Below are 69096 nucleotides of genomic sequence, written 5' to 3'. Positions count from 1 at the left end.
CCCTGGGGGGGTCACACTCATGCTTGGCTGTGCCTTGGATCCAGGAACCTCCTTTGTCAGAAGAAAACCAATTTCTCAAGGACTCCTGCCTTATTCTTTTTTTTTAGGCCTCGCCACACGGCATGTGGGACCTTAGTTCCCTGACCAGGGATCGCACCTGTGCCCCTGCAATGGAAGCACAGTCTTAACCACTGGACCGCCATGGAAGTCCCTGCCTTATTCTTGATTATTTTTTCCTGATCTTGAAAGAAACATACATTCAAATATAACAGGAATGTATAAGTCAGAAAGGTCCTCCAGGGACTCCCCTGGCGGTCCAGTGGTTAAGACTCTGTGCTCCCAATGCAGGGGGCCCGGGTTTGATCCCTGTTCAGGGAACTAGATCCTGCATGCCAAAACTAAAGATCCTGCATGCTGCAACTAAGACCCCTAGCAGTCAAAATAAATAAGAAAAAAAAAAAGTTCCTCCAGAGATAAAACTATCAAGTTGGAGGTATCTTCCAGATTTTTCCTCTATAAAAATGATAATATATCATCATCATTTCCATAAACAGAATCACAGAGACTGTCCTGAAACTTACTGTTTCATGTGATATCAGGGACTTCCTTCCATGCAGGTGTGCATTTCTACTTTATTGGGTTTTTTTTTTAAATAAATTTATTTTTTTTTTTGGCTGTGTTGGGTCTTTGCTGCTGCATGCAGGCTAAGCAACGAGCTGCAGTGCCCATGCTTTTCATTGGTGGCTTCTCTTATTGCAGAGCAGGGGCTCTAGGCACGCGGGCTTCAGCAGTTGTGGCACTCGGGCTCAGTAGTTGTGGCGCACGGGCTTAGTTGCTCCGCCATATGTGGGTTCTTCCCAGACCAGGACTCGAACCCACGTCCCCTGTATTGGCAGACAGATTCTTAACAACTGCACCACCAGGGAAGCCCTACTTTCTTTGTTTTACTCTGCCTCCTTCTTTATCTGCATGGTGTTTGGTCTTTGGAGCTCTGAGCCCCTTTGAGTGTGAGATGAAGGACAAATGTACATAAGCACATCACCCAAATATTTGTGTATGACTTTGGGTGGCAAAGCATTACTGACCCCTTCACCCTCTCATGGCAGGGGAGCAGGGGGCTAGGGGAGGATCGCGGAAATGGATCCAGGAGGCTGAAGGGCTGTATGACTTTTATTGTTGGGCTGCGGAGACCTATCTCTGGGGAGCCTCAGTCAAAGAGGTCCTGGATCACCGCCTCCATCGTGAGACCCTCTGCTTGTCTCCAGCACCCATCCCTGGGCTCCTCCTTAGGCAGGGGCCCCTCCTCGCCTAGCATCCTCATCGACATCACCTGACTCCAGCAGGGGCCAAACCCCTGGGCAACGCCAGGAGCCTCCCAGCCTCAAACGGGTTGGCTGACATTCACTTCCCCGTGCTGTCCTCCCGACCTGCTCAGTCACTAGGAAATGCCTTGGAGGCAGCGGCTGTCACAGTGACAGCGGCAGGAGGACGTGCCGCCCGCCCAGCACCTCTGGGTGCCTCAGACCTGCTCCGTGGAGGCCCCGGGTGGAGAGGCAGATGCTGCTCGCCCTGGTCCCAGCCAAAGTGAGTCTGGGGTCCGGGCTGGGGGCAGGGAAGGAGTGGGATCCAGTCAGAGCTTGGCAGGGCTCTGCACTGACATTGGAGTGATGCCAGGGTGAGAGAGAGAGAGAGAGAGAGAGAGAGAGAGATAGTGTGTGTGTGTGTGTGTGTGTGTGTGTGTGTGTGTGTGTGTGTGTGTGTGTATGGTGTCTAGGGGTGAGGAAGTGGTCAACAAAGCCTTGCCTTGGGAATCCAGGAGGGAAACCCGGTGCCCACAAGTCTCACTCTGCCTCACAGGCTCACTGTCCCAAGGTGGGGGGCGGGGATCGTCTGGGCTGGTGACACCCCCCTCCAGTCCTCGAGGTGGGCTGCTGTGGGTGAAACTAGGCACTGGGGCTTCATGAGGACGGCTCCCCCTGCGCTGGCCCTCGTCCTCCCCTGCCTCCCAGGCGGCTGGAGGGGCAGCCCCGTTTACAATCACTCTGAGGAGGGAAGTTTGGGGAGTCACTTTCCCATCCAGGCTTCATCCATTCCTTAAAAAAAAAAAAAAAAACCTTTGCCGAGGTATGATTGACACACAACAAGCTGTACATATTTAACACATACAACTGGACTCTGGAGCTCTCGTGAGGTACGCTCACCCCTGCATGTTTGTTAGACCAGTGTTTCTGTAGAGAAACGTTCTGTGAGGGCTGGGACCTCCAATTCTGCCACCTTGCTCTCGATTCTTCACCTACTCCTTGGATCAAGGTCTGGAACGCCCTCCACGGAGGCATCCGAACCCTCACTACAGGAGGGTGGTACGCAGCATGGGCCACGTAACCAGACTGACGTGGCCCAGAATCCTGGGTCTGCCCTGGACTAGCAGCCTGACTTTGAACAAGTTACTTAAGCCTCGCCGTTCCTCAACTGTAAAATGGAAATAATATCCCCCTCCCAGAGTCGCTGTCATGATGAAATGAGGAAGGCATGCAAAATGCTAAGCACATAACTAGTGTTCAATAAATAGTCGCTGTTATAATTATTTATTAGCTCAACACTGGTCCCATCTCACCTAGGAAGACTTTTCAGCCCTCCTTCCCCGAAATTTCCTGAAGCACCAACGGGGATGCCTTTGGTAGATAATGTCTTGCACTGTTATTTAGCTAGTTTGTGCCCAAATCAGAGCATTATTCCTTGCATTTCTTCTGCTGCCCTCTCCCCTGCCCCAGCACTCGAGACAGAGTCAGGCCCATAAGAGGAACTCAAGGATGGAGAATGAAATGGAATTAAGAGAAAGGGAGGGATGCAAGGAGGGAGGCATCAGGGAGACTGAGAAAGGGAGGTGAGAAAGTGGGGATGGAGGGCGGGTGGCATTGTCCAGACGTGAGTGACATGCCTCTCCCGAAGCACACGATGGGGAAGGGACTGCACAGAGAAGCCACCAGTGGGGACCTGGGATGTCTTTTGCATCCCCTGCATCCTTTTAATTTTTCCTCCAACTCAGTCCTCCCTGCTCCCCTTCTCATCCCAAGGAGGAAAGTGCTTCCTGATTTGGCTAATATCTACTCACCCACCCAATCTATCAACTGATTCTAATGTTTTCTATACTATCTATGAAATATCTCTCTCTCTCTCCCATCTCCCTCTCCATTCTCCTTCCCAGGTGACCTCAGACAAGTCACTTCCCCATCTCTGGACCCGGGTCTGCTCACCTATAAAACTAGATTTTCCTAAATGGCCTCAGAAGTCCTTTCTTCCCCCAGCATTCTCTTATCTCACTGCTTTACTTCTCCTTTTTAAAATTTATTTATTTATTTATTTATTTTTGGCTGTGTTGGGTCCTCGTTGCTGCACGTGGGCTTTCTCTCATTGTAGAGAGCGTCGGCTTCTCTTGTTGCAGAGCACGGGCTCTAGGCACGCGGGCTTCAGTAGTTGTGGCTTGCAGGCTCTAGAGCACAGGCTCACTAGTTCTGGCGCACGGGTTTAGTTGCTCCGCGGCATGTAGGATCTTCCCAGACCAGGGCTCGAACCCGTGTCCCCTGTATTGGCAGGCGGACTCTCAACCACTGTGCCACCAGGGAAGTCCCTGCTTTACTTCTCTTGCCTGTCTTGATAACTTACTTCTTAGTTACCCAAACAACTTAAGCGATTGATCATCCCTCCTTTTAAAAAAATCTTTTTTCAAGAAAACTTATAAATGTCCCCTAGGCTCTAAAGTTTCATGAAGGGCTTTCTTTTTTTTTCTTTTTTTTTTTTTTTTTTTGCGGTACGCGGGCCTCTCACTGCTATGGCCTCTCCCGTTGCGGAGCACAGTCTCCGGACATGCAGGCTCAGCGGCCATGGCTCACGGGCCCAGACGCTCCGTGGCATGTGGGACCTTCCTGCACCGGGGCACAAACCCGTGTCCCCTGCATTGGCAGGCGGACTCTCAACCACTGCACCACCAGGGAAGCCCCATGAAGGGCTTTCCTGATCACTGCATATCTCCAATGCCTGGCTCAGTACCTAGCCCGCAGCAAGCGGTCAATAAATATTTGTTTAATAATTGGATGGATAGAATTGCCACCATATGCCTGTGGGGAATAATGAGATGCAGAGGGACATGTTAGCAGTTGGTCGGCTTAAGAAAATCAAGGTCATCCTGAGAATAACCCCAGTTTAGACACTCGCAAGTGTGTTATGAAACAAAAAAGTAAAAAGTCTGAGAAACTCTGGAATCACCATCTTAATGATCTATTGCCCATCACTTACCTAATCTATTGTCATCCTGTTCAGTTATTCTAATTTAATGGGAGCTGCCCTCTGTCAGGGGTGTGATATTCTTTAGTCACTTATGTAATAAGGAACATCTGGGGAGGAGAGGGAAGGCCGGAAGGCAGATGTCAGGAGGGGAAAGGGCTCGGCGGCCTTAACAACGACACCTACCGTTTATTGAGCACTTACTGCGAGCCAGACCCTTCACTCATGCTACCTCACTTAATACTCTGGACAACGCTGAGAGGAAGGTGGTACGATTATCATCAACCCCACCTTAGAGATGGGAAATCGAGGCTCAGACAGGTTATACAGATATATCCTTGGGTATATCAAGGATTTGAAGCCAGCTTCAGAGTCTGAGCACTTGAACCCTCATCCCAGCCTGGAAGCCACACTGACCACTTCAGAGACCAAAGCCTGAAAACCCCTGCAAAGGCTTTGGTGTTGCCACCAGGGTCCCCAGTCCCCTCCCTCTACATATTTTTGCTCTTTCTTGGTTATGGGACCAAGTTTTCAACTTGGCAAAATGGACTTGGAACCAAGCCAGGAGCGGGGAGAGATTCCAAAAGATTTGTGATTAAACCAACTCTAGTTTGTCCTTCCTAGTAACTAACCTTGTTCTCACTACGTCATCTCTCAGATCTGGGGGCTGCCACACAGCTCTAGTTGTCAGTGTGTCCAGGGGTCTTCTGTCTACATCACTGATATATCAATAACAGGAAGAGGCTGTTCTAGAGGAGTTTAGATGACACAGCTGTGATACTGGGGACACGTTGCATAATGAGAACATAATGAGAACACTTGGACCACATCACATACCCAAAGAGGTGTTTCCCATCAAGGTTCACACCTTGGGAAACTGGACTAAATCCAACAATGTTGCCGTTGCTGACAGCATCGCTGGAGCCTCTCTTTAGCTCTCTGATAATGTTAGAAACCCACCTGTTGCATCATGGTGACTCCTTATCTTTGATTTAAAACAATCTCATGCCACTTGAGTACTCATTTGCTTTCTCACCAGAATGGGCACCCGGTGACTTTTGGCCATTTCCAAATACCAGACGTATCCTCGAAGGATGAAAATCTGCCCTCACAGAGGTTAATCAGAAGGTTCTCTCGCAGCCTCGGGAAGGCCTCCGGGAAGAGTCTGAAGGATGAGTGAGCCGTGACGGGCAAAGGAAGGAGCCCACAGCTCCCTGACGTGACCGCGCGGCCGGCCAGCCGTCATTTGGATGTGTAAGTTTGGAGTTTCATTTTCAAACCCCTCGTTGCTTTACAGCCACACGTGGCACACAGGAATGCGGCGCAGGGGCTGCGCACAACCCAGTGGGTCGGCCAGCCCAAGCGGGGAAACGCAGCAGCAGCAGAGGCTGTTCTGGAAAACGGCCACTCTGGGCACACGCCCACACTGAGGCCTGGACTGAGGCCGCGGGTGCAACCGCTTAGCCACCTGCTTCCCCTGGGAAATGGGTCCTCCGGCCTCCACTTCGGGCCTGGAACCAGGAAGCGGGAGGCGGTGACCTCACAGCGAGTGCCCGTCGGGCTGGAGGTGGGAGGGTACACCTTCCCCCGCCACCCACCTCCTTCCAGAGCCCAGCGTGGCTGGGAGCTCTCGTTATTTGTCTCCCAATCCCCCTTCCGGAAGCGGCCCCTCATCGCTTCCGGCGGGTCCGGGGTTACTTCCGGTAGACCCTGGAGGAGGAGCAGCGGGAGAGGACCGGGGAGGAGGGGGCGGAGGCAGCGGGGTGCCGGGAGGCCCGGAGGGGTCCGGCAGGGGAGCGAAGGAGGGAAAGGCGCTGATGCTCTGGCCCTTCCCGCCCACAGCCAGGGCCCTGCTCTCCCGTGCGGCCATGTCCGAGGGGGAGAGCAAGGAAAGCTTGGGCGGCGAGTGCCCCGTGTGCTACGAGAAGTTCCGCGAAATGGAGGGCGCCAGCCGGACGCTGAGCTGTGGCCACATGTTCTGCCATGACTGCCTGGTCAAGTACCTCCTCTCCACGCGTGTGGACGGGCAGGTCCAGAGGACCGTCGTCTGCCCCGTCTGCCGCTACGTCACCTTCCTCGACAAGAAGAGCTCCTGCTGGCCCTCCAAGCTGGACAAGAGCTCTCAGACCCTGGTCGTGCCCTTGGACCCGCCGCCCGGCCTGCTCCGGGAGCCGCAGATCTTCCTCATCAGCAGCCATGGGATACCCCTGGGGAAGCAGGACAGCATCCTGCCCGGGCGCAGCCTGGCCGAGCTCTTGGAGGCCTCCCCGGTGCCCAGCTCCACCCGGTCGTTCTGCAGCCGCTTCCAGGCCCTACTGCTCATCGTCCTCATTGCCGTGGTGTCCGTGGTGGCTGCCATCCTGCCCTGGGTGCTGCTGGTGAGGAAGCACGCGTGAGTGGGGCACCGGCCCGAGGGCCGCTCTGGAAGCTGCCCGCTCACACAGCCAGGCTGCCTGGGGGGTGTCAGCCGAGCCCTGAGGGATGGCCAGGGGCAGAAGGGATGTTAGGGCGGTGCTGGCTGGAGGTCCAGTGGCATCTCCCCACCCCGGGCTCCTTGCTCCCAGTGCGTCTCAGGGAGAACAGGGAGGCCAGGGCTGGGCTGAGCAGCCAGGCTCTGGGCTGAATGAAATGGAAACTCCAGGCTCCAGGCCAGGGAGGAAAGCGTGATGGACACCCTTGCTCAGAAACAGCAGCAGGGGCATACCCTCCGGGGAAGCTGACCCTTCCTCTAGGCTGGAGCCGAGCAACGCAGGGAGATGGGCGGCTGCTCCGTCCTGTGGGCTCACCAGCCCCGAGGGGTAGTCCTCACCTGCCAGGTGACCTGCCTGAGCCCAGCTGGGGTTCTGCGTGGGGTACATCCCAGAGGGGCCCAAGGGCAGGACTCCTCCAGGACAGAATTCCCAGCCAGGGTCCTCCAACCCGCTCCGAGCAATAAACAGAAGGGGTGGCGCAGGGGCCAAAGGCGCTTGTGTTTCCTGGAATCTCAGCCCCCATCCATGACACCCCACAGCTGGGCAAGGGTGCCAGCCTGGAAGGTCTTCCCTGAGGGAGAAGCTGATCTCAGGGAGCTCCTGGAGGAAGGAACAGAAAAGGGGAGTGGAGGCCACATCAGGAGTCAGAAGTTTGTTGACAGAGGCTGCGGCCAGCAGAATGGCCCACAGAGCCAGAGGTCTCCCCAAGCCTCCCCGGCCCAAGAATGGTCCAAATTTTGAGTCCTGGGGTTTTCAAGGATAGTGTGGAAAGCGGGCAGTGCAGGGGAAGCCTGGTGGCCGGGACTTGAGTCAGCTGAAAACTATGTGGGCAAACGAACCCCTGGGGGCTTCCTCCCAGCCCAGGTTCTCCTCTTCCTCATGACCAACCACTCATTAGAGGCCACACCAGCTGGGCCAGTTCCCGGGGTGGATTCCCAGGCTGGGCTGGGTGAGGAAGGGTGGGGAAGAAGACAGCTGTGCTTGGCAGAGACGCTTCTGTCTCAGTGAACGCTGGAACCCAGCTGTTGTCGGCGCTGGCCAAGGTCACATCACCTGGGGACCCCGCCTATGCTGGGGGTCCTTGATGAGGACACTAGAAAAAGCTCAGATTGGGTCTTGTCTGGGGAGCGAGCCATTCGGGGACAGCTATCTTCTGTTTATTAAGGCCCATAAGTCAGTGGGCCATCATCTTAATTTTAGGACTAAAACCAGCAAAAACCTCAAGCTGTTTTCTGAAATGGGTGGTTCAGAGCCCAGGTGTGCCAACAGCCAAGCTCTCCACAGCCTCTGCCTCTCTCAGCGAAGCTCGCTGTCTGTGGGGAAAGAAGTAGCGCCCTCTTACCTAGTTCCTAAAAGCCTGTAATGGTGGTCATTTGGGGACCATTCGGGGATGGGATCCACCTGCAGGGGATATTGGGACACAGAGAGAGTTGATTTAATGCACTTATGGGCTTCTTTTCAAGACTAGAGAAGAACATAGGTGCTATTGGGGGAGGTACAGGTAGATTCATGGGAAAAATGTTTATTACAGGAATTAAAATGTTACATTTACAAAGACTCTACTGAGTCAGTTTTAACCACACCCAGGCTGCTTCAAACAGTGTCATGAATGTCTGGGGACCTGCTTTTAGCCTCTTCAGATTCTGTTGTGTTTGCCCAAAGTTAATTTCAAAATCCCTGTAGTGTTTCCATATTGTTCAGTCGTGACTTGTAGATAGCACTCCTTTTATTTTCAAAGAATGTCAAAAGCTATATATTTTCTCAAAGATTCCAGACACACTGTAAATGCATGTGGGAAGCGATGAGCCTGGCCTTTTAGGATAATTCTTTTTAAATGAAAAAGACCATCCGAAAACACAAATGCAAATGGCTCTTAAACATTTACTCAGCCACACTTGTGAAAGGAGTGCAAATTACAATTCTGCTGGCATCCCGTTTTTCACCTATTAGCTTGTCTAAACTCACCCTGCTGCCAACGCTGAGGGAAGCATGTGAGGTTGGTAGGAAGGGATACTGATAAAACCCCTAGGAGGGGAAATTTGACATTATCTATCAAATGTCCACTTTGACCAAGCAATTCCCGTTCTAGAAAGGTATGTGACAGATACACTTGCATATTGCGGCATTGACATATGTAACTGCAGTGTTGTTCCTAAAAACAAAGAATTGGGAAACCCTGCATGCCAGTCAGAAGGGGCTGGTTGTGTAACTTGAGATGCAGGAACTGTCATGCAGCTGTAAAAAGAACAAGGAAGGACCTGCAAACTGACTTAAAGTTTCCAAGATCCAATGGCCGATGGGCAGAGGCAAGGTGTGAAACGCTGGGTATCCGATACTACAACCTGTGTAGAAAGTGGGGGCATAAGAATTTACTTTCCGGGACTTCCCTGGTGTCCAGTGGTTAAGAGTGCGCTGAGAATGGACTTGAGGACACGGGGAGGGAGAAGGGTAAGCTAGGACGGAGTGAGAGAGTGGCATGGACTTATAAATACTATCAAATGTAAAATAGATAGCTAGTGGGAAGCAGCTGCATAGCCCAGGGAGATCAGCTCTGTGCTTCGTGACCACCTAGAGGGGTGGGATAGGGAGGGTGGGAGGGAGACGCAAGAGGGAGGAGATATGGGGATATATGTATACGTATAGCTTATTCACTTTGTCATACAGCAGAAACTAATACACCATTGTAAAGCAATTATACTCCAATAAAGATGTTAAAAAAAAAAAAAAAGACTGCGTCCACTACAGGGGGCACGGGTTCGATCCCTGGTCAGGGAACTAGATCCCACTTGCCGCGTGGCGTGCCCAAAAAAATGAAAAAGAATTTACTTTCTGATTTGCTTATTTGCGCATAAAGCAATTGGGAATATTCAAAAAAAAAAAAACTAGTAAGAGTGGTGAACTGTGGATGGGGATGAGAAAATGATGGAATGGAAAGGGAACTTCTCCCTTTACCTTTGGTATTTTGGGATTTTTGAACCAAGTAAATGTAGGTATTATCTGAACATTAAATTGAAAAATTATATTAGAAGCTAAAGATATCTTCAGTGTACACACTTGCCTAGTGAGGAGTCGGCCCCAGGAGCCGCCAGACTGCTTGCCCCGTGGTTCCAGAGTGTCAGCTGATGTGTCTCGTTCGAGGTATGACATCTCAGGCTCACCAGCACCCAGGAAGGAAGGTGAAATGTTTAATATTCTCAGCGTTCCTTAGTTCCTAGGGATTTCTCTGGGCCCCACCATTTAATGTGCTCATCTTGATTCCCTCTTTCTCGATTTTTTTGGCTGTGGTGCGCGGCTTGTGGGATCTTAGCTCTCCAACTCCCCAGGCCCCTGGCATTGAGAGTGGGAGTCCTAACCCCTGGACTGCCAGGGAATTCCATTTTGATTCCCTCTTCTCTATCCTTCCTTTTCTTTCTCAAATAAAATCTTTCGCTTTAAGCAACCACCCTGGGTCAGGGCACTACAGGAAGATAACATAGATAGACAGATAGGTAGACAGGCAGACGGATGCCCCGAGGTTAAACATAAACTGTCACTCCTCTCTTTCTCCCCTTGTCCAGCGGCATACCCCCGCCTTTACACACACACTCTCACACTCACACACACTCACTCCCTTTGCCACCTCCCATTACAATAACCTTTAGCTCTCATACACAGTCTAGGCCGACCCAGCGAGCCGAAGGATCCCTACTGCGCTGGTGGGCCCCAGGCCAGGGCTGCCAGGAGTCTGGGCAGGCACATCAGAGAGCGCTCGGCCCCTCGGCCCGTGACCTCTGCCCTCAGTGAAGCCTGAGGACGCGGGCAGCTCTTCTGCAATCACCACTTCTCTCTTTGACCTTCACAATCCAAATGTCCTTTTTTGATACAAAATAAACAACCTTGGCCCATCCTCACAACTTGTCCCTTTCCTTCGTCCTCCTCAAACCCAGAACAAAGGAGCGCCACAACTAATTCTCAACACAAACTACTGGCAGTTCCTACAAGCAATGCTGGTGCAGGCTTCTGGGCTCTCGTTTGGGTAGCTCTCTCCACCTGGAACACGCTTCCCCCATTGTCTACCTGGAAAACTCCTACCTAGCTTTCCAGAAACAGTTCATGGGTTACCTATAAAACCTCCCCCAACCCTTACCTTGGTTAGAATTGGCCGCACCTGTGCTGTGTCCCCTGCTGCATTCCACCATCTTCCCGAGACACTTGATGATGCGTGTTTGTTGACAAGTCCGTCTCCTCCTTCTAGACAATGTGCTCCTTGACAAGATCATACAAGATGCTCAGATCATACCAAGTGTCTGGCACAGAATTTAGGAAAGAGTCGAAGCTGGATAAATATTTGAAGAATGCATGAGTGAAGGAATGAATGGATGAACAAATGAACAAGTAAACATGACGGTTTGTGGTCCAGAAAAAAAAGTTTAGTCCAGGGATGTAGGCATGAAGCCTGGATAATACCTACCTTGGTGTGTCTTAGGGCTACACAAAGACCACCCTCAAAATGACCCGAAGGAGCCAGTTTAAAAGAACTCACTTGGGGACTTCCTTGGAGGTCCAGTGGTTAAGACTCAAAAAAGAAAAAAAAAAAAAAAAAAAGGAGTCACGTAAGAAGAATGTGGAGAGAGGACAGCCAGGTGAGGGGTGGCCAGAGGTTCATGTAGGGTGGCGCCATGACGCCCAACAGACACTTGTGAAGATAAACAGACTGTATAACTAGGCTAGCAGTCATCTGCATCTGTGGGTACAACTTCCAACAGTCTTCACAGTGTATAAAGTGGTTATGCTTCCACATGGTGGGTGGGCTCGAGTTTAATTTCGATGACTGTGTTGGATGGAGGGAGGGAGGCCTGAGAGGCTTGGGTGGCAGCAGAGAATGATGGGGAGGCTGAAGAAACAGAGAGGACCTTTGTGGGAAGAGAGAAAGATGATGGGGAGGCCTGAAGAAGAGGCGATGAAGGAAACTAGTAAAGACAATAAGAGGAAAGAGAAGGTGAAGACCAGAAAGGGAGGCAGGAGGCTTCAGCAGCTCCATGTCAAACTCAGCTCAACCCCAGAGCCCCATGGGCTCCTCTCTGAATCGCTCTCATGCCAGCCACAGGGACCCGGCACCTGGTGACAGTGTGTCATGGGCTTCACACCTCCACGCCTTCCCTCAAGCTATTCCCTCTGCCTCCTGGAGCTAATTTTAACATTCCTCAAAGGTCACTAAAGGGCGACTTCACCCGAGGTCTTCCCGGACCCCAGAGTTCTCTTCTCTTCCCGAAGCACCCAGGCACCAAGGATAGCCAGGCTCAGCGAGCACTTCTCTGGGGTCCTGTGGTTGTTAATTTTGTTGTTTATCTCATCTCTTAGACAGTGAGCTTCCTGCAGGCAGAAACTTTGACTAATTGCCTTTTGTAGCTCCAGGGTGCAACCTGGCTGGCCCATGAAAGATGTTCCATAAACATTTGTTGAAAAGAATTGCAGCAGCAGAATTCTGCTCTCACTGAAGTTTTGAATAACAAATAAAACCCGGGGCTATATCTTCACAGCATATTTAAGAACACAACTATTTTTAAATCATGAAAACACATGTTCTTCACTGACTCCACTCTGGGCCCTCAAGGATATGGTTTCTCACTCTTTGACTTGAGCCCAGTGGGTTCCTACAAAGTGGGACCATATAGGGAATTATCAGAAGGGGCTGGGAAGCCAGCCTGCACGGGTTCATCTATAACCTATGGGTTCTGTATAACCTTGCACGAGCTCCTCTCACTTCTCTGTGGCTCAGGGTCCTCATCTGTAAAACAGGACAACAATACCAGGATGGCAAGGCTATTTGGTGGATTAAAGGAGTTAAAAAGGCAGTGAGTAGAAGGGTGTCCCTAAGACTCTGCAAGCTTACTACGTCTTAAGTATCATGAAACGTGTGTCTTCCCCTAGTATGACACCTGCGTTATTCATTCAACAGAAACCGATCGCTTACTAGGTGCGCGGCCAGGCACGCGGCGGGAGTTCACCCGGCACTGCAATCCTTCAGGAGGGCACACCCCCTTGCCCTGCTTCCATCAGATCCTGAACTGAATGTGAGCAGGCAGTAAAATTAAGAAAAGGGCACAGTGGGGCTTCCCTGGCGGCACAGTGGTTAAGAATCCGCCTGCCAGTACAGAGGACACGGGTTCGAGCCCTGGTCCGGGAAGATCCCACATGCCATGGAGCAACTAAGCCCGTGCGCCACAACTACTGAGCCTGAGCTCTAGAGCCCGTGAGCTACAACTACTGAATCCTGCCCGCCTAGAGCCTGTGCTCCGCAACAAGAGAAGCCACCGCAATGAGAAGACCGCTCACCGCACTAGAGAAAGCCGGCGTGTAGCAATGAAGACCCAACGCAGACAAAAATAAATAAATAAATAAAATAAATTAATTTTTTTAAAAAGAAAGAAAAGGTCACAGTTCTCTACGTGGAAAAGCTTCCTCACGCCGCTATCCTGAAAGTGTGGTCTCGGACCAGCACCCTCGGCATCACCTGGGAGCTCGTTAGAAACGCGGGTTCAGACCTACTTCCGCGGGGCGGGGGCAGACCCGCGGCCCCAGTCCTCTGAAGGCCCCTCGCCGGCGGGAGCCGAACCTCGGGCGGGCCCCGCGGAGCAGTCAGCACACACATTGGTGTTGGGGCGGCTGCGGGCGCCGGGCTGGAGCTGGCTGGTTACCTGTCAGGCACACTCGACAGGCCCACGCCCTTGGCCCGGGGTCCAGGTAACCGAGGTGACCGGCCGGCCGGAGTCCCAGCGCCACCTGGCGGTCAAATATAGGACCTGCCCTTTCCCGGCTAAGGGAGTACCCGCTGCCCGGTGTTCGAGTGAAGGGACACGGGTCCCTGGGGCCGCTAGCTCCCTCAACACCCGGCGGGGCAGTCAGACCCCAAGCAGCCCCCGCCACTTGCCCGGGAACCACCGTTCCCAGAGGACGCAGCTGCAGAACCCAGAGCTCCCACGGAAGGCACCAGGACCTGGAGAAGGGCTCTGCAGTTCCCCTCCGAGCCACGAGATGACGCTAGTGATCAATTTCTTCCCCAGTTTTCCGTCCGCGTTCAAACTCTGCGCCTCTCTCGCTCCAAGAAACATCGGTCTCGCGAGACCTTCCGGAAACTTACAAAACCGGAAGCTGTGTGTGGATTTCTTCCCTTTTGTGGCCATCGCTGAAGCGCCAACGGGTGAGTTTGCTGGGACAACGCGTATAATCCGCAGCCATCCGTTCACGGGCACGGTGTATCTCGACCCCGGGGGCCCCGATACTGTTCCGGTGGCCGAGTAGCAGCCGGGAAGGGGGGCCAGGATGGTCTCGACCTTTCTCCTAGCTCAAGGCCCGCCGGGGTGGGGAAGGGAGGAGGAAAGAGGATTTGGGGACTTCGAAACGGGAGCTGAAGGGGAGAGGGCCTATGGTGATGGAGTCTAGTCTGGGCAGTGTAGTTTCCTAAAGAATGGTCTCAGGATAACTTCTTGGTAAATCTACTGAACTTTCAGACGGCGCTCGCCCATTGGAAGGCTTTTTGGACCCGAGTTATGTGCATTTTCCAGGTTCGGGATGAGGGCCTGATTTCATTCATTTGGGATGGGGCTAAATGTGTTCACGCTGAAGTTCGCAGATTAACGTTGGTTGGTCTTTCTAAAACGTGATGTGATGTTGAATTGTCAGTCTGCTTTGCCCTAATTCAGCGGAAATATAAGGCCTGTTTTAGCTTTCTTACGCAGTGGTTATGCCGTTTGAGAGTGTAAACAAAAAGTTTAATTACAACAGGTGTGTTGGTAATGGAACGTTCTTCTGTTCCATAAGCAAATACAGAAAACATCCCAGTAAAGCAGTTCACTACAAGCAGTTTTTGATGAAGTTAAAGAATGTGACAGCTTTTGTGAGCATTCTGAACTTTCCAGATGAAATTGTTGCAGTTACTTGTTTGTAAACTGAGATTTGGTCATTTAAGAGTTTACACCTCTTTTAACTTTTTATTTAGCCGAAATGAAGTTCAATCCCTTTGTGACTTCTGACCGAAGCAAGAACCGGAAAAGGCATTTCAATGCGCCTTCCCACATTCGCAGGAAAATTATGTCTTCCCCTCTTTCTAAAGAGCTGAGACAGAAGTACAATGTCCGATCCATGCCCATCCGGAAGGATGATGAAGTTCAGGTATGTGCCGTGTTCAGGTCATCTTGGCGAATATCCCGCACGTTAGGCACAGACGATGGATTGCATTCTGAGAGCGATACATCTGAGACATTGGCTCCCAGAACAGCATTGCAAAAGGAGTTGCGCTGGGGACTAAACAAAAAGCACGTAGCTTTCTTCACCTTTACACTTTGGTGAAAATCAGTTGTCTCAGGCGTCAGATGCAGTCATAATTAAACAGAAGAAAGGGGGTTTGGAACCAGAAGCTTAGTTTGGAGTTACCTTTTTCTGGGTGTGTTTGGGCATTGGAGAGGCATTTGAGGACCAGTAAACAATTCTGTGCCTGAATCAAAATCCATATATGTTACAAGTGAGCTGTAGTTCCATATGATTGTTTGAGAGTACCAGTAAATAAGTTGTCAAGTCTATTTAAGTGAAAATGTCTATTAATGTTTCTTAGCTGTAACTTGCAGCTAGTGATTAAGATTCAAGCAGTCTCTAAAGCAGCTTACACGTTACCAGCATTTCATGAGATGAATAGCCATTTGTCGCTCCTGTGCTGGCGCTAAAATTGCCAGTAGGTTTTGGAGGCAGTCTCTGCTTTCTCCAACTGGGAAGAAACATCTGTTCAGAAGCACTTTGGCAAGCTGAGGGTCGTTGGGACTTGCGGGTACAGAACGATGTTAGTTAACCTCAGGGAAAGAAGTGGCATGCTTCCTTAAATATTAGCTGCTGCCCACTCTTTGGCACTTAGTTGGGCCCTTTAATGGGTTGTGAATTTAATATTTATGGCCTGTTGTTCCCTTTGAGATGGAGTGACAGTTTCCTTGTCAACTCGGTACAAAAAACCAAGGTGGGCTTGTTCCTCGTTTTTAACCTTTTAACAAGCCCACCACTGCTGGTGGGTCATCAGTTGTAGGATGCACTGTCCATCACTGTAGATTTATATGGAGCATAGTTTATTTCCGGGTTAATTGAAGCCAGAGATAGAATTATTGGCACATTTCCATTAATGATTAGGTCTTTCAAAATTGGAAGATCCTGTATATCTGATAACGTGAATGATGTTTACCTGATTCATAGGTTTCCTGATTTTCAAGTTTACTATTCTTTTAACCACATATATCTTTTATTTTTGAATTTGCATTTAGGTTGTACGAGGGCACTACAAAGGGCAGCAAATTGGCAAAGTAGTCCAGGTTTACAGGAAGAAGTATGTCATCTACATTGAACGAGTGCAGCGGGAGAAGGCTAATGGCACAACTGTCCACGTGGGCATTCACCCCAGCAAGGTGGGTGTTTTTAAGAATGCTTGAGAGGGGAGAAGGAAATTTTAACAGTTATTTTGTATGTGTATTTAATGTACCTTTTCCTTAAAAGCTACTAGTAAGCTGATCGATCAATCTAAAAATGAATAGATCTTAAAATGTAGGAAATTGGGTAATTTTTAGATAATATGGAGCTGATACCCTGTGTATTAAACAGAATTGAGTAAACAGTAAGGCACATTTACAGCCCTGCAAAGTAGGTATTAAGTCATTTGCAGATGGAAAAAATCTGGACCTCAGGGTCTAGATCCCATTGATAGTGGTATCTAAGCCAAAATAGAAGATAATGGTCTGATTCTCATGTCCTGGACTTTAATGTGAATTCTCCAATACTGCTGTCTAATTTCTCTCAATTAAAAAAATATGTTTAATATAAAGGTAATAAATATGCTTGGTGCCTATTCAGATAATGAGGTGTTCGTTTCTTTAAGATCTTGAGTTGGCACCACAAATCTAATCTTCAAACTACAGGAAAGTCGCAAGACTAGTACAGCTGTTGCATACCTTTCACCTAGAATTCACAACCTCCATTTTCTTTGCCCTTTACCCTGCCCACTAGTGGATTACAAACATCCTGGCACTTCACCTCTAATTACGTCAGTGTGTAGCTCTTAAGAGCGAAGACTTTCCCATTCTTTACTACAGTCTTATTTTTGCCCCCAACTAGATGAGCTGTTGTCAAGGTCACCAATCCAGTGACCAGTTCTTAGTGTTTTATGAACTTAATGCAGCATTTGACAGTTGATCTCCCTCTTTGTGGCTCATCTTCATCTCTTATTCCAGACAAACCTCAATATCCAGTTGACTAGTTTGCATGTCAACTTGGATACCCAATCAGTGTCTCATACCTGACATGTTTAAACTCCTGGTTTTATCCTTGAACCCTCTTGCAGTTTGTTACCGTCACTGTGTGTGGCAGCTTTGTCCTAATGGCTCAGGCCAAAATGTCATTATTATATACCCCACATGAGTCGATAAGACCTGTTGACTGCTGTCACATTGTATCCAGAATATTGTTACCATCTGAGTGGCCTACAAGACTGATCACCAGCTACTACTTCTTTTTATTTATTTATTTATTTATTTTTGGGTGCATCGGGTCTTCCTTGCAGCACGCACAGGCTTTCTCTAGTTGCGGCGAGTGGGGGCTACTCTTCGTTGTGGTGCACCGGCTTCTCATCGCGGTGGCTTCTCTTGCTGCACAGCACGGGCTCTCGGCACACGGGCTTCAGTAGTTGTGGCTCGTGGGCTCTAGAGTACAGGCTCAGTAGTTGTGGCACACGGGCTTAATTGCTCTGCGGCACGTGGGATCTTCCCCGACCAGGGCTCGAACCCGTGTCCCCTACATTGGCAGACGGATTCTTAACCACTGTGCCACCAGGGAGGTCCCATCACCAGCTACTTCTTGATGTCACCTTATTCCACTCTCCGTGTTCTAGTCCACTGGCCTCCTTACTGTTCCTACAGCCATGCTACTCAGTGTGTCTGCTGGTTGGCAGGATCACCTGGCAACTTCATAGAATTGTACATTCTGTTTCCAGGTCTACTGGAGCAGAATTTGGGGGTGGGACCCAGGGGTCTATTTTAATAAGCCCTCCAGACACACTCAAATTTGAGAAACACACCTGTTAAACTTAGAAGTTCTTCTGCCTCTGGACTTCTGTGCTTGCTCTTCTGTTTGGAATACTCTACCCTTCTTATCAGGTCTCTGTTCAAATATAGACCTTTCCGTGAGGCTTTGCCTAATCTCGATCATGATTTAGCCCCTGTCCTCCAGCATTCCATCTCATATTAGATATAACCTCCATGGCGGTGGAGATTGTCTTTTGGTCGCTATGCTATATTTCCAGACCTTGTTCAGTGCTGTCTTTGCCTTCCCTCACCTTCCTCTCTAAGACTAAAATTTATCATAATCTGGGTGTCTTTAGTGACAAGTCTGTTGGAATAAGGTCTGTTCTATGACTTCACTAAAGGTTTTGCAGGTTGAAGCATGTGTGAAGGCTACATTTAATTTCCAACCTTGTGGTACTAACGTTAGTATAGAAACAAAAACGTGTATGACTTTGTTAGCTTATAAAACTGAGAGGAGTGGAATAGTTGAAACGTTTTGCAGTAGAAAAAGCTGATTTTCAAATAAAGCACAGAAGAGGACGTGAGAAGAACCACCAGTGCCACGTTGCCTTCTCCTTTGTTGGCTGAGCATTAGTGAACGTTTAAATTTAAGCCAGGTTTGGGGGTAAAGAATCATTTCTGGCGCTTCAGTGTTTAGGCATCCACTCCCACGGGTGTGGGGAACGGCACTGAATGTTGGGCTTCCCATGTGTTCTGTGTTGGTAATTGTTTAAAGCTCAGGAGCATTTTTTCTTATTTGTCTGCAGGTGGTCATCACCAGACTAAAACTGGACAAAGACCGCAAAAAGATCCTCGAACGTAAAGCCAAGTCTCGCCAAGTAGGGAAGGAAAAGGGCAAATATAAGGAAGAAACAATTGAGAAGATGCAGGAATGAAGTGATCTTGTTTACAACTTTCATTAAAAACTGTTAAAATTAAGAGCCTTTGTTTATGTGTGGTGCTTTGAGACGCTGACTAGATTTCGGTGGGTCAGTTTTCAGGGAAGTTCAGGTGATGTTAGCTATCTAGGGGCGGACTACCCTTATCTTGTGGCTTGATTCCAGTAATGAAAAGTACTGTTTAGAGAGAGTTGGTTTTTTAACCAACTTTGAGCATCAGTTCCTTTTAAAAAATTTTATTTATTTTTAGCTGCGTTGGGTCTTCGTTGCTACGCTTGGGCTTCTCATTTCGGTGGCTTCTCGCTGGGGAGCGCGGGCTCTAGACCACAGGCTCAGTAGTTGAGGCGCACGGGCTTAGCTGCTCTGCAGCATGTGGGATCTGCCAGGACCAGAGCTCGAACCCGTGTCCCCTGCATTGGCAGGCGGATTCTTAACCACTGCGTGACCAGGGAAGTCCCAAGCATCAGTTCTTTAATGATTGAAATGCTTTCTAACAATATTCCGAGATCGGGACTGATAAAATAGTGATTTTCTTTTACAGAGGCAGCAGCACTTTGGGGTAAAGCTGAATACCCAAGGACCCCCTTTACAACCTTGTTTTCTGCACTGATGTTGTGTGAGTGCTGTTAGACCAAAACGAATCTTTAGCTTACAATCTGAAGCAAAAAGTGCTCACCTAAAATGCAGTTTCTCCTAGAGGATTAAGCGATACCGTGCACAGAGTAATTGTTGGCAACACCTTCCTCACTCTGGACTTAAGCATTTAAACGTGTAGGACGATGAATGGGGTTTACTTTCCAGGCTGGAGGCGAGCACTTATCTTGGAGCCTTTACGACAACGTGTGGAAATAGGTGACCAATTTTGCCGCCGCCGGAGACCTGAGTTAGTGGCTGGCTTAGCCAAGGGTCGCACCTGGGCCCGGCCCCAGCTATCACCTCAGTGATCTCACTCACCGCAGCTTCCGCCGAGCACGCTGCAGGCTGGGCAGGACTCCGGAACACAGCCTTCGTAACCGAGAAAAGGAGTAAGGTTTCTTCCCGCCGCGGCGTCTGCGGACTGGCCCTCGGGGGGGCGGGGCTTCCGGCCGGCGCGGAGCCGCTTCCGGCCGGCACGGCCGGCCCCAGCCGCCGCGGGCCCACGCGGGCGGGAAAGGACCGGACGGGGCTGGCGGATGCAGCCGTGGGTAGGGCGGGCTCCAGGCACAGCGGCCCTGGAGTATTCCTTTTCCCTTCCGGACCTCCCTCTCCTGCAAAACCACCCGGATCGGCCTCTCTTCCCGCTGGCCTGGCTCATTCATTTCACTCCTCCCCCGGAGTTGGCCGCCCTTGGAGGAGTGGGCGGGCCCGACTAGCAGGCGGAACCCGCGTGGAGCCTGGCGCGGTGGTGCCGAGACCGCGGAACCCAGGACGGCACAAAGGACTTGATGCCCGAACAGGTCATTATCTGCATTATCACCGAGTCTTCCCAACAACTCGTGATGGAGAGTGGTATTCTCCCCATTTTATAGTTGCGGAAAATGAAGCCTCAGTAACTTTGCCCAGCCTACTCACAGTAAATAATAGCGTCAGAAATTGACTTACCATGCCTCTCTTCTATACTTGTAAGCCAAGTGTTTGACAAATGCCCTTTGAACATCTTTCGTCTCAGCTCTGTATTCATCTGCCCTCTGAGGGGATACAGCGAGGTAGAAGCCTCAGCCTCTGCCTTCTAGGTTTGTACACCTGAACCAGTCGACTGAAAATGCAAAGCGCTCCAGTGAGTGGTGCAGGCTGTTCAGAGGCGGGAGAGATGGCAGTCAGCTGGAGTGCATCAGGAAGGATGCTGATTTGAGCTGGGTGTGATTTGGAAGAACCTGTTCCAGGTCCGGGACAGCCAAAGCAAAGACTCACAGGTGGGTGAGGAAGGAAGATCTTTCCAGTTTTCTCTAAACAAGCTCATTTATCAGCCCACCAGCACAGATCGCACCAGGAAGTTGGCCATCTTTCTTTGGGGCCTCGTTTCTTTCCTTTTGCTTTAGAACAGGTGTTGAAAACTCAGGTAACTACAGGGGTGGGCAGCTAAGGTGAATAGTTAGTAGCTGGCTTAAAGACTGTGGGAAACAGAGTGTAGACTATCTAAAGGGAGTGGCTGCCTCTCTACTCCAGCCAGTTGTTGCCAAGTAGCAAAGCTCCCAGTATGACTGGATCGTCCCATTTTTCATGAAAGCCAGAAACCTAGATTTTTATATGAACTCCCCAGTCTGTAAATATAGGTAAACCATTCAATTTTTAAAAAACAAACAGCTGGGTAGACTAACCAACATATGTCTATTAGCCAAATGTGACCCTAGGGCTGTGCTTTAGAATTTCATGGTATAGGGTAAGGACCATTTCTCATATTAAAGACTGAGATTTTTCCATCTTTTGATTATAAACTATTTCTAGCGTGTCTTCTTCATTCTTTTATTGGATGGAGATGAGGCCTTTCCTTCCCGTGTAGTTCCTTGAAGGGCCTCAGATAGCAGCCAGTGCAGCCAGTTTCTGAGAGATGCTGGTTTCAGTGAGGAGTCTGGAAGGTGCTCCTGGATCCTTTTGAATATCTTGTGGTTTCAAGTCTCTTCTAAGGACTGTGGGATGGTAATACATATTATTTGGGAAACAAAGCCCCATGTCAATGATTATATGGGACTGGTGGATGAAACAGACTGGTTTATTTACTGCAGGACTTCTCAGAGCCTTTAAAAATGTCAGTTTGCACTGAGGGTCTTGAGCTCAGGCTTAAAGAGCATATTATAAACATTCTGTTTCTTCGATCCTGAAATGCATATTTTTCACCTTTAAAAAATCTGGATGTGTGGGCAATTCCCTGACGGCTCAGTGGTTAAGACTCTGTACTTCCACTGCAAGGGGCACGGGTTCAGTCCCTGGTTGGGGAACTAAGATTCCCCATGCCGTGCAGCGTGGCAAAAAAAAAAATCTGGATATGTTCATTTAATATAGGGCCTCAGTTTTTCCTCTCAAAAGAAAATTGTCATTATGTCAGTGGTTTTACAGTCAGTAGTGTCCTTAGAATCAGGAATGTTCCATGGTTAACCAGTGATGCCAGTCGAGGGAATTCGAAGCCTTTTTAGTGGAGGACATTCAGGATCTGGAAGCAGGCTCAGCTTAACTGAGACTCTTGCTCAGAGCTTTTAATTGTTTCCATCGGGACTTCCCTGGTGGTCCAGTGGTTAAGTCTCCACTCTCCCAGTGCAGGGGGCCCGGGTACCATCCCTGGTCAGGGAACTAAATCCCATATGCATGCCACACCAAGATCCCGTGTGCCACAACTAAGACCCAGCATGGCCAAACAAATAAATACTAAAATATATATATATATATTTTTTAAATGTTTCCATCTTTCTCTGCTTCTCAGAATTCTGACCTACCCCTCAGCTCTTCATCTGATGGCTGGCATCTCAGGGATCTTGTTTTCCTAAGATTATTGGAATTCCTGTGATCATCACATGAACTCTTCCCCTGGCCTCATCACCATCCTGTGTTCCATAGTTGTTCTAACTAAGGAACCTCGATTTAGACACCTGAGTATCAAGTTCTCTTCCGGAGGAATTCTCCAATCTTGGTGGAGTGTGGACTCCATTTGGGGTATCTCTTTGGCATGATAATCTCCTGACATATCTCTATGTCCCTAGATGTAATCTTTTCATTTCTTGAAACAGGCCCTGCCGCCTCGTCAGAACCACCAAGCCTGTACCTGAAAGTGTCTCCCGGCCTTGGAGTGCTCAAGTTCTCTTGGACTCTCTGCTTCGTTCTGGAAATATGTGGGCTCCAGCTCCGGCAGTGTCAAAACAGGTCAGGCCTACAGACCTCCCAGGAGGACAAAACCCCTCTTCCTCACCCACGTAGCTGGACTCATCTTGCTGTATATGAGACCTTTCCTCTCCCTCTGTTATCTTTTCTTTGTGTAGTACTCACATGACTGACATTCAGTCATGCATGTGGGCACGCCTTTGTTCCCAATACCTCTACTGTCTCTTTCCTAGTCCTGCTGCAGCTACTCCTTAGCCCAGGACCCGAGACAGAACCGTCCCTGTGGCAGCAGCTGGTGTCATTTCGGGAGGCAGTGACATTTGAGGATGTGACCAGAGATTGAAAGTGTCAAGAGACCTCTCAGAAGGATTGCAGCAGGGGCACAATGCTGGACAGTTGCAAGAAGCCAGTCCCTCAGCGTAAGGACTTGTCTTCATTTACTAATCCTGTGTACAATCGATGGGGAAAACCATCATTTAAAAATATCCCAGGAATTCCCTGGCCGTCCTGTAGTTAGGACTCCGCGCTTCCACTGCAGGGGATCCGGGTTCGATCCCTGGTCGGGGAACTAAGGTTCCCCCCTGCCCTCCCCCTGCAACCCCGCCGCAAGCCACGTGGTGCGGCCAAAAAAATCCCCAAAAAATCCCACCGCGTTCTCCTTGAGTCTCCTAAAATGAGGACAGACTCTTCAGCCACAAGAAATTAAGTTGATTGTGGGAAAGCTGAAAAGCCGTCTCTGGTGCTAACTTCAAGTTCACAACTTACTATTGTTATGTGGGTTCCTTCTAGCAACGTTCTCCCATTTATATTATTTTAAAAGGAATGGAGGACGAGATATCAGCCTATTATTGCCTTAGGCATTTCCATTTATCCTCTCCTCTTCAGTTAGCAAAGACAAATCAATAGGTTTCACTGTTTGAGCTAACAGTTTTATTAGTTACTCTGTTTGCCTAAAGTAAAAAATTACTACATATCTGTATATATATCTTGCTGATTTAAAATTCTGTTGACATGCTCTGGTTATGAATGGGCCCAGTGGGCCCTCTAGTCATCTTTATTCTTTGTTTATTTATTTGGTTGTGCCTGATCTTAGTTGCGGCGGGTGGGCTCCTTAGTTGTGGCATGCGAGCTCTTAGTTGCGGCATGCATGTGGGATCTAGTTCCCTGACCAGGGATTGAACCCGGGGCCCCTGCATTGGGAGCACGGAGTCTTAACCACTGTGCCACCACAGAAGTCCCTCTAGTTATCTTTATTCTGTTATTGCTTTATACCATTACTTTAGTAATCTTTCTTCCATATGTTCAAAAATCAAATGAAAGAGTTAATGAGGAACTTTAGAGGGAAAGTCTTCCAGATGGAATATCAGCAAATTTAACCTTGTTCTGTTTCTTTCTACCTTTCTTAGGATCCTTCTTCCAGTTAGTTCACCATGATGCCACAGAGAGCTGGAAATGATCCCCCTGGGGTTTCAAATCCAAGTGAAATGGAAAAGGAGATAAGTAACATGAGAGAAAAGTTTCTCATCAGCGTGACAAAGTTAGTGGAAAGCAAAAGTTACAACAGCAAGGTATTTTCCAAAGAAAAGTACTTTCAAACAATAAAGGAAGTGAAAGAAGCTAAGGAGAAGGGGAGGAAGTCATCACGTGATTATCGCCGTGCAGCAAAATATGACGTGATCTCTGTACAAGGCACAGAGAAACTAATAGAGGCTACTCATGGAGAACGAGATCGAATACGGTATTATGTACACAAGGAAGAGCTGTTTGACATTCTTCATGACACACATCTCAGTATTGGCCATGGCGGGCGGACGCGCATGCTCAAGGAGCTTCAAGGAAAATATGGGAACGTCACCAAAGAAGTCATTGTCTTATATCTGACTCTGTGTAAACAGTGCCACCAGAAGAACCCAGTATCCAAGAGAGGCCTCGCACCCAAGCCCATGCCATTTAAGGACATTGACTCCAGATGCCAAGTTGAAATCCTTGACATGCAGTCAAATGCTGATGGTGAGTTCAAGTTTATTTTGTATTACCAGGACCACTTGACCAAGTTTATTATTTTACGGCCATTAAAAGCCAAAGAGGCCCATGAGGTGGTCTCTGTCCTGTTGGATATTTTCACGATTCTTGGTACACCCACGATGTTAGAATCTGACAGTGGCTTGGAGTTCACAAACCAGGTTGTCAATGAGCTCAATGAGGTATGGCCAGACCTAAAGATTGTCCCTGGTAGGTACCACCCTGGCCAAGGCCAGGGCTCCCTGGAGCGAGCAAGCCGTGATGTCAAGAACATGCTAAGTGCCTGGATGCAGAGTCACCATTCACATCACTGGGCTGAAGGCCTGCGATTCATGCAGCTGGTGAGGAATCAGGCCTTTGATGTTTCCTTGCAGCAAAGTCCATATGAGGCGATGTTTGGTTGTAAAGCCAAATTTGGACTCTATTCCTCACACTTACCCCGGGAAACTGTGTCTGTTTTACAAACAGAAGAAGAACTAGAAATTGCTGAAGAACAGCTAGAAAGCAGCCTTTGGATCAGGCAGGAAGAAAGAGCTGAGGTTGGAGCAGACCGATCTGACATGGACGAGGACGTCAATTCCACTCCTCCCAAAGCTGCAGAGCCCAGCACCTCCCAAGGGGCCCCAGGTCTCTTCTGCTGGTGAACAGACACCTGCCTCTGGGCACCGTGTAACCACCTGAGAACTGTTGCCAAGGCCCCAGATGAAAGGAATGAAGGCCACACTCTCAGGAAAGCTGTCCATGGTAGTCCTGGCTCACAGGGGGAAAGCAACTTGGGTCTCTGATCTCGGGCTGCCATAAAAAATTACCACAAATGTGGAGGCATAAAACAACAGCACTTTCTTCTCCCATAGTTCTGGAGGCTAGAGGTCTGAAATCAAGGTGTTGGCAGGTTCGTCCCTCTGGAGGCTCTGAGGGAGAATCCATCCCATGCCTTTCTCCTTTGGTGGCTGCCGGCAGTCCTTGCATCCCTTGGCCTAGAGTAGCACAAATCCAGTCTCTGCCTCGTCTGCACGTGGGTCTTCTCCCCTCTGTCTGTGTGCTCCTTTTCTGTCTCTTACAAGGACACTGTTGGACACCAAATCTATGTCATTGGACTTAAGGCCCATCCTAATTGAGGATGATCTCATCTCAAGATCCTTTTTATTTACTTTTGGCTGCATTGGATCTTCGTTGCTGCGAATGGGCTTTCTCTAGTTGCAGCGAGCGGGGTCTACTCTTTGTTGCAGTGGGCAGGCTTCTCCTTGCTGTGGCTTCTGTTGTTGCAGGGCACGGTCTCTAGGTCTGTGGGCTTCAGTAGTTGTGGCACACGGGCTCAGTAGTTGTGGCTCGCGGGCTCTAGAGCACAGGCTCAGTAGTTGTGACGCACAGGCTTAGTTGCTCCATGGCATGTGGGATCTTCCCAGACCAGGGCTCGAACCCGTGTCCCCTGCATTGGCAGGCGGATTCTTAACCACTCTGCCACCAGGGAAGTCCCTCAAGATCCTTAATTTCATCTGTGAAGACCCTTTTTCCAAGTAAGGTCACATTCACAGGTGCCAGGGGTTTGGACTTGGACGTATCTTTTTGGGGGGCTGCAGTTCTACCAACTACAGTCAGTGGAAGAGTATGTTAGCCTGCAGAACATGAACTGATAGGGTCTGAAGCCTGTAGAGCTGGTGGGACTGCCTTACATATATCTAGTGCCTGTTCCTGCTTCTAGACACATAACCCAAAAGATGGGGGCATCAGAGAAAAAGATGTAGGTGAAGGACAAATAACGAGAAGGAAAGAGGTTGACCTAACATGCCCCAGAGATTGCCTGCTTCAAGAGAAACCTGATGTACCATGCCCGCTCTCAGAATGGCACCCACAGGGATTATTGTGTGATGTGTCTGAAACATATTTTAAAAATAGGTCAAAATTAAGGCATGGCTGGGATTTGGGTCTGAGTCTGCCAGTTTTCTATACCTCAGGCACGGCACAACATGTATTCTTGGAAAGGGTCAGTGCATTCCAGGAAGTGACTAGTAGCAGGGAAACAACTAAGCACTCCGGAGCAAAATACAAAAGTTGGCCTGAGGTCACTGCTCCAACCAGAGAAGAATAGAGCAAAAGCCAGTCTGGGTCATAGTTCAGAGTAAAGGGGAGAGTAATGCCCAGGATCTGTGCACTGCTGTATTGTCAAGGCCTGGAAGAGTACATAGCCCATCAGAGGTGTTCAGAAAGGATTTGCTGAGTGAACAAATGATTCTTCAGAGATGGACACTGGGAAGGAGAAGGGGGCTGCAGTCCCTTATTCTCCCGTTCATTCTTCCTGCATCTCAAAACCATTCTGATTGCCCCTGGCGCTGGTTTCCTCTTCTGAAAGAGGCAAGAACAGCCCTGATGCCGCCTGCCTCATGGGGTCTTTGTGAAAGACGGTGAGATAAGGCATGTGAAGTTCTAGATGTGAGTTGTCCTTGCTGTCAGCAGATCTTATCCTTGTGAGCTTTGGAAATCTCTGTCCGTTGCCATTCCTTTGCTGATTAAACAGTGTTAAGCTGGATATCCAGGAAGGCTGCATTATTATTAGAGAGGAGATGATATCACTTTCCAGCTTGTTTCGGGGGGACCAGAATCTTGCTCTATCCTTGGCCAGCACCTCACGTTCCATCCTTTCTGTATCGCTCAGGCTAGCAGGGCCTTGGAGGCCCAACTCGACTGATGTTGTCAGCCCTCCCTGCATGCTGACTTCCTGGTTGCGGAGCAAACCAGGAACCACATCATCAACTCATGTGGGTGGGAGGTGAAATGAGGCACAACACTACTGCCTTTCCCGGGGGTGGCCACAAATAACCTAGGCTTCCGGAGCTGCTGCATCTTTCTTCCTCCTTTGGTCCTTAGGGTCGCAGTGGAGAGAGCGGGAGTGGACACCTAGATCCGGTCCAGCCTTACTCTTCATTAACACATTTCAGCATCTGGAACAGAACTGACTGCTTTCAATTTGCAAATATATTTTGTCCACCTAATGTGTTTTTTTGTTTGTTTTTTGTTTTTTGCGGTGCGCAGGCCTCTCACTGTTGTGGCCTCTCCCGTTGCGGAGCACAGGCTCCGGACGCGCAGGCTCAGCGGCCATGGCTCACGGGCCCAGCCGCTCCGCGGCATGTGGGATCTTCCCGGACCGGGGCACGAGCCTGCGTCCCCTGCATCGGCAGGCGGACTCTCAACCACTGCGCCAGCAGGGGAGCCCCACCTAATGTTTTTTAAATGTAAAAAATTAATTGCCACCACTTTCAAAACAGAAGATTTCATATAAAAATCTGGATGTCCAGCACCTCTTGAAAACTTGGACGATCTGGCCCCCCGCATCTCTGCATGACAGCAGAGGACCAAGTGGTAACCCCCAGGAAGCAAGCCTGCGTTCTACACTTGGCCACCATCTGGGCCATTGCAGCATTTTTGCATATGCATTTCTGTGGCCTGTTGCTAAAGAAAGGCAAATGAAGTCAGAATGTGAATAAAGGCCAGAAACAGACCCATGCCTGTAGGAATTTATGATAAAAGGGGCATTTCACAACTGGGAGGGGCTGTATTATTCAGTTAATGGTGCTGGTCAGTTATACCTCAATTAAAAAAAAAATAACGGTGCTGGATCATATAGTTATCCAACTGGGAAAAAATGAAGTCTGATCCCTAAATATAAAAAACAAAACTAAAAGATATTGGGGGAAAAGGAGATTTGGGGGATCTTGGAATGGAGAAAGCCATAAAAGAAAAGGTTACTATACTTGGCTACATAAAAATTTTAAATATCTATGAAAAATAATACCTTTAAAAAAGTGAGAAAAAGGTAAATGACAGGCTGGAAGAAAATATTTGCAACATCTAAAACAGACATAAGGGACTGTCAACTGAAAAAAAATGCATAACCTAAAAGTTGAGAATTATGGTTTATTCAGCAGACTTACTGAGGACTTAAGCCCGGGATACAGGTTCTCAGATAGCTCTGGGGGACTGGTCCAAAGAGGTAAGGGAAGAGCCAGGATATATAGCAGTTTTGGCACCAAAAAAAACCCCAAAACAAAAAAAAAACCCAAAACAGGTAATCGAACATCAAAAGATTACTGCTAATTTTTTTAAAAAACACAGACATCTCAAGTTAATGAGCTTAGCACTTTTCTATGTATGGGAAGATGCAAGAGTCTGGGCTTATTGAAATTATCCCTTTGATATGCATCTTAACTAGGGACGAGTATCCTGTTTTTCTCCATCCTGACTCCTCAGCGTGCACAGTCGTGGGCGGCTGCAGGGACTCATGACTTGATGGTCACAACATCCTTTGTTTACTGATACTGCAGGTGACATTCTTTGTGCACAGAACCTAATTTTTAAAAAAGCACTTGTAAATTAATGAGAAGAGCGGCCAAAAGGAAAGAGCAGAGGTTAACTGCAGAAAAAAAACAAACAGGTAGCTGTGCCCTGGTGCAGCTGTGGTGGGATGGAAGTGCACTGGACTTGTAATCAGATCAGGGCTGTCCATTTATATGAAACAGATTCAAGTTATTTGAGGGTTTTTATTTTTTCTGCCATGCATGGGGGAGAGGAGAAAAATGTTTAGTGATACTGTCTTGTTTTAACAGCTATCTGACTGATAAGGAACTACAGTAATGGTTATACTGTATTCAGGACAGCAGTTTTCATTTCCTGGGGCTGCTGTAACCAACTGAGTGGCACAAAAATTTATTGTGTCGCAGTTCTGGAGGTCATAAGTGTGAGACCAAGATGTCAGCAGCGTTGGTTCCTTCCGATTGCTGTGAGGAAGAATCTGTTCCAGGCCCCTCTTTTAGCTTCTGGCGGCCTCAGGTGTTCCTTGGCTTGTAGATGACATTCTCCCTATGTCTTCACATCATCTTCCCTCTGTGCGTGTCTGTCTCTGTGTCCAAATTTCCCCTTAGCATAGTGGGTTAGGGACCACCCTTAATGACCTCACTTTAACTTGATCATCTGCAGAGACCCCATTTCCAAATAAGGTCATATTCACAGGTACAGGGCAGGAGATGGGGGTTAGGACTTCAATTTCCAAAGTCTTGGAAGACTTACAAAACCCTCCTGTTTAAATGATACTTACAAGGGCAGATTTATTCTAACAGAAGACAGAAAAAATGAGTTACCAGTTACAAACATTCCTACAAATCTCCAATATCAGTTCTTGAGAAAGATCTTAATTTAATACCTTGTCCAACCAGATTATTTGGCTTTGTTTTGGCGGAGTCCTAACCGCTGTACCGCCAGGGAATTCCCCTTGGCTTAATTTTAAAATGCAAAACAGTGTCTCTCCCTCCACATCGTCCGCAGGAGAGAGGGAATATTGCCATATCTTTCTGAGGCTCCTTTGGTTAATTATGAAGACTTACATTTTTAAACATTTTTTAAGACTAATCTCTGGGATTCTGTTCTGTGGCCTATGGAACTCAGTTTTACTAGGAAAAGTAAATGGAGAATGGGCTAAAGATGATTTGACTAACAGTGAAGTGAGGATCTTGCAGCATTTTTTTCCCACAGGCTCAAGCCTGTAAACTTGATACGTAACCTTGAACAAATCCCCTGAGCTCAAAGCTCGCCTGTAAAATGGGGATGATGATAATAATGATCCCAATTGTGATAAAGTGTGTGAGAGGATGGGCATGGGGGCAGGGGCTTGTTTTCCGTCCAGTTTAGGGAGCTTTCACAGAGCTCCGTCTCTACCCAGGATGACCAGCCAAACAGGCAAGTCCTTTCCTCCAAAAAAAAAAAAAAAAAAAGAGATTTGGAGGCAGGAAAGCAGCCAACGTGGGCAAGTCCTAGTCGAGTCCGTGCTGGACTGGGTCCTCCCTCCTGGCTTCCGCCACTGGCACAAGGTTCAGCGCCCTCTGCATATTCACACGTCCAGCCACATTCCATGCCACAGGCCTGTCCTGGAGCCCTGAGTCAGGACACACTCAACCCTTCAAGGTTGAATGCACCTCGGTTCTCCATCTGCCTCCGGGGTGGTTCAGGAGTGCAGTGGACACAACAACTCTGGTTTTCAAACACACTTCTGCTGTGGTCAGAACACTTCACATGAGATCTACCCGCCTTGACAAACTTGAAGTGTATTGTTGACTATAGGCAGAGTGTTGTATAGCAGATCTCTAGGATTTAATCATCTTGCATAGCTGAAACTTTATACCCCCTTGAATAGCAACTCCCCATTTCCCCCTCCCCCCAGCCCCTGGCGACCACCATTCAGTCTCCGCGTCTATGTGTTTTGACTATTTGAAAAAATACTTCACGTGAGTGGGAGTGGAATCACACAGTGACTGGCTTATTTGATACAGCATAGTGTCCTCAAGATTCATCCATGTTGTCACATGTAGCAGGACTTTTTTCTTTTTTAAGCCCGAATAAAATAAACTTCCACATTTTCTTTATCCATTCATCTGTCAGTACATATTTAGATTGTTTCCACATCTTGGCTATTGTGAATAATGCTGCAGCAAACATGAACGTGCAAATACAGATCCTGATTTCAATTCTTTTGGATAAATATGCAGAAATGGGGTTGCTGGATTATGTTTTTTTAATTGCTATTTTTAATTTTCTGAGGAACCTCCGTGCTGTTTTAATAGCAGCTGCATCATTTTACATTCCCACCAACACTGTCCCAGAGTTCCAGTTTCTCCACATCCTTGCCAACACTCACTTAGCCTTTGTTTGTTTTTAGTAATACCATTCCGAACAGGTGTGAGGTGATATCTGCTGTATGGCATGCGGGATCTTAGTTCCCCAGCCGGGGATCAAACCTGTGCCCCCTGCAGTGGGAGCGCAGAGTCTTAACCACTGGACCACCAGGGAAGTTCCCCTTTGCCTATTCTTTAATTGGTCTATTTGTTTTTTTGCTTTTGAGTTGAAGGAGTTCCTTAAATATTTTGAATATTAACCCCTTATCAGATATATGGTTTGCAAATATTTTGAGAGAAGATGGGAGACTCAGAGATTGATGCTTTAGTGAATATTTTCCACTTATGACTTTATCAAAACTAGCCTAATATTGTGGAATAGAATCTGCTTTTTTTGCAGCTGTAGGGGAAGAAAAAACATTTTCTTTTGCTATTTCTGAGATTCTATTCCCGGTAGTTTTTTGAGCCTACACATTGGAATGTCATTAGTTAGCTCTGAGACAGGAAGGGGGAGGTGTCTGAGAAGCTCAGACTTAAACTCTTACTTCCAAATTATTCTGCATGCTTTCTGGACTTTTGTGCAACAGACCATTTAAAGCAGGGTTTGCCAAGGTGAGGTTCAACACTGTGTGGGCCAGTTACCTCTGCCTAGTTATTTTAACCTTTTCAGATTTGGTGGTGTTGGGTTGTATCAATAGAATTTTAAGGGGAAACATTTTGGTGGGGAGGGGAGCCGTTTTTAAATATGTGATTTACACATCTTTCCTTTTGTTTTGGAGAAATTTTCCAGAAATTGATTTGAAACCTGAGATACTTTGAAATATAAAAGGGTGAGAACCCTCTGTTGTGCACAAGTTAGCCAATGGCAGAATAAGTTTGTCCCTGGAATCTTCTGAATTTTATCCAAAATTTTATTTCTTTGAATTATTGAAACTTCATTTCTTTTTTTGGTTCCTGGTTCCACTTTATCATTGTTATCTTGGCACTAATCTTTGTTTACCCAGGCTCTGATATTTTTACCCCAGAATTAATTACCCCAGATGGTCTGCTCTGCTGTGTTTTCCTAGCAAACAAAGTGGACAGGAAATCTGAGCTTCCTGAGGCAGTTGGCTTTCCGCTTTAATATGAGGCTTTGCCTTTTACAGACGCATTTATCTTATATCTACTTTTCTTATTTATAATTGATTAAATATATGTATTTTTTGGTTTAGATCTAATTATATTTTCTCTTTTTCCATTTGAAATTTGGTCCTGACATTTTGTCTTTTGTTTCCCCAAGTCTCCTTTGTAGAATCTTCCTGTTCTATTTCATTTGAACTGGTATATCCTTTCTGTTGAGCAGCTCCTTGTTCAGAATAACTTCTCTGCTGGTCTAGGATTTCTTTTCACTTTTAGACACTTCCCTTGACATGACTAGCAGATGAGGTCTCATGAGCCTTTCCTCCCTGGGTTTTGCACAGGTGGGCCATGCAGTGACCAGGTATTTGCCCCCCTCTTTGCTCTTCTTTGGAGGATATCCCCTTTCCCTATGCCTTTCTCCTGATGCAGTGACAGGAATCCTGCCTTAATTGCAGGGACCCCTAGGATCTTGCCTCAACACTTAACCCACATCACCAGTAATAACCCTGAAACACTGTCTCTGCCCTCAGTGGAGTGGAGGGAGCCAGTCCTGACACCTGGCAGCTGCCACCCTTCCGCATCTCCAGATGCAGGTATTCTCTGTACCAGGGAGAGAGCCTCCTTGAAATCTATCAGTCTTGGCTTTCCCTCTTGCATCTCTCCTCACCCACCCACTTCTCTAGCCTCTCTTTCATCCATCCATTTGACATTTATAAACACCAACCATGTGCCAGACATCATGCTGGTTTACCATCAAGTCATTGGTCGTGATAGAGAGTGCTAAATGCTGAAATAGGGCACAAAGCAAAGATTTACAAGGGACCCACACAAAGGTCACTTAAGCTGAGTTTTGAAGGACTGCAGTTCACCAGTGAACGTTCTACATTCTGCCTCCTTTGCATCAGAGGACTCCTTACAGGGGAAATAGACTTGGTAAGATCCTCAGTAGAAAAACCTGGCAGATACCACCTTAACGCAGTATCAAATGAGCATCCCATCATTGTTGGCACAACTACTGGTGCCTCCTGATATGATGCACTGAGAAGAACACAACGACATTTCTCTGATGTTTCTACCAAAAATGCATCACCCGAATGTAATTATGAAGAAACGTGAAACCAATCCAGATGGAGGGGCATCTTACGAAATAACTGGTCAATGTTAGGAACACAAAGAAAGATTGAGAAACTGTTGCAGTTAAAGTAGGTGAAAGAGACATGGCGAATGAATTCAGTGCATGATCCAGGACTTTCTTTTCAGTGGACAGCACTGGGACAGTTGGCAAAATCTGATGTTATATTATTATATCAATGTTAATTTCCTGATATTGAGACTTGTGCTGTGGTTATGGAAGAGAATGTCCTTGTTTTTAGGAAATACACACAGAAGTATTGGGAGGGAAAGGGGCATCATGTCTGCGACTTAAATGGTAAAGAAAAATAAGTGTGTATGTGTGTGTGTGCATGTGTGTAGAAAGAGAGAGGGAGGGAGGGAGGGAGAGATACAAAGCAATGTAGTAATGTTAACATTTGGGGAAATCTGGGCGAAGAATATAAAGGAATTCTTTGTACTGTTCTTGCAACTTTTCTGTAACTCTGAAATGGTATCTCCACCCCACCACAAATGTTTTTAATTGTCAGAGTCCCACCAAGAGGACAGACAGCTTTGCCTTCTTGTGACCAGTCCTTAGGCCTGGGGACCTGTGAACATGGGGATACAGGGCAGTAAGTCTTAGGCTTGCAGAAGCAGGGTTCCATGCAAGCATGGCCGCGTCATGCAGCTTGGGGAATCTTAGCTCCTCGACCAGGGATTGAAACCAGGCCCCAGCAGTGAAAGCTCAGAGTCCTAACCACTGGACCACCAGGGAATTCCCATGCAATCCGTCTTCATCGCCCGGGTTGCAGATCTCAAAAGGTGACTGAAAGCCCCCAGCCCCTGTGCCATTTTCCCCTCCGTACATAAGTATATTTCAGGGATTCAGTAGAACCTAGTGTCTGACAAATCCCTGTGCAGATAAACAGACACAGAGCCAGAATTCTCACAAATACCACAGACAGTTTCTATCCCACTGACCAAGCTTCACCCTCAAACAGTGGTCCCCCACAGAGAACAATTCTTCCTTCCCAGTGGTTGAATCCTTCAATGACATTCCTTGCTGTACAGCAAGGGTTCTCAACCTGTTTCTGTCAAATGCTCTGTGGAGGCAGGAAATTATAACCCTTGAGTTTTCTCCATTGTAGAAAATTAAACTCTATATTCTCTCTTTCTTCACACTTGGTTTTCTCCTTTTTAAAAAATTGATAGAGGGCTTCCCTGGTGGCACAGTGGTTGAGAGTCTGCCTGCCAATGCAGGGGACACGGGTTCGTGCCCCGGTCTGGGAAGATCCCACATGCCGCGGAGCGGCTGGGCCCGTGAGCTATGGCCGCTGAGCCTGCGCGTCCGGAGCCTGTGCTCCGCAACGGGAGAGGCCACAACAGTGAGAGGCCCACGTACCGCAAAAAAAAAACCAATGGTAATGTCTACAATGGTTATCCTTTGTCCCACCGTTGTATTTCGGGTATGCAGGGGATGATCACTTGTCTCTTTAGTTCACAGGTATTCAGGAGCTGTATTTAAGGAATTACATCCAAAGAGCCTCATCTGTACCTGGACTTGATTGAGATGGTGTATTGGTTTGCTAGGGCTACCATAACAAAGTACCACAGACTGGGCAGTTTAAGCAACAGAAATTTATTTTCTCACAGTTCTGGAGACTAGAAGTCCAAGATCAAGGTGCACGTAGGTTTGGTTTCTTCTGAGATCTTTCTACTTAGTTTGCAGATGGTTACCTTCTCACTGAGTCCTCACATGGTCTTTCTTCTATGAGCACACATCCCTGGTGTCTCTATTCCTAATCTCCTCTTCTTACAAGGATACCAGTCAGTTCAAGAAGGGCCCACCCTATAGCCTCATTTTAACTTAGTCACCTCTTTAAAGACCCTATCTCCAAGTACAGTCACATTCTGAGGTACTGGGGATTAACATATGAATTTGGGGGGGACACAACTCAGCCCATAACAACTGGCAAATGTATTGTAAATTTTTGAAACTTCATATTTCCCTGATGCCTCACCAGGTAACCAGGTGCACCAGTGTGATCAGGCTGGTCTGGTTCCTGGCACAATTTCCCCTTCTTGGTCTCCCCTCTCTGTGACCTAGTGACATTCAAACGCACCAATGAAATCCCCTCATGCCTTTTGCCTGTGGACTCCACCCTGACCCCGTAAAGACATTTGCCCACGGGTCCTCACTCTCGCTCTCAGCTCTCCATCTGCTTGGTGGAGCCCGCTCCCTGGGTGCTCCTCCCATGTGGCCCCTGCGTGGCATGCCGCGCGCCCCTCTTCTAGGACCTCTAATTTCTTACGCCTGTCAGGTGGCACTGCCACAGCCACGTTGGAATAATCCTCAAAGACTCCACAAAGGGGACTTAACTCCCCCACTTACAACACAGCAAGAGTCTGGACTTTCAGCTGGTTGATGCTGGAATGGGATGAGATGCTTGGGGACCTTGGGCTAGGTGAGCATATTTGCCATGAGGGAGGAATGTAAGTAATTTGTGACCAGAAGGCAAACTCTGGTAGTTTTAAAATAGACCCACAAATTCCTTTTTATGTTTGTTTGTTTGTTTGTTTTGGCTGCATGAGGGATCTTAGTTCTCTGACCAGGGATCAAACCTGCGCCCCCTGCAGTGAAAGCACGGAGTCTTAACCACTGGACCGCCAGGGAAGTCCCCCCACAAATTCTTGATACTCTTTCCCTCAATAGGTGAAGCTTAATTCCCCTCCCCTTGAGTGTGGGGTGGACCTAGCGACTTGCTTCCAGCAAATAGAAATATGATGAAAGTGACCAAGCTTCACCCTCAAACAGTGGTCCCCCACAGAGAACAATTCTTCCTTCCCAGTGGTTGAATCCTTCAATGACATTCCTTGCTGTACAGCAAGGGTTCTCAACCTGTTTCTGTCAAATGCTCTGTGGAGGCAGGAAATTATAACCCTTGAGTTTTCTCCATTGTAGAAAATTAAACTCTATATTCTCTCTTTCTTCACACTTGGTTTTCTCCTTTTTAAAAAATTGATAGAGGGCTTCCCTGGTGGCACAGTGGTTGAGAGTCTGCCTGCCAATGCAGGGGACACGGGTTCGTGCCCCGGTCTGGGAAGATCCCACATGCCGCGGAGCGGCTGGGCCCGTGAGCTATGGCCGCTGAGCCTGCGCGTCCGGAGTGTTTTTCCTCCAAGACTAGGTCATAAAAGGCAACGGAGCTTGCTCTCTTAGGTGGCTCGCTCTGGGGGCAGCTAGCCCTGAAGCAGCCCATGAAGAGGCCCTTGTGGCAAGAGGAGAGGACATGGGGGTGTCACACAGTCTGAGAAGATTTTTCTAAGCTCCCTTTTAAGCTATAGGAAAATAAATCGGCATCACTCGCAGCAGCCTGATCACCACGCCTTCCAGACCTCAGTCAGCCTCTGGAATTCTCGTGAGGAAGGAGACTTTCAAATCTGGGATGTGAGTTTGGATCCCACCAGTGGTGGTTCACTTTGCAAAGACAGTGATACATGAGGTTAAGAACACAGGCTTTCAGGTCAAGCAGGCAGAGGCATGGATAACGGGCCTTTCTCTTAATGGTCTTGTGAACCTGCAGGATTCATAGAGCTTCCTTTTTTTTTTTTTTAATTAATTTATTTATTTCGGCTGCGTTGGGTCTTTGTTGCTGCGCATGGGCTTTCTCTGGTTGTGGCGAGTGGGGGCTACTCTTCATTGTGGTGCGCAGGCTTCTCATTGCGGTGACTTCTCTTGTTGTGGAGCACAGGCTCTAGGCACACGGGCTTCAGTAGTTGCAGCACGTGGGCTCAGTAGTCGTGGCTCGTGGGCTCTAGAGCGCAGGCTCAGTAGTTGTGGCACGCGGGCTTAGTTGCTCCGCGGCATGTGGGATCTTCCTGGACCAGGGCTTGAACCTGTGTTCCCTGTGTTGGCAGGCGGATTCTTAACCGCTGTGCCACCAGGGAAGCCCCCCCTATAGCTTCTTTATGCCTCAGTTTACTCATCTATAACACAGCACAATAATACTCATCTAGATTTGGTTTGAGTATGGAATAAGATAATGAACAAAAAGCACACTTTGGTAAATTCCCAGAAAGTGGAGTTATTATTGCTAAGTTGTTTTAACTGTTTTGCACTCTTTTACTAGCAAACAGAGAAGGAGCAAAAAACACAGAGGTGTTTGGCAGGCATCCTTGCCGATGAGTGGCTGCAAATGATGGAAGGGAACCAAAATTAGTTTAAGCCAAAGGGGAGTTAATTACGGATTGTGAGGTCACGTGTCCAGCTGGACCTCAGAATAGTTGGAATCAAGAATTCAAATCCTAAACGTATGGACACCAAGGCGGGAAAGTGGTGGGGGGTTGGTGATGGTGGTGTGACGAATTGGGAGACTGGGATTGACATACATACACTAATATGTATAAAATAGATAACTAATGAGAACCTGCTGTATAAAAAATAAATTAAATTAAATTAAAAAAAAAAACAGAATTCAAATCCTGTGAGGACTCTTCCTCTGTGTCTTAACCTGTTTGGACTGCTATAACAAAATACCGCAGACTGGGTAGCTTATAAACAACAGAAACTTATTTCTCATAGTTTTGGAGGCTGGAGGTCCAAGATCATGGTGCCGTCCATCATAGTTGGCATGGTCAGGTGACAGCCCGATTCCAGGTCACTGAGTTCTTGCTGTGTCCTCACGTGGAGCTAGGGAGCTCTATGGGGTCTCTTTTATAAGGACACTAATCCTATTAATGAAAGTGGAGTCGCCTAAAGTCCCACCTCCTAAAACCGTCACCTTGTGGGTTACTTTCCCGACATACGAATTTGGGGGACACAGATATTCAGACCGTAGCACTTGGACTCTCGTCTTGCTCCTCCCCGAGCATCTTTTTTTTTAATTAATTAATTAATTTTTGCTGCGCGGGTCTTAGTTATGGCACGCGGGATCTGGTTCCTCGGCCAGAGATCAAAGCCGGGCCCCCTGCATTGGGAGCGAGGATTCTTACCCACTGGACCACCAGGGAAGTCCCTTCCCTGACCATGTTGCTCTTTCTCTGCAAACCAACCTCCTCCTCTGGTCCACGTGGTGAGAAATGTGGCCCTTATATTGTGGGCTGTCCTTAGCCGCCAGAGCCGCGGGCTGTCTCTCCGTCCCAAGCCCAAACATTCTCTGGCCCTGCCAGGGACAGGTGCCATCCCATGAGCCATGGTCAGGGTCACCCGGGTGTGGAGGCTGACCTATGAACTAATGACAGATAGGGAATTGGTGGGCAAATTCCCGAGCTTCCCTGGCTGCAGGTTAGAATAACTCTGATGCAAAACTGAGGGAGCAGTTTACAGGGAAATGGGACAGGGAGGGTTACACTGGTACATAACATGTTATTGGCAATAAGTAATTTGTCCCTGAGTTGGGTGATAGGTACACGGGTATTCATTATATTCGAATCATTTATAACTAACATATATTTCATATAACCCTGTGAATGTATCAAATATTGTTTTTCAAAAGGTAATTAAAAGTAGTCCAACAGCATTTCCTCAAGAAAGGAAATATAATGTTAGTGATTACTAGCTCTGCAATGAAAGATATTTATACAGTCACAGTATGTAAGGTAAACACTCTTCATCGAGTTTCAGTTTTTAGAATCAACAGATGGACAAAGCACGGAAAACTTAACTACGGCTATGAAAGTAAACATAGCTGTTATCAACCTTGATGTTGCCACAGTAAAAGCCTAGAAGAGGTAAACTAGAAGGCGGAAGGAAGAGAAAGAGCCGAAGGGAAATGTGGGCGACCTGACAACAGAGTCTCCACGTAAGGTTGTGCAGGATGGGCACTGCACAAGAGCCCGCAGCAAAGGAGGTGAGTGAGAACTGAACTCCAGCCAGCATTCTGCTCAACAAGCCGAGCCCCGCCAAGGGGGCTCCAGGGGCCTGGAGGAAGAGGCGCCTAGTTCTGTATCTCATAAAAGTGCAGTTCTCTGCCAAGTCAACTACCCCTCCATCTATTCAGAAAGGCTGCCTTTTATTAAAGTGTTTTTTTTGTTTTGTTTTTTTGTGGTACGTGGGCCTCTCACTGTTGTGGCCTCTCCCGTTGCAGAGCACAGGCTCCTGACGCGCAGGCTCAGCGGCCATGGCTCACGGGCCCAGCCGCTCCGCGGCATGTGGGATCTTCCTGGACAGGGGCACGAACCCGTGTCCGCTGCATCGGCAGGTGGACTCTCAACCACTGCGCCACCAGGGAAGCCCAGAGGGGCTGCCTTTTAACAACAAGGCTAAAGGCACAAAGACCCCTTATGGGCTAGCAGCAGTGCTAGCCAGTTATCTTTTTTTTTAACTTAAATTAAATTAAATTATTTTTTGGCTGTACCGCGAAGCATGAGTGATCTTTCCCTACCAGGGATCGAACCCGTACCCCCTGCAGTGGAAGCGCAGAATCTTAACCACTGGACCGCAGGGAAGTCCTGGCCAATTATCTTGCAAGGTTTTGTATCAGTGAGAGCTCTTTGGTTGCAAGCGCGAACCCAGACGAAGTTAAGAAAAAAGGAATGTATTGAGACGATACTGAATAAACACAGACTCGGGGGGAAGCAGAACATCCAGGCCTAAAACTAAACAGAGACCAGGGGAGCATGGACGTATCATTAGCATGAGCTGGTCTCTCTTCCCGCTGTTTCCCTCCTGTTCCCCCCAAACCTCCATCCTTGTCTATTCCTGGGCAGGGTTCCAAATCCCAAGAGTCTGATTGTCCGGGATGCCTTGACTGACAGCCCACCAGAACCACATGGATTTGGGGAGGGATCGTTGCCCAAAAGAAAGGAAGCTGAGCAGTCAGCAAATAATGATCACTTGCTCACACAGGTACAGAGATGCAGCCAGAATGGAGTGCAAGGCTGGGAGCTTTCTGAGAAGGAAGGTGCCCCACTGTTCCATCCGTAAGGGCAGGTGCTTAGACATCCTTAGGGGACAATAGCCTCTCAGTGCCCATGGGCAAAGCCGACCTGGAGAACATGGACTTGGGCTTAGAACATGGACTCGAGAACACAGGCTTATTGGTCACTCCTTGACTGTCCACGTGGACGTGCTTTGCTACCTGCATTACACTCAGAAACAGTCCTACCCCAGGCCAGCTCATCCCGGTACAAACACCAGCATGAATCTCCTTTGTGGTGAGCTCCCAGACCCATGGCATCGCTAGGACATTTCAGTGGCCAGAATTCATTTCAGTGGCTGCAATGTTCCCTCCCTTTCACATCTATGAAATATGCATCCGTCCTTCATGTGGGCCTGTCGTTGCTGGTGTTCCTCAAACTCTAATGTGTGTACTCCTGGCCTGGGCATCTCATTAAAATGCAGACGCCACACTTCGGACAGGCTCCCAGGTGGTGCCCATGCTGCCAGCCCAAGGATAACACACTGAGTAAAGAATGAGACTGTAAGAGATCTGGGTTGCTAGGTCCACTCTCCTCCCAGGATGCCCTTTGACCTTGAGGCTTTGGGCACATGGGAGAATGATGGGCAGACCCACTTGCCAGTGTGTGTCCTGCTTGCTTGGTTCTGCCCCTGTGGGACATTCCATTGCCTTCTATATACCAACTAAACAGAAGTAGGAAGAAAAAAATGGCTGCTTAAAACAAAGCAAGAAGTGACTGCAGGGACTTCCTTGGTGGTCCTGTGTCTAAGACTCCATGCCCCCAATGCAGGGGGCCTGGGTTTGATCCCTGGTCAGGGACCTAGATCCCGCATGCCACAACTAAAGATTCCATGTGCCACAATGAAGATCCCACATGCTGCAACTAAGACCCAGCACAGACAAATAAGTAAATAAATAAATATATATTTTTTTAAATGACTGCAAAATTAAGAATTTCTGCTCTTGGAAAAATGCAGGTAGAAGAATGAAAATATAAGCCACAGACTGGGAGAAAATATTTTCAAATCACATATCTGATAAAGGACTTATATCTAGAATATTTAAAGAACTCTTAAAACACAATAATAAGAAAATAAACCCGCCCAGTTTTTAAAAGGCCAAGATATTTGAACAGACACTTCACCAAAGAAGATATGTGAATGGCCAAGAAGCACATGAAAAGATACTCAGCATCATTAGTCATTAGGGAAACACAAATTAAAACCACAGTGAGATAGCACCACACACCTAATGGACCGGCACGCAAAACAAAAACGACAAAACTGACAACACCAAGTACTGGCCAAGACACAGAGCAGGATACCAACCAGAACTCTCATACATCGCTGGTGGGAATGCAAAATGGTACAGACACTTTGGAAAACAAACGGCCAGTTTCTAATTTTTCTTTTTTTAATTAATTTATTATTTATTTATTTATTTTTGGCCACATTGGGTCTTTGTTGTTGCACACAGGCTTTCTCTAGTTGCGGCGAGCGGGGGCTACTCTTCGTTGTGGTGCACGGGCTTCTCATTGCAGTGGCTTCTCTTGTTGCAGAGCACAGGCTCTAGGCGTGCAGGCTTCAGTAGCTGTGGCGCACGGGCTCAGTAGTTGTGGCGCACGGGCTCAGTTGCTCGACGGCATGTGGGATCTTCCCCCACCAGGGATCGAACCACGGCTAAGGTTACAGACCTAATAAGTGGTAGAGCCAGCATTTGAATCTGGACAGTCTCACTCGAGAGTTTTGGGTATATTCAAAGCATCCTGGAAAAAAATCAGCAATATTATGGAAAATCAGTCTCTGGTCCTGCTCCTGAATCCAAGGCGTCTTTGCCTTTGCAGGCCAGAATCTGACCCCTGCATTACAAGCCCTCCCTCCTACGTTTCTTCTCTCTCTCTCTCTCACCCACTTTGTCTTCCTCTTTCTCCCTTCCATCCTCCTTTTGATTTGGGCACTTAGCTGAGATTCAGGAAATGTTTATTGGTTTTAATTGACATTTCCCCAACACCTGTCAGCACTTCTCTCTGATTCTTACCTCTTCTCAGCCTACTTTGTTTCTTCTCACCCCAAATATGAAAAGAAAACAAGTATTCAGAAATGAATCAGTTTCCTCCCCAAGAGAAAATGCTTCTGAGCTCTCTGGACCAGGGCTCAGGGTAGTTCTGTGGCCTGGGCAATAAACTGAAGGACACAGACAGGCTGCCTCTATGCATTCTTGGTCTAGAGTCGGCTAAACTCAAGGTTGCCTCCCTTTGTGAATCTGGAAAAGCATCAAGGCAAGGCTGGGTTCCCAGTGACAGAGGTGCGTGCAGGGACCGACGGAAAATGCCAACCCGGCCTCCGATGCTTGGGAGCTGAGCGCCTAGGTGACCAATAGGGTCCGAAGTTGATAATCTGCTAAACGCCTGCCCTGGGAAGGCGGGGCGACAGCAAGAGTTCGGCGGGTCAGCGCGGGGAGGGGGCGTCGGCGTGCGGTTGACTGCAAACGAAGAGCTTGCGCCTCAACTTCGTGAGGATTCCTCCGTGGGGGCGGAAGCAGGAGACCGAGCCTGGCCAGATGTCCTGCTAAGGCCGGGTGCGGGAAGCTCTCCTCGACCAGTAGGTCTGGGTCCACCGCAGGGAGAGTGAGCTCAGCCTCACGGGGAGAGGCGGAGCTCGGCCTGGAGGCGGGGCCAATCCAGGGGGCGGGTCCATGCAGGGTCCTGGCCACGCCCCGGGGTGAGGGGAGTACGGGTTGGGTCCCAGTGAATCCTCGGGGAGTTCTGCCCCTCTGCTTCCCTTGTTCTGGCCTGGGGCGCTCTCGGGCCGCTGGAGGGTGGAGAGCGGGTAGTCTGGAGAGGGCGTACTGGGGAGCCAGGACGGGGCGGCCTCCGGGAGTTCTCTGGAGAAGCTGTCGGAGGAGAGGTACTCCTGCACCGGGATGCTATGCCTGCCTGGGCGACTGTCTAACACGGAGGACAGGAACCAGCAGATACCACTGTAGCTGACGAGATGCGAGCCCTGCGAGGAAGGAGGGAGAGAGAGAAGCTTTCAGGGATGGACAGAGAGCCAGGTTGAAGGGCTGTGGCATGGATCGCAGAAAGTGGGCTGGAGGGGTCGGTGGGGCCAAAAGGAGAGGAGAGAACGCTAATGAGCAGGCTGTGGGGAGAAGCGGGCTCCTCTCAAACACCTGTTGCTTGAGGTCATGATTGCAACCAGCCTCACCTGCAACAATGGCCACGAGGATGTTGACCCAGAGCCCATAGAAGGGCCAGTGCAAAGGGAGGTCAGAGCCCTATCCTATCTGCATTATCATCGACTCCCCAAATATGGAGGCCACAGATATGAGGAGCAGGGCTGCTGTGAGTGCAGAGAGCACGTACTGATTCAGAGAAAGCCTCGCAACCAGAGCCCGGCTTCCCCAATCTGTCTCCCCAGTCACCTCCGCCAGGTCTGAGACACACGTGAGCCTTTCCTAAGCCTGTGAAAATGTTTGTTTCTTCCACCTCCCCAGAATGATAGAATATGAAGGAATGGGGCAATGGCAGCTCCAGGATGCCCCAAGCCAGTCAGTGTACCTCTCTACCACCTGGGATGTTAGTAACACCACCGTGCCTGGAATGCCAGACAGGGCAGCACTGAGAGAGACTTCTCCTCCCATGGGTCTTCATGCCACACCTGCAAGGAAATTGCAGAAGGCAGCCAGAGGGGCAAGAAAGGGGAGGAGCAACACAGGAGGGAGAGGATGATGGACATCAGGAGGAGGCTGTATACACAGAGAAGTTGATGCCTGGCAGAGGGTGTTCAGGAAAGGGAGCGAGAGAGCTTAGGGGAACTAATACTAAGTTACTTACTGCCACCTGTACCCCCTCCCTTTTTTTTTTTTTTTTTGCCACGCTGCGAGGCGTGCTGGATCTTGGTTCCCCAACAGGGATCAAACCCACGCTCCCTGCAGTGGAAGCGCGGACTCTTAACCTCTGACTGCCAGGGACATCCCATACCTTCCCCCGCCCCCACCATCCATTATTCCATTTTCTCTGTCTTTCTTACCAGGGCCCCGTTCCTTCTCCCATCCACTTTCTCCATGCTACTGGCGGTCCTTGCTCCCTCACATCTGCCTCTTTCATGCCCCTCTACCCTCTCCAACAGGCTTGCAGAATGCAGACCCCTCCAGGACCACACACACACACTCAGGTCCCCCCAAAATGGAAAGGGGCCTCTGAGATAACAGAAACATGACAGTCCCCTTCACTCCCTGTCTTTCCATCCCTTTGGAACATGTGGTTATATTTTGTGTCTTTACTTCCCCCAAACAATTCTTAACTGGTTTCCATCTCCCCATCATCCCAATATTAGAACCTCTGACTTGGAGCCTGGAGGCTTCCTTAAGTGGCAGGACTCTGGGAGAGAGTGAGGAGTTGAGATGGAACATATATGGGGCACATGTGCAGCTTTGTGTCTGCCTCTGGATGTGTGTCTCTCTATGTCAGGGGAAGAGGGGAGTTTGTGTGGAGGGACTCCCGCACTAGGAAAGGAAGGAGCCTGTAGGCCAGCTCCCTCCCCATGCCCGCTGCCTTCTCTTCCTGGACTTCAATCCCCTTGAGACCACCCCTAGAGTGCCATTTGCCCAGATCGTCCCAGATGCTCCCTTCTTGTCTCAGCTCCATGTTACCTCCTCCAGGGTCTTCCCCAAAGCCACACACACACACACACACACACACACACACACACACACACACATGGCACTCTGTATCATAGCCTTCGCTATATTTTCATCATAGCATTCACTGCTACCTGATCTTTTCTTACTTACTAACTTGCTTACTTAGTAACTTCCCCCCACCTGCTCCCCCAGAATGTAGGCTCCTTGAGGTCGAGGCCTTTGTCTGTTTCATCTCTGTGTCCCCAGATCCTAGAAGAGTGCCTGGCACATAGAAGGCACTCAATAAATAAGTAGAATTGAAATAAGTTAGACACAGAGATGCTTGGCTGGTCAGTAAAGGATCTTTATTGCTGACTGATTGCGCTTTGTGTCCTTCTTGCTGCATCTTCATCCCCTGCCAGAGCCCCATCCATATCTGGCTCTGCCAGTCCTCTTCCCCAACCCGCAGCAGCTCTCTGCTTCAGCATCTGCAACCCTCCCCCCATCACACCGCCATAGATCCCTCAGGAGCTATGAGTGTGCCAACACACCTTGCACCTGGTCTCCAAGCCCCAGTTCCCAGCAGAGCTGACCCCTGCTCTCAAAGGATCCCTTTTCAACCAGCCCCTCCCCCTAATAAAGTCACATTTGGAAACCACTGCTCCTTTAAGCACATGCTCCCAGGAGAGCCTCAATGCAGCTCCACCATTTATTGAGGGTTTCTCATATGTCAGGCACTGTGCTAGGTGAATCCCCAAAGTCATGGACATGCCAAATGCCAGTGCCTTTCTCCCTCTCAGTCTCCCAGAGTCCTTGCATCTCCAGTGGTCGGCGTGGCAGTTTCTGTCCTGGGCAAGTTGCCATGCATGAGCTGAAGGGAAGGTGTGACGGCTTAGCTCAGGGATGACCTTGTGCCAGGCCCAGGCCCCCACTTGCCAGCAACTGTCTGCTCCGCTCTGTCTCCATTCCTCACCTCCTTCTGGCATCGTGCGGGGGCAGTCTCTCATCTGGAAGCAGATGCTCTGGGTGGGATTAGGCAGTAATGCTGGTTCTCTGTTCTCTCCCCACTGCTTGGCCCAGTGTTTCTGTGCAAGGACCAGGATGAAGGCAAGAAAGCCCTAGAGGCTCAGCTGGCCCGAGATCCACGGCTCCTGTTTCTTCACTCAACCCTGGGACCCAGAGCCAGTCTGAAGCCCGAGGCCGAGGCTGAATGGCTGGTATAGTTCAGGTTGGAGGATCCTCAGGTAGGGATTACGGAGGCCGAACCCAGGCCTCTCATCCCCAGCTCTGGCCTCTGGCTGCCAACCACACCCAGCACATTCTCCTCTGGAGCTCAGACCTAGTGTCTTTACTGAGGAGACTAATAGGAAAAATGGGGAGTGAGGGGAGAAATCGAGGATTCAATCATCTGGGAAGGGGGCAAGACCACACACACAACATGTTCAGCAGAATCACCTTCCTTGATAAGTATACAGACGTGCACACACACACAGATTCTCTGAGACACACACTCTGGATTCTTCTAGAAGAGAGGAAGTGGCTTAAAAGGACACAGGAGGCACCCCAGGAATGGAATCTAATACTTCCCAGACTCAAAAGGCAAGACGGTCGTTGCTATAGCACCAAGCAGGGTTCCTACTGGTGTCTTGGGCCCAGATCGCCATCTTCTTTGGCTGGATGTGTCCCTGCTGTTGGCTATTTTATCCTAGGACTTTATCTCCAGTGCAGCCCTCTTTTAGCTGCACTGACCTAGCTTCCTCTTTCTTGGCTGTGAGCATAGCAGGGATACTCATTGGCCAGAGGCTCAGCCAGCTCAGTGCCCACTGGCCGCTCTGCACTGAGCCTCTGTCTCCACTGGCAATCCACTCAAGCCATCTTCATTCTCCCTCATGCGTGGGCTCAGACGGCCCTGTTTTCATTGGCTGCCCAGTCCTGAAGCTCGGTCCCTATTGGTTGCCACTGAGGTAGCGTTTCCACTGACAGCAAATCCAACGGACGGATGGGCTTTGTCTCCTCTGTGCCAGGCTGCCAGCTGTCCCAACTTGTGCCGCCACCCCGTCCCCCCGGCCTGCATTAGGGCTGGGGGGCACTGGGGGAGCCTGAAGAGGACCCAACAGCCTCCAGGAGCCTCTGGTGCTGACGAAGGTGCTTCCTCCTTTCGTGTTCCCCCGTGACTTCACACACCAACTGGGCAGGGAAGGCCCCAGGAAGCCCCTTCAGCCAGCCTGGGGAAAGAGAGACAAGGGCCTAAGTGGGACCGGGGCAGGGGGCAGGTCAGGACGGAGAGGAGGCCCAGTGGGGTCTAATGCCTGAAGGTCATGGCAGGTGCGGGGATTAGTGGAGAAGCCTTGGAGAATTGGTAAAAAGGCCATTAGAAGTGGAGGAAACATCAACATCAAAGAGGGTCGGGGTCCTTCTGCTCAGTGTTATGTGGCAGGCTGGATGGGAGGGGAGTTTGGGGGAGAATGGATACATGGATATGTATGGCTGATTTGCTTTGCTGTGCACCTGGAACTATCACAACATTGTTAATAGGCTATACTCCAATAAAAAGTTAAAGAAAAAAAAGAAAAGAGGATCGGGCTCCCTCCTCTGTCAAGCCCTGCGTTGACTGCTCATCTCACGCAGAGTGAGAGCCAGACTCCTTACAGGAACCTACGAGGACCCACGTGATCTGGTCCCCGTTACCCCTATGATGTCATCTGCTTCTCCCCGTTTTCCTCACTCCCTCTAGCCACACTGGCTTCCTTACTGCTCCTCAAACACACCGGCCTGACTCCTGCCTCCCTCTGGGACACTCTTCCCCCAGACACCACGTGCCTAAATTCCTCACCTCCACCAAGTCACTGCTCACACGGCGCCTCCTCAACAAGGTCCCCCTCGACCTCCCTACTTAGACATGTAAGCCTACCCAACCCCGGGACTCCTGACCCCCCTTGACTCTGCTCCACTTTCGTTTTCCCACAGCACTTACCACCTTCAGACAGTATAATTTACTTACTTTTTTTTTTTAACATCTTTATTGGAGTATAATTGCTTTACCATGTTGTGTTAGTTTCTGCTGTACAACAAAGTGAATCAGCTCTATGTATTCATATATCCCCATATCCCCTCCCTCTTGTGTCTCCCACCCTCCCTATCCCACCCCTCTAGGGGGTCACAAAGCACCAAGCTGATCTCCCTGTGCTATGCAACTGCTTCCCACTAGCTAGCTATTTTACATTTGGTAGTGTATATATGTCAATGCTACTCTCTCACTTCATCCCGGCTTCCCCTTCCCCCTCCCCTTGTCCTCAAGTCCATTATCTATGTCTCTGTCTTTATTCCTGTCCTGCCCCTAAGTTCCTCAGAACCTTTTTTTTTTTTTTACATTCCATATATATGCGTTAGCATATGGTATTTGTTTTTCTCTTTCTGACTTACTTCACTCTGTATGACAGACTCTAGGTCCATCCACCTCACTACAAACAACTCAATTTCGTTTGTTTTTATGGCTGAGTAATATTCCATTGTATATATGTTCCTTATTTATCTTGTTTCTTCTTTATTGTTTCTCCTCCACTAGAATGTATAGTCCAGCAGGGCAGGAATATCTGCGTGTTTGGTTACTGGTGCCGAGAACAGCGAGTGGCACCTCTAGGTGCTTAATAAATATTTATTGAATGAATAAGTAAAAGAATCTCTCACCTTCGGGGCTCTTGTATAGGTGCTTGTGGGGAGCCCTGGACTCCAGATTCCGTCCCTCAGTCTTGGCAGGTGTGGAAGTCTCTGAACAGAGTTCCTGGGAACAGTCTGGTCGGGGTGGGTGACATTACAGTGGGATCCAGACTCTTTTTAGCTTCTCCCCATTTTCCCCTGAAGACTCACTTTTCCTTCCCTCCTCCCCTCTAGGGAACACTCACCACAGTCCTCATAGATGGTGCCCGGGGAGCAGGGAAGGGGGCCTGGGGTAGGGAAGGCTCCCAGCCAGCGCTGCATGTCTGATCTGGTGGGAATAGAGGGAAGGGTCACAGTTGGCCCCGGAGATCCTCCTGGGGGTTAGTTAGGCACGGGCTTCGGAGGAGAGAGATTAGGGAGGAGGGTGGTGGACTCGGAGAGGTCAAGTGAGGGTCCCCAGGGTGTTTTCTGAAAGAGACACAACTCACAGGGATGAAGCTTGGAGTAGCCGGTGGGTGGGACGGCCCTGGTGGTTGCTGAGAAGGGAGAGGCGGAACGTAGGTGGTCCAGATGGGTCCGGGACCTGCTGGGCCTGGACCAGGGAGCGATGGGCATAGTCCAGAACCTGTAGCCGCTGCCCACTGCCCAGGGAAGAGGAAGTTCAGAGGGAGAGCAGGGGTCCAGCTGGAATCCTGCCTGGGCTGCCTCTCTCCCTGAGACCCACCTCTTGGGCTGAGTGATGAGCAGCAAGTCACTGAAGAGCAGCAGGCAGAGGGGGGTGAAGCGGGGGCGGGAGGCGAAGAGCACACCCCCCCTTCTGCATCCTAACTCAGTCAGCTCCCCCTGCAGCTCCAGGCGCCTGGACCAGGAGACCAGGGGCAGGGCCTGTGAGGAAGCAGGGAGGAGGTTCTGACTTCCCTGCAGCACCAGCACCGCGGGGAAAGGGAAGCAGGGAGCCCGGGCAGGATCTGACCTTGACTTTGTGGAAGCGCAGCCTCTGCGTGAGCCGGATCAGCTCCTCTGTCTGCTTCATGCGCCCCACCTCGGCGCTGCACCGCTCAATGATCTGGGTAAGGGGAGCCAAGTCACCCACCCCCACTCCCTTCCACCCCTTCCATCCCTCCCTACCGCCTCCTCACCTCCTCCAGCCCCAGCATCCCCCTCCAACCTTGCTGACAGCACCCAGAGCCTTCTGGGCATTCTCCTGGCGGTTGGACCCCTCCTCTGTCTGGCGCAGGATATTCTGGGGATGAGGAAGAAGGGTAATTGGGCCCCTGCTCTGTGGCTCTGGGATTCAGAGGGGCTGCAGCTCAGAGGACCCTGCCTGGCTTGGCATTTGGGGGTTCACAGGGCTGGGGGACCAACCTCACCACTCGCTGTCTGCATAACCCTGAGCAAGTCAGGTTACCTCTCTGAGTCTCAGTTACCCCATCTGTAAAATGGGGATAACTCCCACCTTCCATACCATTAGCATTGTTGTGAGGATTCTGCAAGCAAATACACGTAAAGTACGTAGCATAGCCTTTGGGACATAGTAAATGCTGAAAAGAGGGCTGCTATTATTTTAATAATTATTAACCACAGCTATTAGTACAAACAATATAGCGTGGGGTTAAGAGTGCCTGGATTTAAAGTTTGTCTCCATCAATTATTATCTGTGTGACCTGTGGCAAGTTATTTAACCTCTCTGAGCCTCAGTTTCCTCATCTATAAAGTGGGGTCAATAATAGTTCCTACCCTCACATAGTCGTTGGTAAGGTTAAACGAGCGTATTGCACTTAGAACCATGTCTAGAACAGACACCCAACAGTTGTTTAGCTACTATGATTAATATCATCATCATTATTATGTTGTTGTTGTCTGCACTGGGGATATATAAAGCTGAATAAGGCAAGGGCACTGAGGATCTAGTTGGGGACTCTTCATACTGAGATCCCCACATCAGGCGACCTAGTTCAGGGAGAAGTTTCTATTCTGCAACAGAAGAGTGTTTCTCACCCCTTTTTTCAGTATCAACCCACTAAGGAATCTTTTTAGACATTTTTTCCCTAATCGTTCCCCTCGCCCCCATCAAATTTTAATACCACAAATATACTGTATATCTATTTATACACCCTGGCCCTTTGGAGTACCACAAACCATTGGAATATTTAAGATTTTTTCGCCCCCCAAAGAACGAGTTTTTGCCTCCTTGAGGGTGATATCACCCCACTGGGAAGGCATACGGTCAAAGACAGGACTGAGAGGACCTCAAAGACCACTCATCACATTCCCCCTGAGACCTGGAGGGAGAAAGGGACTTGCCCAAGGTCGCTCAGCCAGTTAGTGGCAGAGCTAAATCTAGAATTCAGGTCTCTAGCCAGAGGCTCTTTTCCTGCACGCAGACGGCTCCTTGAAACGTTTGGGTAGCTCCAGGTAGGGTTTGGTGGGTCCTGGTTGGAGAGGCCCCGATTAGGAGTCCTGACTTAGGGGATTCTTGTGTTTGTGGTGGGGTGGGAAATGGTGATGGTGGGGCAGGAGGCCCCCCTGGGGAGAGCTCTCCAATGGGGTTGGTGGGGCCGAAAAGGGCCCAAGCCAGGACGGGTACCTGCAGCAGCATGCGGAGCCGCGTGATGCGCTGAAAGGGCAGCAGCAGGAAGGACGGCAGCGGGAGCCGCTGGCACTTGGGGAGGCTCTGCAGCCGCCGCAGCTCCGCAGAGAAGCGCACGTTCGTGTCCCTGTAGAAGCAGGCGCAGGCTGGCATCTGCCTCGAGGCCCCGATCGCCCCGCAACCTGCCCTGGCCTGGACCCCGACCCTGCTCCCCATCTCCCGCCAGCACTGGTGACGGGGCCCCGCCCCCGGGACGCTCACATCAGGCGGCTGTACGTCTCCTCCTGATACTGCTGGTTCCGCACGTAATCCACGTACACGGAGAAAGGCCCCACGGCGTGGGCGTGCACCACGTCGCACAGGTCGCTGATGTGGGGGGAAGAGCGCACACGGGACAGTAACTTCCCTAAAAACCTGGGGGAGTGGGCGACAAGTAATGGAGGGGGGCAGAGAGCCAGGTGTCCCGGCTTCTCGAGGGAAGAGCTGGGCACTCAGTGGGCCCTGGAGGGGAGGCCCGGGGACAGGAGAGCGCTGAGGAGTGCTTCCTCCCGAGGCCCGCTTGCGGAGAGGTGTTGGCCCCACTGACCGCTCACTGACTCCCTGGACGCGCTGCACGTTGGAGAAGAGGGTGTGGTGATCGCGGGGGGTGAGCGTGTCCCGGAGCGCCTGGCTCAGCACAAAGGTGTCGGTCAGCAGCCGCAGGGAGCGCAGGTACGAGGCCTCGGATGTCACCACCTCGAACAGGCTCTGAGGAGGAACAGCAGGGCCTTAGTGGAAAGCCCAGATCCCAGGCAGCCCAGGCGCCGGGTCCCAGGCTCCTCCCCCCCCCCCACCCCACCCGCGCCGCGCCCGACCCCAGGTGCATCCACCTCCTGCAGGCGCCTCTCCTGGGGGCTGAGGGTGTCCAGGAGGCCGCTGGCTCGCACAGCCGGAAGCTCCTGCCACAGCGTGTTGCGAGGTCCAGGGGGCCGGGCGAAGGGGGGAGCTTCCCCAGGATTTGCTGAAGAGGGTCCCCCATCCTCACTGACCCCCCACAGCTCCTCTGACAGCACCGCTGCTCGATAGGTCTGGTACAGGGGTTCTGGAGAGCAGATGTCGCACATCAGCGAAGTCCAGTGCCCCGGAACCCTTGCCCACTGCTTGACGGTCTCAGCAGGGACGCCCCAGGTGCAGAGGCCCTCACCGTCCTGCAGGGGCAGCTCCCAGTTCTGCCCCTTCAGCTCCTCCAGCTCCTCAGCCTCCCTGTGGAAAGAGAAAAGGATGGAATGCTCCTCACGTGACAGTGTAAGGGGGTAGGTTGTGTGCAGGGACTGTGACCGAAGCCCGGATCGTTTTATGTGCCTGTTGTATGTGAGGCCCTGTACTAAGTGGGCCCCATCCATTCCTGCAGTCTCAACTACTGTGCACCGGCGACTTCCAAGCCTCCATCTCCAGGGCTCTCATGGAATGACCATTGTCTGGAACGTCCTATGGGTGCCTCGGTACAACTCAACATGGGCAAACCCAGCTCTTAAACCTCCCCGCTCTGTTCTGGTCATCAGCACCACCATGCACCCTTTCACCCAAAGTAGAAGCCCGGGAGAATCAACTCCAGTAAATGTTGGTTGAATACATGGATGGCCTCAGATTAACTCTGATAATGGTGGTGAAATGATTAACAGGCCCAGATAACACAGGAGAGATGTTCCTGGTTGACACGTGGATTCGCAGGCAATAATTTCAACAGAAGCTCAAAGTGGGGGAACTAAAATGGTTTATTATGGCCCTGGCTCGTCACCGATATCAGACCCCAACAACTTTATGAAGTATTTGGTATGTTTACCCCCATTTCACAGGTGAGGAGGCTGAGACCCAGAAAGGTTAAGTGACTTGTATAAGGTCACACAGCTGATAAGGGACAGAGCTGGGATTAGAAACCGGCACTGCTTGTCCCTAGAGGCCTAGGCCTTCTTCACTCCACACTTGTGGGGGTGGGATTCAGGTGGACCCGAAGGTTAGTCTGCTCTCAGTTAGGAATAAGGGTGGGAGTGTTTGGTACCTGCCCTCCGTAGTGGCTGGAGGATCGTTCTGAGGGACGCCATCGGGACTGTCCCCTAGAGAGAGAACCAGAGAGAAGAGAGAAAGCCTCCAGGATCCCCAGCCCAGGATTCCTGACTCCCGCCCAGCAGAGACCGTTACTGTAAAAACTACAACTCCGGTCAGTCCCAGAGCAGCAGCTGGTGGAGGAACAAGAAGCCCAGGGCCTGCTGGGGGTTGTAGTGAGTTTGTGTTCAGAACGCTCCACCTCCACCCGGTGGAGCCCAGAGGCTCCTTCCCAGCCCAGAGGTCCACTCCCTGGGGGCCCTGTACCTGTCTGGATTCCATCTTCGGAGGGCAGATCGAGATCTGGCTGTGGGGCGTCCCCAGAGCTGGTGACGTCCTGTCTGACCCGGGTTGGTTTGGGGGGCTTGAGGGGTGGCAGGAGTTTGCGCTCGGCAGTGGAGCGGTAGGACGTGAGGACGACTGGGGGCTGGCCGAGGCTTGGAGGGCTGGGGCGGGAGCGGGAGGTCCGCAGTGGGGAGGCCCGGCAGGGCACCCTGGGGCCGTCCTCATAGCCCCCCAGCGGCACCCATCGGAGCTCCAGGCCGGGCCGGGCTACGTGGCAGACACAAGGGCAGCAGGCAGGGCAGGCCAGCGCAGCATCTGTGGGAGACAGGGGCGTCCTTAGGACACCCACCCTCCCCAGGCCTCCTCCCTCCCCTTAACCTGCACAGCAGCAGGAACATGGAGGTCAGCCCTAGGCATCTATCCCCTCTACCCTGACTCTCTTCAAACCCCCCGAGATCTGAAAACCAGATTTTCCAAACATGGAATCCAGTTTTTAAAAAGTAGCCCCTTCAAGTACCCAATCTTAAAGCCCTGAAAACAAAGAAGAGGAGCTGGATCGAGCCAGCCCGGGCTTACCTGGAGTGCCGTTCTCCTGGGACCCACTCCCAGCGAGGATGCCCTGCGCGGTCTCTCTCTCTCCATTCACATCCGGTCCCCCGGGAGAACCCGGCTCCAGGGCATCTGGAGCCTGGACCTTGCCTTCAACCCCCCATTCGAACCTGCCAGCCAGTCTCCGCACGGTGCCTGCGGCCGAGGCAGAGCCATCCTGGCCAGGGGCCCGGGTCGAGTGGAGCAGGGGCAGAGCCGTTCGGGGTGACCCGGAGGGTTTGGGTGGGGGCACTGGAGACCGGGGAGCGGGTTCTGGGGAGATGGAGCGCCGGGACACTGGGCTGGGGGTGCCGGAAGGCGAGTCTGGGGAAGTCTGGGAGTCGAGGCTGGCTTTAGAAGCTGACGGGGGCAGAAGGGCTGGGGGCTTGAGGGACGAGGCTGGGGGCTCCCAGAAGATGGGGGTGCACATCAGTGTTGGTGCCTCGTTGGCAGTGAGGGGAGGTTCTTGTGGAGAGGAGCCGTTGTGGTGGGCCCCCGGGGACTGGGCAGCCCGGGGGCGAGAAGGGGGGCGGGGCCGGATGATCCGAGGGGGCTTCTGGGTAGGGGGTGTTGCTGCAGGAAGAGACTGAGCTGACATCTTCCTCCGAGCTCTTCCAAGGAGTGGGGTACGCTGCTGGAGTCATCCCCTGAGGAAGGGGGCAGAAAGAGAGACCCTTAGTGCCCACGAGTAGACCGAGGCCTGCGAGCAGAAATGTTTGCGAGTAAATGAGCCGAGATTTCAGAGTCAGGAGTGAAGGCGGGTACACTTCCTCTCTTCCCATCTCCACTGTCTGCTCCCTTTACCTCTCACCCCTCCTTATTCCATTCCCTGAGGACTCTGAACCCTCCCTGGCACCCCCAGCCTCCATTGCGCTCTGTCTTTCAGCCTCTGCTGCCCCAGTCAGGCCAGAGGAGACAGTGAGGCCAGAGTTGGGGCACCTGGGTAGAGACCCAGGCTGGGGGAGGGGTGCAAGAGAACTGGATCAGTAAGGGCAGTGGGGTGTGCCGGTAGAGCCGCTATGTGTCTACCTCATTTATTGTGTTTTGTGTCTGTAGTGTGTGCTGTGGAGGTTTGTGTGTGTGGTTTAAGCGTGAGTGGACATGGTGTGTTTCTAGTGCTACACGAACGGGGTGTTGGATGCTGTGTTTCAGAGTGTATCTGTTACACGCGAGTATGCAGTGGGAGCGTGGAGTACACAGTGTGTCTAGCATGTTGTGTGAGATGGGGCTGCAAGGGTGTGTGTGTTCCGTGCTGTCGTGTGGGGCGTATGTGCGGTGTGCGTCTGCCTGCGCGCCCGCCCGTGCCTGGGCCGTGAGGGATGCATCACTATTTCCCTGCTCCAACGGGCCCTCCGCCCCCATTTCCCAGTTCCTCTCTCTGGACTCTCCCTTTCCGGATTATTTTTAGTCTCCTTTTCCTGCCATGAAGGTTCCTGGAGCCTCTGACCCCAAGAGACCAGGAGGCCCCCGCATGGTCTCTCCTGCCCCATCCTCACCCCTGCCTGTCTCCCAGCCCCCCACCTGGTCCCGGAGAGATGCCCCGGTGGAAGCCTGGGTCCCGCCAGGATGCCTAGAGGGTGGTCAGGAGGCCAGACTAAGGTGAGGACCAATGGTGCCAAGACGCTGGGGCCTGGGCTCACTTCCTCCCGCCAGGAAGGCGCTGTAATCCTGAGACGGCAGCAAGGTCCGGGCTGGGAGACCTGGCGCCCCCAAACTCCCCTGTGGAGTCAGCAGGAGAGTCAGATCCCTCCAGGCCCCAGATTGGTTTTTGAGAAATGATGCAGGGTGGGGCTGGGAGCTGTAGGCTGGGAGTCTTGCAGCTCAATGGCCTCTGTGTTCTGGCAGGAAGCTCCTTAGGTGACCCCGGGCAGTAGCCTCGCCAGCTGGCCAGCTCCTCCCCAGCCCCCCCTCAGAGATCCCTGCCCCCCTCAGGTACCTGCCCTAACTTCCTTCCCCCGCCCCCCACTCAGGCCTCTCGCAGGGATCCAGGTACTCGGCCCAAGCACTCACCCTCGAGGCCTCTCCACTCTCGGTCACCTCCCGGGGCCGAGTGAGTAGGGGCAGGAAACAGGAATCGGATCCTCCTCCCAACCGGACACCCCCCCCCAAACCACACCACACTCCACATGCGCACACTGGGGCTCTGGAAGATGTGAGGGACCCCGAATGCCGGGTTTCAGAGGATAACAGAGTCTGGGGAAAGGATGAAACTCAGCCGTGGAGAGTGGTCTGTTCGTGCACGTTGTATGTGCACGTCCTGTCCTGGGTCCGCATGGCTGTGTGGACAGCGGCCGGGGGTGGACAGGGGTGGGGGTGAGGACAGGGTGGCAATGGCACTGGCTAGGCTGGCGGGAGGGCGTGGGCTCCAGACACCTCTGGATCGCTGAGGGATGGGGTGTGTGTCCCTCGACGGCGTGTCTGACCATCTCTTCCACACCTCGCATGACAGCCTGTCCCTTTCGCATCCAACCTGTCCCCGGGGGGTGAGTCAGCCCATTATCTCACACCAAGGGACCCCACCGCCCACCCCGGTTTCCCCCTCCCTAAATTTACCTTTATCTTTTTGGAAGCGGTTTCTATTTTCAGCCCGTCCTGCCTGCCCCTTGGAACAAGGAACGTGGGGCCGGGTCTCTGATGGTCTGTTCCTGTGTTTCTGGGGCGGGAACTGAGGGCCCAGATTGAGATCTCCGCAGAGGAAGCCAGTTCCTCAGCCCCACCCGGCCATTGTGTCAGGCGAGCGTGTGTGTGTGTGTGTGTGTGTGTGTGTGTGTAGTGGACCAAGGGGTCGGTGTGAGATCTCAGTGCACCCCAGGTGGATATGCCCTCTATTGAGCCCCCTGCCTGCTCCCCATTCTCAGTCCCTGTCTCTCAGGGTCCCAGCCCCTGACTCTCCCTGTCCCCCTGGGAGGCTTTGATGTTGATTGGCTGGGAGCCAGTACCCCTGGGGGCGGGGGCAGTGGGCAGGGGTCCCTCTCACCTCTAATTTGCTCTGTGATTGAAGAGCTGAGTTCTCAGGGCTCAGAGTGTGTCATAAAAACAACTGAGGGGGTGGAATGAGCCACACCCCAGCCTGGGAAGTAGGGTAATGAGAGGAAGATGCAAGGGCAGTTAGGAGCTCAGGGGGCCTTTGCCCACGCCCAGGTGCCTGCTTTTGCCAGACTTTCTCTCTCTCTCACACACACACACACACACACACACACACACACACACACTCCAAACAAGACACTAAGAAGAAAAGCCAGAAAACTGGGTTAGAACATATATTTTAACTCATTTTTCCTCAGAGTAAAAGACAAAGTCCAGAGTAAAAGACAAGTTCCAACAATGAACCTAAACCTCTCCTCTGAGGCACATTCCTGCCCCAGGGCCTTTGCACTGGCTGTGTCTTCTGCCTGGAGACCCCCTTCCCAAGACATCCCCGTGAAAGATTCCCTCACCTCATTTCTCAAATATCGCCTTCTCAGTGAGGCTGCCCTACCACTCTTTAAAATTGCGTCACACCAAATTCCTGACCTGCCTTTTTTCCCATAGCAATCATGCCTTATAGTATATAGTGTATTACTATTAAATTGACATAGTATGTTTATAGCTACATACACATTAGAAAGTAAGCTTCCTGTCAATAAATAAATGATGACATTTTAAAAAGAAGAAAGTAAGCTTCCTGGAGGCGTGATCTTTATCTTTTTTGTTCACTAATATACCCTAAAATTCTGGAACAAATTCAGGCACATAATAAGAGGTGCTTAATATTTTGATGAATTGAACAAACTGAGTTGAATCCTCCCCACAGCACTACTCCCCTGGCTCTCCTTTCCTCTCTCTCTCTCTCTCTCTCTCTCCCCTAGATTCCAGGGAGACAAAATCTCTACAAGTGTGCCTCAGAGACCCTATCAAGAAAGCCAGATACATGTGTGTAGCAAAACAAATCCTGTTTTTTGTTTTTACTAAAATAGGAATGTCTTTATTAGTTTTACTACTTACAACAATAACATTTAAAAAGATAACTGGGACTTCCCTTGGCGGTTCAGTGGTTAGGACTCCACACTTTCACTGCCTAGGGCACGGGTTCCATCCCCGGTTGGGGAAGGAAGATCCAGCAAGCTACACAGCACGGCCAAAAAGAAAAAGAAAAAGATAACTAACCCCAAAGTGCTGGTTGTCGGCTGCAGACATGTTGGCACTTGGTACGACATGAACCACCCCAGCTCTGCATGGGGGTATGGGCACAAAAAGGGGAATTAGGTGGGCTGGGCCGCCCATGCACCTTTATCTGTCCTTCCTGGCTTGTCTGAGCTTACTTCCTTGTCCTCTCTCTGTCCTTATCAGAGACCCACCTGAAGGCTTTTCACCTGCCTGCCTGGTGGGGAGAGACTTCCTCTGCTCCCAAAGGCAGGATAGCATGTTTTGGGGAACTAAAGTTCACTGGAGCTACACTGAGAATGTTCTAACGCTCCTGACAAAGAGGTTCCATTTGGCCCCCTGCTCAAAGCAACCACAAAGATGAAAAGCATGACATTTCAGATCTATACAAATCACCGTCTATTTATGCCCCATCTCATTCCGAAAAGAAACTTAGCTCTGAAAATCGTATCGTGTGATATGTGCCAGATTATTTTTGCACAAACACCTTTTATTTATTGTACAAATATTTTTGCAAAGGTACTGAAGATTTTTATTTTATTTATTTATTTATATAAATTTATTTATTTATTTATGGCTGCGTTGGGTCTTCGTTGCTGCGCACAGGCTTTCTCTAGTTGTAGTGAGCGGGCGCTACTCTTCATTGAGGTGTGCGGGCTTCTCACTGTGGTGGCTTCTCTTGTTGCAGAGCACGGGCTCGAGGTGCGCAGGCTTCAGTAGTTGCGGCACTCGGGCTCAGTAGTTGTGGTGCACGGGCTTAGTTGCTCCGTGGCATGTGGGATCTTCCCGGACCAGAGCTCGAACCACCCGTGTCCCCTGCATTGGTAGGTGGATTCTTAACCACTGCACCACCAGGGAAGTCCCAGAAGATTTTTAATATGATACATTCTTCCACCACCCCAACAAAGCAAAAGTTTTCTCTTTTTCTACCTTCCAAACGTGCCATCATAGTTTCAATTCTGTTTTCTGCTTCATAACTATTTGTCATGTCACTACATACATGGACTTTGTAATTATAATTTTTCCTGGAAGGTACTATTGCATCAACTAGATTTTGTCACCCTGGTAACAGCAGTAAAAGTCTTCTGGGAAACTCTTCATCCACCACCCCACTCCATGCGGTTCCGGTGCGACCGTCAGTCACAGCAACCTCCTCCTGCCCACCGGAACCAGATTCAGCCAATCACAGGATCCCATTCCTCTGGCCACAGAGACTGGCCCGGGAATGAGCAAATCACCCATGCCAGGATGTCCTGCCCTGGGTCTCTGGGAAAGGGCATCTTTCTTTTTCTTCCAAGGTCACAAAGCAGGAATAATATAAGTCTGGAGCAATCTGCGTCTTGGCCTCCCTTTCCCCACAATGGAGGAAACTAGTCAATAGTGAGAGAAAATGAGCCCCACACCGGAGGGAAGCAGAACCAAGGGATGGAGGGGGCCTGACATCATTTAAGCCCCTTGGACTGCTCGGTTTCGGGGGCCACTGAATTCCCTTTTGTGCTTAAGCTAGTTTGAGCTGAGTTTCTGTCACTTACTGTTGAAAGAATCCTAAACGCTATAATTCATTCTCGAGTGCAGGCCATTTGGGCAGCCTCCAGTTTTTGGCATTACAATTAATGCTGCAGTAAACATCTTTGTGAAAAACAAAATACTTTCAATTTAAAAATGATTAATGGGCGTTCCCTGGTGGCCTAGTGGTTAGGATTCCTGGCTTGCACTGCCGTGGCCTGGGTTCAATCCCTGGTTGGGGAACTGAGATCCTGCAAGCTGTGAGGTGCAGCCAAAAAATAAATAAACATTTTTAAAAAATAAAAATGATTAACAAAGTAGCCCCAGAAGCTTCAAGGTGGTTGGTCTTGATTTTGCCCAAAGATTCTTTGCTGGAAGGTTGGAGGAGTCCTTAGGTCTTTCTATCTCACCCCTTTACCTCCACATCAGGTGGCTTTGACCCTCCTTCAGTCCTCCTTACGTCACTCACCTGGTTGTTAGGAAAATCAGGTAAAGTTTGGCCAGGCCAAGAGGCAAGGCATGGGTGACCATCTGGGGAGACCATAGAAGTGGAGAAGCAGTGAAGAGGAGAGTAGGCCCATCTGGAGACTGTGAGAGGGAAGCTTAGCTGATATGAAAAGAGGGGTATGAGGCTGGAGGAACATGTAGTGGCCACCCCACGGGCAACCGGACAGGGCAGTAGAGGCACTGAGGTTTCTGAGCAGGCGGAGGAGTGGATGGCAGGAGTTTTAACCAGTTGCCCACCCATTCCCCCTCTTCTGGTACCAGCACCCAGTTTTCTTTTGGGAACCCGCCCTTCCATCATTCTAGGTCCACATGGCCCATTCTGGGGGGAATGTATGGCCCAGAAGCAGCCAGTCGGCACATTTCCTCTTCCCTAGCTACCGAGATTGGTTCAGGGGTGAGCGTGTGACCCAAGCAGGGACAAAGCTTAATTCATGCAAAAAAAATCCCTTCCAACGGGAGAGGAGCTCATGATGAAAGAAGTGCTGAGTCCCACTGGCCGCTGATAGGGCCAGGACATTGAACTCCAACAGAATCCTTCATGGAGTGCAAAACACCTAGGCCCTCTTTTCTGTCTAGAAAGCTATTAGGGGTAGGTAGCCTGTGGTGTGGGATAAATCAGGAAGCGGGCAGTGAGGAAACACTGGCCCGCTCTGGGAATCCATGCAGGTTCTAATCTGTGCGAGGATAGAGGATTCTGTCCAACTGCCACTAGGTGGAGGGTGAGCACATCAGGTATGGGGCCTGGCAGCCAATATGAAGCTATGGGTGTCTAGGCCACCCCAGGTAGAGGTGCAGAAGAGGCACAGCTCCGTGCCTTCCAGGCCTCTGCACCGTTCACTCTCCCCTCTCCGTGGTTTCACCCCTTCTCTCAGACCTGGGGCCATCTTTGTGCTTCCCCTTCACTCCTCTCACACGTGTCTCAGGACATTCATACCCAGGGGGAAACAAAAATGATAACAGCCTATGATAATCAACACAGCATGGTATTGGTGAAAAAACAGACACATAGATCAATGGAAATGGGCCAACACAAATACAGTCAACTGATATTTTTTAAAAATTGAGGTATAGTTGATTTACCATATTATATTAGTTTGGGATGTACGACATAGTGATTCAAAATTTTTATAGATTATATTCCATTTATAGTTATGATAAAATGTTGGCTCTATTCCCTGAGTCAACTGACTTTTGACAAAGGAGCAAAAGCAATTCAATGGAGAAAGGATAGAATTTGCAACAAAACTTCCTGGAACAACTGATATCCATATGTAAAAAAGACACAGACCGGGCTTCCCTGGTGGCACAGTGGTTGAGAGTCTGCCTGTCGATGCAGGGGACAAGGGTTCGTGCCCCGGTCCGGGAAGATCCCACATGTTGCAGAGCGCCTGGGCCCGTGAGCTATGGCCGCTGAGCCTGCACATCCAGGCTCCCTGTGCTCCGCAGCGCAAGAGGCCACAACACTGAGAGGCCCGCGTACCGCAAAAAAAAAGAAAAAAAAGACACAGACCTTACATCATTCACACTCAAAAAAGATCATGGACCTAAATGTAAAATACAAAACTATGAAATTTCTAAAAGAAAGTATAGGAGATAATCTAGGTGACCTTGGGTTTGGCAATAAGTTTTTAGATACAACACCAAAAACATGATCCATGAAAGAAAAAAAACTGATGTTAGACTTTATTATAATTAAAAACTTCTGCTCTGTAAAAGACACTATTAAGAGAAGGAAAAGACAAGTCATAGACTGGGAGTAAATATTTGCAAAACACTTATCTGATAAAGGACTCTTATCCAAAATACACAAATAACTCAAACTCAACAACAAACCACCCAGTTTAAAAAAAAAAAAAAAAAAAAAAAAAAAAAACAGGGAAAAGGAGTTCCCTGGTGGCGCAGTGGTTAAGAATCCGCCTGCCAATGCAGGGGACACGGGTTCAACCCCTGGCCCGGGAAGATCCCACATGCCACAGAGCAACTAGGCCCGTGAGCCACAACTACTGAGCCTGTGCTCTAGAGCCCAAGAGCCATAACTACTGAGTCCACATGCCACAGCTACTGGATCCCGCATGCCTAGTGCCCGTGCTCCACAACAAGAGAAGCCACCGAAACAACAAAGAGTAGCCCCCGCTCGCCGCAACTAGAGAAAGCCCGCACACAGCAACGAAGACCCAACATAGCCAAAAATAAATAAATAAAATTTTTAAAAAATAAAAATTAAGCTTATTTAAAAAAAAAAATAACACTTTAAAAGTTGTCTATCTGGGGCTTCCCTGGTGGCGCAGTGGTTGGGAATCCGCCTGCCGATACAGGAGACACGGGTTCCTGCCCCGGTCCGGGAGGATCCCACATGCCGCGGAGCGGCTGGGCCCGTGAGCCATGGCCGCTGAGCCTGAGCGTCCGGAGCCTGTGCTCCGCAACGGGATGGGCCGCAGCGGTGAGAGGCCCGCGCACGGCAAAAAAAAAAAAAAAAATTTGTGTATCTGTAGGGCATCTGGATATTAAAAATGAAAGGCTTCAGCAGTGGTTCTAAAACTTTAGCACATATCAGAATAACCTAGACGGTTTGTTAAGCCCCTGTCAGGCCCCCGCCTTCAGTGCAGGAGGTCTAGGATGGGCCTAGAGAATCTCTATTTCTAGTAAGTCCGCAGGTGCTGCTGCTGTTGCTCCAGGGACTGCACTTGGAGAGTCACTGGTATAAACTCAAAGATTAAAACAATGATGAACTCTCATCCTATAAGCAGATAGGGTAGGAGGTCCCGGAGAAAGAGAACCCCACATGGCTTTCTTGACATAAGAGAAGCCATTTTAGGTCTAAGCCATTTTGTGATCTCAGCCTGGCCACAATGTTTGCCCTAGAGCAGGTCTCAGTAATTAATGATCTTAGGGGAACAAAAGAATGCAGGAACAAAGGCAAAGCATTCAAGAAGCAACAATTCAGCGATAAAACAGAGTCCTAGGTCCTCCTCAAGGGATATGCATAACAATCTGATCTTTTTAGTTGTTCTACCGGAACCAAGGTCCCCCATGCAGGTGGAGGATGGTAAGTAACTAGGGGCTAAAACGGCAGACTGGTGGGAACCTAATGATGTTAACCTTCTTCAGATGCTTGAGACTTCAATCAACTAAAGCTTGGACTCCAGCAACCTTCGCCCCTATTCTATGTTGATTCCTCTTCTGCTCAAGCCCCTTCACGAATAAGCATACACCACCCAAACCCATTCACTAATATGCATGTATCCTTAGCTTAAAATGTCTCCAATTTTGCTGTTCGGGAGACACTGCTTTGGGAAAGATCCCCTGTGTTCTCCTTACTTATAAATCCTTCCTTCTCCCACTCTTTGGCTTGCTTGTGTCTTTTGGCTCGACACTCACCAAGAGATGAATTCAGTTTTCTGAGTGTCAATCCCAGCCAGCAGGTGGAGGCATTTGGGGAGCATCCCTTGGAAATTTTCAGGGGACCCTTTCAGAGCCTCTCCTGAGAAGCCCCGTTATCTGCTCCACCCCTCGTGCCTAGCCCAGAGGCTCAATGATTTAGCAGTACACTGGGGAGATAAGACCCAGACTCAGTCCCCCAGCCCCGGGGGGGGGGGGGGCATCCAAGAACTCCCAGAGTACTGGAGGACTCAGAGTAAACAACTGCTAATCAAATGAGAAACAAGGGTAAATGCCTGAGGAGCAAAGCAGGATGGAAGTGGCTAAAAAGCTTCAAGGATCAGGAGATGAAGTTCAAGATGAAGAGTGATTTGGAGGTCACCAAAATAAGGGTGCAAGGACTTTCACCGGCAGTGGGAACAGGATACACACGGGCACAAGGTGACTGATAATTGAGCATCTAGAGAAAAATGCAACACTTTCACTCAGGTTTGTGCAATAAATAATTATCATTCTCACTTTACAAAGGAGGCTCTGAGATGTTAAGTAGCTTGCCCAAGGCTACCCAGCTGGTAAGCAGGAAGACCCAAACTGGAACTCCAAAGGCCTCTGAGTCTAAGTTTGGTGGCTGCCTCACACACTGCTGTGCCCCCTTGCCTCCTCCTCCCGCCCCAGAAGACATCCCCTATCCTCCTGCCACCTTTCTCCAAGCCTTCCCCCCTCAACCCCTTCCCAGCTAGCTTCCCTAGTCTCTTTTCTCAGAAGTTCTTGCGTAATTAACCAGGCTCAGGAACTAGGAAAGGAAGGAATCCAGAGTCTCAGGACCTCTCCCACCACTCGCTGGCCCTGTGTAACCTAAGCCCAGGGATCAAAATCCCGCCTTACTTAGCCTGTCTGGCCTTCTCCCTGGTTTGCTGTGAGGATCAAAAGAACGTAGGGATGTGACTATGTTCCCTCGCCATCCTTCGGGACCCCTTCCTCCGCGCCCGCAGCCACCACACCCCCGCGCTGGAACCTACAAATATTTTACCAAGCCTAAGGAGATCTGTCCCGTCCAGTAGGTGTGTCCCACCTGCCTCGCGGGAGGAGCCGCAGTTTCCGGGCTCTCCTGGCGCCTGAACCAAGAGGGAGTGGACCTACAGTTTGGCAACCGCACCCGGCGATGACCCGGGATACAAGGCGAAGGAGGGGAGCCCTCCGCCCGCAAGAGCAGCAGCCCAAAACATGCAGGTGAGGGACTGCTGCCTCCGTACTCGGCCTCTGCGCCCGTCCAGTAACCCAGGGTCCAACCTCTCCTCCCCGCCAGTGATAAAACCTCTGCTCCCCGGGGACCCCCTCCCAGCACTCCGAGTCCGCAGCCCAGGCATTGGTACCGGGGTGGGGAGAGTTAATTCCAATCGCCTCTCTGCGGATTCCGGAGGCCGGGTCGCCGAGAGCACCTCCCATTGGCCGCAGAGCCGGCTCGGCGCTGATTGGCTGAGGCTCTCGGCTGTGGCTCCCCATTGGGCGTCGCTCTCCAGTGATTGGAGTGTGGCGGCCCGGCCTCCGCAGGCTCCCTGGGGTGAAGCTGCTGTGGGCTCCGGCCGTTGCCTGAGGGCGCTCATACCCGGCCGGAGCCTCGACTTCCTTCCCCGGTCCAGACCTCGTTGCTGTCCGGGGACGCCACTGGATCTTCTCCTGGATCCTTTCCCTCCTTAACCTGCAGATTTTCTTTTTCCTTCCTCCCTGGCTCCGGTCTCCCAGCTCCGCGTTTCCCTCACCTACTCCCGGCCCCCATAGCCGGCCATCCTCAGCATCCCACCTTACGCCCTCCTGGCTTCTGCCCCTCCTTGACCTCAAATCCCTTGATTAACAAGTCCCCGTCATAACCCTCTCGTCAGACTCTCCTAAACTCATATTTCTTCTCTCTTTGCCATCTCCTGACTCCCAAATTCCAGCTAACCCTTGACCTCTTGACATTTGACCCTGACACTCTTGACTCCAGACTTCTGCATTTCTACCTCCTGCAGCCTGGACTGCTGGAACTGAGGCTTTCCCCTGATTTTCTGACTCCGTTTCTGAAGCTCATTTTAACTTTCTTACCCCTGGGCCAGTTCCTGCTACTGCTGTCCCACCATGGACTTCTTGATGAGCGGCCTGGCAGCCTGTGGGGCCTGTTTGTTCACCAATCCCCTGGAGGTGGTGAAGACCAGAATGCAGCTGCAGGGAGAACTTCAGGCCCCCGGGACCTACCGACGACACTACCGAAACGTCTTCCATGCCTTCATCACCATCGGCAAGGTGGACGGCCTGGCAGCCCTGCAGAAGGGCCTGGCCCCTGCCCTCTTATACCAGTTCCTGATGAACGGCATCCGGCTGGGCACCTACGGGCTGGCTGAAGCTGGGGGCTGCCTGCACACAGCTGAAGGCACCCTGAGCCCTGTCCGCAGCGCAGCAGCTGGGGCCCTGGCTGGGGTCATGGGAGCCTACTTGGGGAGCCCCATCTACATGGTGAGAAGAAGGGTCTTGCTTGGGGCCTTCAGGGCAGACCTTTGGTGTAGGGTGGGTGCCTGGGCCTTCACAACCTGATACTGAGGTTGGAAATGGATTTGTGTAGGGGAGGGTGAGGAATTTGATTAACATACATCAACGGGTGTGGGGATCAGGGGAAGTCCTGGGCGTTACAGAGTTACTATCCCACAGTCTGCCCCTTTGAGTTAATCTGGTATCGGTGAAGGGTCAGGAACCTGAGCCCAGAAAGGGGAAGCGACTAGCTCAAGGTCACCACAGCTGCTTGTTGCTAGGACTTGGCCCTGCTTAGCGCTCTTTCTGGAAAGACGTTGGGAGGCAATGAGTTCTGTAGAAGGAGAGGCAGTCTGGTCTCACTCCCAGAGTATGAGATTCGGGGACAGTGACTGGAGTTCTCCAAAGTCAGCTGCACACATGCCCCCCACAGGGCTTGGGGGCCAGAGAGCAAGTTTTGCCGATGACCCCTCACAACCTGCCCCAGAGCCTGATGGGGAGCCTGGTCATGATGGTGGCTGAAGATCCTGTCTGCCGGTCTGGGAGTAGGAGCTGGCATGAGAGGTTGGACACCAGGTCTTGCCTAACATGAACAGTCTTAGGAATTGTTGCCATTCTCCAACCTCTCCATCCCCGCCCCTTCCCCCAAGGGAAGAAGGATGTAGAGGGGGTGGGGTGTCTTGCAGTGCTAGGAGAGCCATCCCCTGGGACTGGAGCCAAGGGACACAGTCTCATGACCAATTTATTAGGTGGGAACAACAATAATTATCAGGTTAGAAGGATATTCATTACCGAACACCCAGAGGAAGTGTGAAGGGGTCAGGCATTTGGCTGTCTGAGGTGGGGGGCTGGCCGCTGGGCCACAGGCTGTGATACTCTCTCGTCTCCAGGTGAAGACACACCTACAGGCACAGGCAGCCACAGAAATTGCTGTGGGGCACCAGTATAACCACCAGGTGAGGGTTTTCCAACCCGCTGGCGTCCCTGCCCATTCTCTTCCATTTTCCCCAGGTTTCTGCCTGCACCCAACAGCCACAACCCAGCCATGGCTCTGCCCAGCCCATCAGTTCGGCCCTACTCTGCCCCTGGAGTCCACCCAGACCCTCTTATCCCCATGTTCCCTGTTCCTCTAGCTTCTGCACCTATTTCTCTTGCCCCATTCTCCTGACCTGCTAATGTCCTCACGTGCATATACCCGGCCCTGTTCTGGGGTGGCGAGGGAGGGAAGGTGGGTTGGCAGACAAGTGAGGGCCACATTCATGCTCAAAGCCCACATGGCACTGGTTGTCTAGAGATCGGGTGCCTTTTATGGACCCATCCTTGGCACTGTTAGGGGGTGGCAGCCCCTGATTCCTGGGTGACTGAACCCCGCCCCCATGGTTTTTTCTCTGCCCTCCCCTTCCCCCAACCAGGGCATGTTTCAGGCGCTAATCAAGATTGGCCAGAAATATGGTCTGGTGGGGTTGTGGCGTGGGGCCCTGGGCGGCCTGCCCCGAGTTATCGTCGGTTCCTCCACCCAGCTGTGCACCTTCTCGTCCACCAAGGACCTCGTGACCCAGTGGGAGGTACTGCCTGGGAAGGGGGTGGGGCCACCCTGGGAATGTGGGCAGGGGGAGGGCAAGCTGAAGTGGGCTCAGCTTGAAGAGGGACAGTGCCAACATTCAATGTGAGGGAGTGGCAGGAGGGCTTGGGGGGATCACTGTCTCTTTACAACCTTCCCACAGTTCTCTTGTCACTTCCTCCCAGGTGTACCTGAGTCCTCAGGGCCTTCCGCTCTTCCTCCTTCACAGTGTTATCACCGGTGGGGTGGAAGCTCCCTGAGTTACCAGCTCTCCACTGTACCTGCAGCACAGGGCCTGGGCTTTCCGAGGGCTTGAATGATTGGCTGACTGACAGAGCTCTTCCTCCCTCCCCCCCTTAGATATTTCCACCCCAGAGCTGGAAGGTGGCTCTGGTGGCCGCCATGGTGAGTAGCATTGCGGTGGTCCTGGCCATGACACCCTTTGACGTGGTCAGCACAAGGCTCTACAACCAGCCCACAGATGCTCAGGGCAAGGTAAGGGAGTGCTCTGGGGTGCAGGACAGCAGGGAAAGCCAGGGGGTGAGGGAAGCAGATTGTGGGTGCAGGTAGGAAGACTAAAATGCAGGCTGCTGAGGTGAGGCCTCTGGTGGGCTCTGACAAACTCTGCTCTTCCTCTTCAACCTTTCAGGGCCTCATGTACCGGGGCTTGCTGGATGCTCTGCTGCAGACAGCTCGGATAGAGGGCATTTGGGGCATGTACAAGGGTATAGGTGCCTCCTACTTCCGCCTCGGCCCCCACACGATCCTCTCCCTCTTCTTCTGGGACCAGCTGCGCACACTCTACTACGTGTATACCAAATAACAACAGCCACTCTTCCAACACTCCACCAAGTCGGCACTCCTTGGACTCTTCTGACTCCATTGTTATGACCTGGAGACTTCTGACCAGATAATCTTTCATCCATCAGAGGGGGACCACCAACCCCACTCCCCATCTGTTTTCTCAGGGTTGAATCACTACAAGGGATCGTTTCCCTCCCTTCCTTGGGTGTTGCTTTAAACCTTCCCTACCCGTACCCCTGTGAATTTCACACCCCTCTCTCAGGGCTGAACCAGTCACTGCAAAGTGTATTTCCTCCCTTCCTCCACTGCCGGCCTTGGGTCCCTTCTGATCCCATGCACAATTTTAAACTCCACCGTCCAAGACCAAAGGGAATTGGGGGGACCCAGGTGTTCTGTTGGATTCAAAGGTGCAGAGATTATATTGGTTATAAAGCAAGTTTATTTCTGCAGAGAGGAGGTGTCTTATGTTTATGCACTGGGAAGGAATTAGGGGAATATATCCAACCCTTTGATCCCCTTGCAGAACAGAGGTCCGAAGTCTTCAGAAGCAGCATGCAGCATTTCAGCGTC

At 50.4% G+C, this 69096-nt stretch overlaps 5 protein-coding genes and 1 non-coding gene across 7 annotated transcripts in view; 4 read left to right on the top strand and 2 right to left on the bottom strand.

The window, feature by feature from the left end:
* The first annotated feature begins 6149 nt into the window (after positions 1-6149).
* Positions 6150-6677, top strand: RNF222 (ring finger protein 222). The gene has a single exon (XM_059998407.2). The coding sequence runs from the start codon at positions 6150-6152 to the stop codon at positions 6675-6677; it is 528 nt and encodes a 175-aa protein (XP_059854390.1).
* A 7189-nt stretch (positions 6678-13866) lies between these two features.
* On the top strand, positions 13867-18760 carry RPL26 (ribosomal protein L26). Its single transcript, XM_059998054.1, has 4 exons — positions 13867-13932; positions 14731-14903; positions 16034-16174; positions 18589-18760. The coding sequence occupies exons 2-4, from the start codon at positions 14736-14738 to the stop codon at positions 18715-18717; spliced, it is 438 nt and encodes a 145-aa protein (XP_059854037.1). The 5' UTR covers positions 13867-13932; positions 14731-14735; the 3' UTR covers positions 18718-18760.
* A 1101-nt stretch (positions 18761-19861) lies between these two features.
* LOC132414327 (uncharacterized) lies at positions 19862-28126 on the top strand. The gene is made up of 4 exons (XR_011246259.1): positions 19862-20612; positions 22419-22551; positions 22743-22928; positions 23916-28126. It is a non-coding gene; the product is annotated as an uncharacterized protein (transcript).
* Positions 28127-45276: 17150 nt separating this feature from the next.
* On the bottom strand, positions 45277-56568 carry ARHGEF15 (Rho guanine nucleotide exchange factor 15). The gene is made up of 16 exons (XM_059998539.1): positions 56499-56568; positions 55647-55844; positions 54114-54772; positions 53520-53852; positions 53209-53263; positions 52040-52412; positions 51757-51917; positions 51432-51584; positions 51168-51297; positions 49749-49823; positions 49554-49646; positions 49305-49465; positions 49069-49221; positions 48826-48908; positions 48611-48715; positions 45277-47148 (listed from the first exon to the last, which is right to left on the bottom strand). The coding sequence occupies exons 3-16, from the start codon at positions 54721-54723 to the stop codon at positions 46997-46999; spliced, it is 2637 nt and encodes an 878-aa protein (XP_059854522.1). The 5' UTR covers positions 54724-54772; positions 55647-55844; positions 56499-56568; the 3' UTR covers positions 45277-46996.
* Positions 56569-65278: 8710 nt separating this feature from the next.
* On the top strand, positions 65279-68789 carry SLC25A35 (solute carrier family 25 member 35). Its single transcript, XM_059998540.1, has 5 exons — positions 65279-66149; positions 67052-67117; positions 67574-67726; positions 68083-68217; positions 68372-68789. Exons 1-5 carry the CDS (start codon positions 65775-65777, stop codon positions 68543-68545), a joined length of 903 nt encoding a protein of 300 aa, XP_059854523.1. The 5' UTR covers positions 65279-65774; the 3' UTR covers positions 68546-68789.
* A 164-nt stretch (positions 68790-68953) lies between these two features.
* The window catches only part of RANGRF (RAN guanine nucleotide release factor), a 1415-nt gene continuing 1272 nt past the window's right edge, over positions 68954-69096 (bottom strand). The window contains exon 5 of one of the 2 annotated variants that reach the window (XM_059998541.1): positions 68954-69096. This exon is cut by the window's right edge and continues 125 nt beyond it. The gene's annotated coding sequence lies outside the window, so the exon portion shown is untranslated. The other variant, XM_059998542.1, reaches the window with a different exon arrangement.

This window comes from Delphinus delphis, chromosome 19, assembly GCF_949987515.2.
Source record: "Delphinus delphis chromosome 19, mDelDel1.2, whole genome shotgun sequence".
Lineage (NCBI taxonomy): Eukaryota > Metazoa > Chordata > Mammalia > Artiodactyla > Delphinidae > Delphinus > Delphinus delphis.
This window is presented reverse-complemented; position numbering and strand designations above follow the sequence as displayed.

Coding starts and splice junctions, on each gene's coding strand:
- RPL26 (XM_059998054.1), top strand. CDS start 14,736: ATGAAGTTCAATCCCTTTGTGACTTCTGACCGAAGCAAGAACCGGAAA. Junction 14,904..16,033: donor GGAAGGATGATGAAGTTCAG/GTATGTGCCGTG, acceptor ATTTGCATTTAG/GTTGTACGAGGGCACTACAA. Junction 16,175..18,588: donor TGGGCATTCACCCCAGCAAG/GTGGGTGTTTTT, acceptor ATTTGTCTGCAG/GTGGTCATCACCAGACTAAA.
- ARHGEF15 (XM_059998539.1), bottom strand. CDS start 54,723: ATGTCAGCTCAGTCTCTTCCTGCAGCAACACCCCCTACCCAGAAGCCC. Junction 48,909..49,068: donor CTACTCCAAGCTTCATCCCT/GTGAGTTGTGTC, acceptor TATTCCCACCAG/ATCAGACATGCAGCGCTGGC. Junction 48,716..48,825: donor CACCATCTATGAGGACTGTG/GTGAGTGTTCCC, acceptor CACCCCGACCAG/ACTGTTCCCAGGAACTCTGT.
- SLC25A35 (XM_059998540.1), top strand. CDS start 65,775: ATGGACTTCTTGATGAGCGGCCTGGCAGCCTGTGGGGCCTGTTTGTTC. Junction 67,118..67,573: donor GGCACCAGTATAACCACCAG/GTGAGGGTTTTC, acceptor TCCCCCAACCAG/GGCATGTTTCAGGCGCTAAT. Junction 68,218..68,371: donor CCACAGATGCTCAGGGCAAG/GTAAGGGAGTGC, acceptor TCAACCTTTCAG/GGCCTCATGTACCGGGGCTT.
- RNF222 (XM_059998407.2), top strand. CDS start 6,150: ATGTCCGAGGGGGAGAGCAAGGAAAGCTTGGGCGGCGAGTGCCCCGTG.